This window comes from Papaver somniferum, chromosome 1 (assembly GCF_003573695.1).
Source record: "Papaver somniferum cultivar HN1 chromosome 1, ASM357369v1, whole genome shotgun sequence".
NCBI lineage: Eukaryota > Viridiplantae > Streptophyta > Magnoliopsida > Ranunculales > Papaveraceae > Papaver > Papaver somniferum.
Window position 1 is genome coordinate 14841569 of NC_039358.1, and position 72089 is coordinate 14913657.

The window sequence follows — 72089 nt, forward strand, 5'->3', positions numbered from 1 at the left end:
CCTTTTCACTAGAGTTAGAATTATTGGATATTCTTTTTATAATTGGGAACATTACGGGTCAAATGGTGAATCTTCAAAGATCGTGAATTTATTTTAGTCCTAGGATTCATCTGAAATACGGAAAAATAATAGCAAGAATTCTTAAAGTCCCGTTAATGACAAAGAAAGATAAATATCTTGGAACTCCCTTATTTTTTGATAAAAATAGAAAAGAAAATTTTGAACCTCTTCTCCAAAAATATTATTTTGCTCTACAAGGTTGGCAATCGAAACTCTTGTCTCAAGATGGACGTACTGTTTTTATTCAGTCAATTCTCCAATCTTTCCCAATCTATCAAATGCAGTGTATAGCTCTCCCATAAACCACTCTAGACCAGTTAGATCATATTTAATGGGATTTTTGGTGGAATAAAAATGGTTTAAAAGGCAAAGGGGGATACATAAAAGCCTGGAGGAAAATATGCAAGCCCAAATCTAAAGCAGGACTAAGGATAAAAAAAATCCTCACAATTTCAATATATCTCTTCTAACAAAATTAACAAGCAGATTGGTCTGAGAAAAGGATCAACTTTGGGCTAAATTGTTAGAAGCTAAATATTTCCCAAACTCTAACCCCTTTGATTCAACTAGATCCTCAAACTTATCCTGGGTATGGACCAGCATTCAAAAAGGACTAAACATTATAAAGGATAATTTTGTCTGGCAAGTTAAAGACGGGTCTACAAAAATTTAGGTAGACAAATGGATCCCCAACTCAGATGTAATTCAAAGGCCTACAGATCTGGAAGAACCAATTCCACAATTGGTCCAAGATTTGATAAATGTTTAGGGTAATTGGGATTTTCCCAAAATTGACAATCTTTTTAGCCAAGAAACCAAAGAAAGTAATTTAGCGATTTCGACTCAAATGAAGGAAAAGACAGAATTAGATGGAGACACCATTTTTCCGGTCTATTCACATTGAAAAACATTTACAATTTTCTAGAAGACCAAAAGGAGGATAATCTTGAATTTTTTGATTTCTCTTGGAAAAAGATTTGCAACCTACAAGTTATTCCATGTATCAGGCTGTTTACATGGAAGTTGGTCCAAAAGGCTTTCCTAACTTTAAATAGGATATACGCTCATAATTCTGACATCTCTACATAATTTCAAATGTGTAATATACAATCTCAAGAGCCAGAACACCATCTGTTTCGACAATATGCCATTTTACGAGAGCAATATAGTTCACGGCTTCCTTGGATTCGGTAAATGTCTCCAGTCAAATAAACTCTATAAGTGATTGGGTCAAAGATTGGATTTTTTTCGAAGGACCTTGTAAATATATTCAACAAAATTGCAACTATTCTTTGGTTTATTTGGAAATATATATGTTCAGTAATTTAACCCATACCCAAAAATATTAATTGAGCAAATACGAAATTTTTTGCAATCAGTTCCCCCAAAAGACCAGATTCAGAACCATAATCCTCAAGAGAATATGATTTTTTTCAAATCTCCTTCCTGGTCTTCAATTAACTCAGATTGGATAATTTTCATAGATGCTTCTTTCAAATAAGATACTTTTCTTAGTGGACCAAGAATCTTTCATGCATATAACAGCTGGAGCAGACAAACCTACCTCGGCCCTACATGCAGAAGCAAAAGTTTTACTTAAAGAAGGTAAATGGTTAACAAATAATATTTTATCCAATGTGACTATTTTTGCAGATTTTAAGCAGCTTGAAGATATAATAAACAAATGAGTCATGGAGATCTCTTGGAAAGCTGAGAATACAATTGAAGAAACAGTGAAGGTCCTGCAAATGGTTCCCCAAGCCCAGATACAATATATCAACAGGAGACGTAACACAACAGCAGACTCTCTGGCTAAAGAGGCGCGCATTAAAAAACTACAACATATGACGACTCATATAAATCAGAGAATTCAAAAGGCTAGTATTTAGTGTAATATTTTCAATAAGCAAGAAATTGCACAACTGTCGTACTACATTTCTTGATTATTGATATATTAACCTTTCCATTAAAAAAAAGGATAGTCAAGACTATAGTGAATCATTTCTCTGGTTTATTCAAAAAAGACCATGATGAAGAGATATACTTGATTCCTTTTGAGGCTCCTTCAAAGATGGATAGAGACAGTAATGGCAACATCTCTATGACCCCAAATTATGAAGAAATTTGGTCGACAATAAAAGGAAATGAACAGTCTTAAGTATCCATGTCCCGATGGTATGCCATCCTTGTTCTTCAAGAAGTATTGGGAGCTCAATGGGTAGGATGTCTCACGAAATATCAAAGACTGTTTTGACACTGGAACCATTCCTCCTGGGTTAAACCACATCAACATTGTGCTGACACCTAAGGTAAAATATCCCTCTACCCCATATGAGTATCGCCATATTACCTTAACAAATGTAATGTATAAAGTACTCTTGTAAGTTTAGACATTATGAACCGATGTCTCTTCCTATTTTTATATTTTTTGAAATTGTCGTCTTTCTGTAATCAGGTCCTGCAAGTATGATGATCCTAGATCATAACGTTCTTATGATCAAAGAATTTATCCTTTTCTGGATCATTAAATCCCTCGGAATATAGTTTTCAGGGAGATGATTGGAACTGCTGAGTACAGAGGTGGTCAACATCGTCATTATATTGATCAACTCCTTGAATTTTTTGCAATTCCACTCAGCTCTATTTCTCCAGAGCACATGGGGATCGGTGCGCCAGATACTGAGGTTGTTGATAATGCTGATCAAGCAAGTACCTCTGATGATAATGGGGATTTCGGTTGTCATTTAGAAAATTTCACCAGCTTATTCTGAGAGTAATCAGCTTGTTGGGCCTTCTGAAGTTCAGTTCATGGGCCTAACTATCCATGTTGGTTCTTATCATCCACCTTTTCCTAACGCGAATCAGTCTTGTACAAGGGATCGAGCTGAAATGGAGGCTCAAAACCAAGACTTTCCAACTGATAAGGATCCCAGATCGCCCTTTTATCTTGGTTTGGACCCCAGGAATGATCCACAGATTTTGCCAAATTCATTTTGAATAGAAATACTCTGCATATGGTTGAACTTCCAGATCTTCAGGGAAATTTTTTATAGCTCTTTCAACCTTGAGAATACCATCTTTAAGGGGAGTTTCCCATTTGAAACTTTAGTAAGCGTCCCTCGTGAAAATACTGGGGGTACCAAAATACACCACCAACTTTTTCGTAGGCAATCTGTATGGACTAACTCAACACAACTCCGAGAGTCAAAACTCAATCAAGAAAAGTGCATGTGTATAGTTATACCTCTGTCTCTCTTGTTGTTAGAACGTTTACAAAACTGAATTTGTGAACCTAACTACAAAGAGAGTTCTTGGACAGTACCAAAGACCAATGTCCAAGGATCAATCAATTCTTATCCAACAAACAAGGTTGGACCTATCTACTGTGATTGATCAATGCACAACTTGTGATATTTCAATTATAAAGATAAACAATATAATGTGAAAAACGAAATAACACAGACACCAGAAATTTTGTTAACGAGGAAACCACAAATGCAAAAAAAAAAACAAAAAACGGGACCTAGTCCAGATTGAACACCAAACTATATTAAGCCGCTACAGACACTTTCCTACTACCAATTAACTTCACTTTGGAATGTAGTTGAGCCCGAACTTAGTACCCACTGATTCAGGTATAGTCGTTCTGCTTATGCATCTTGAATCCCAGCAGGACTCTGCGCAATTGATTTCCTTAGACGGTCTCACGCCAACTAAGAGTTGCTTCAACTCAATTGAAGATTTTAAACCAAATCTTCCTCCCACATATTAAGCCTATGATTGATTTCCTGATTTACGATCTAAATGGATGATGAGATCAAACGATAGATCCATGTGGTGGAAATCGATAACAACTTGAAAAAAGTCTGGCTATCCTCAAACCCGTACTTATGAAACCCGAAGTGGAACCTAGATTATTATTCACCTCAGAAGTATAAAACTTGCGGAATTAACAAAGCTGAGACGAATAAAACTTTGATGATCATTATCTATCTTAATCATTGGAGAAAGGCTCAACAAACAATCAAGATTAGGATACTTGATTTATCAAGATAAAAGATAACTAATCTTGGCTTCATGAATTCCAGTGAAGTCTTTGTAGTCGTTAAACCCTAAAAAGTTTCTGGAGAGGATGACTCTACATACAACTAGGACACACCAAGAAGTAGTGTCGGGATTCAAAGATCCTAGTTGCCCAGAGTTCCCCTTATATAGACTTCAAAGTTTGGGTTGCTTTAGGTTTAAGCTAATATAGCTTTAAAACCAAGCAAACAATACCCAATGTTAGATGAAAGCTTTTAATCTTATTCACGTATACAAGATATACACACTGGTTAGGTAAACCGTAATCGAACCATGTATAAAGACTAGACAAAGCCAAACTTGACATTATTAAGACTTTATATGTCCCTAAAATCGTAAGAGATATTAGGTCATTTTTAGGACATGTAGGTTTTTATCGTCCATTCATTAAGGACTTTGGATTGATTTCTAGACCTCTTTGCAATTTGCTTGCAAAAGATATTAAGTTTGTTTATGATGATGCCTGTTTAGAGGCTTTCGACAAGCTTAAGACTTTGGTCACTACCGCTCCCAAAGTCCAGACACCTAACTGGAACCCAACTTTTAAGATCATGTATGATGCTTCAGATTATGATATTTGTGTTGTGTTCAGTCAGCGAGAAAACAAATTATTCCATGTGATTATTGTGCTAACAAAACTCTGAATGATGCCCAACTGAACTTTACCACCACGGCGAAGGAACTTTTAGCCATTATTTTTGACCTAGAGAAATTTATACCATATCTCTTAGGTTCTAAGGTCATAAGCTTCACTGATCATGCTGTTTTCAAGTATCTTCCGTCCAAGAAGGGTTCTAAACCTATATTGATTAGATTGATCCTTTTGTTACAAAAATTTTCCTTATATATTAGGGACAAAAAGAGTGCAGAAAATATAGTAGGAGACCACTTGTTTAGGCTTGTTGTGGATTCCCCTGATGATTCCCCTCCTGTGAGGGATATTTTTCCTGATGAACAACTTTTTTGTTTTTCGATTACCTTGGTATGCGAACATAGTGATTTATATTGTTACTGGTCGAATGCCTAAAAATTCGGGTAAATAAGATTGTTTTAGGTTTTTAGCCGAGGTTAAGCACTTCTTTTGGGACAATCCTTATCTGTTTAAGTATTGTCCAGATCGGATTATTAGGAGATGTGTACCTGAGAGTGACCACTCAAGTGTTATTTATTAATTTTATAATGATCATGCTTGTGGGGCTCACTTTAGTGCTAAAAATATTGTTGTTAAGATATTACAGTGGATTCTATTGGCCTTCCCTTGTTTAAAGACTCCCACAATTACAATGTTTTCTTTGAGCGCTGCCAGAAGTTAGGAACCGTTTTCCATAGAATATGGTGCCTTTAAACCCTATTTTAGTAATTGGGGTCTTTGATATGTGGGACATTGATTTTATGGGTCCTTTTCCTAATTATTTTAGTTATCTTTATATAATTGTCGTTGTAGACTATGTGTCTAAGTGGATTGAGGCAGTTCTGTGTGAAAAAGCGGGGGTCTAACAACCACACCCAATATTTTGCATAGCAATCTGTATGGACTAACTCCGATATACTTTCAAGAGAATCAACTAGACAGTCAGACTCAATCTTAAGAAAAGTACATCCAAGAGTTATATCTCTATTTCTCAATTCAATCTGCAATCAAACAAATAGGAATTTGCGAGACCGATTGAATATAAGAAATAACTTGGACAGTATCAAAAACCAATATCCAAGTGTCAATCAATATAATTAACAACCAAAGGTTGGATTCACAATTGATTGAACTTAGGCACAACCTGTGATATTTCAATTCTATAAACAAATATAATGCGTAAAAGAAATAACACAGACACCAGAAATTTTGTTAACGAGGAAACCGAAAATGCAGAAAAACCCCGGGACCTAGTCCATATTTGAACACCATACTTTATTAAGCCGCTACAGACACTAGCCTAATCAAAGTTAACTTCGGACTGGAATGTAGTTGAGCCCTAACCAATCTCACACTGATCAAGGTACAGTGGCGTTCCTTACACCTCTTGAACCACACCGGATTCTGCGCACTTGATTCCCTTAGCCGATCTCACCCACAACTAAGAGTTGCTACGACCCAAAGTCAAAGACTTGATGAACCAATCTGTCTCACATAGAAAGGTCTATTGAATAGATAAATCTGTCTCACATAGATATACCTATGAGTTTTGTTTCGTCTTTTGATAAATCAAAGTGAACATGAACCAATTGATAAACCAGACTTGTATTCTCGAAGAACAGCCTAGTAATATCAATCATCTCACAATAATATTAATCGTACGGTAGAGAAAAAAGATATTGTGGAATCACAAAAAATGAGACGAATATGTTTGTGACTACTTTTTATCATGCCTATCGAAGATTAAATCTCGAGCAAATCTGAGAAAAGATAGTACTCAATACAAAAAACAGCAAGATCAGAACACGCAACTACAGAGAAAATAGTTGGGTCTGGCTTCACAATCCCAATGAAGTCTTCAAGTCGTTAACCTACTAGGTTTTGGAAAAACCTAAGGTTAAAGGAGAATCGACTCTAGTCGCAACTAGTATCACATAGAAGGTGTGGGGATTAGGTTTCCCAGTTGCTAGAGTTCTACCATATATAGTCTTCACATTAGGGTTTGCAATGTTACCTTGGTAACAAAGCATTTAATATTCACCGTTAGATGGAAACCTGATTAGACTCAAGCTAATATCTTTCAACCGTCATATCGAACTTAGCTTGTTACACTCAAATGAAAAATGACTTCATTAAGATATGAGTAACCGTACCTAAACGTGTACAACTTGTTGGCTCAACAATAGTTAACCGAAGTTATCCATATGAACACTTTCATATCAACCGTATTCATCTTAAATATAACTAGTTCAAATGACTCAAATGAAACTAGTTCTTGAGTTGTTCAATTGTTTATATTCTCGTAGAAGTATACAATACACAATTGAAGAAAAATCGATCTTGATTCACTTGAATCAATTTATGAACATTACAGTCACGGTTTGCAAAAGATTGCATTCCTTATTATATAAATGTATTAGTTCATGAACAAACCGATTTTAGAACATAACCTACTCAAGTATGCAAATGGATACGCATACCTAAGTGGACGGACTAAGTTTGGGTTCGCCGGTATGAGAACGGGTACGCATATACCTTCCAAACTTAGTTGAATTTCCGGAACTTGAAACTCACGCCAGTACGCATACCGGTGTGCATATGCATACGGATATGCATACTATAGTTCCCGGATTTGGAATAACTTGCAACAATTAGCACACAAGTACGCATACTGTGTTATATCCAATCATGATTAATTGTTCTAAACTCCCATTTCAATCATTAAAACATTCTTAGAAGACGACAATAGATGTCTCACATAAACTATTAGCTTCAAAGCAATTTTCAAGTGATCGAATGATCAATACGAAACATTCCGAGTCTACATCAAATAACTGTCTCACTCAAATCATGTAAGATGTTACAAGGCAATTTTCACATGATCGATCTTTTGAATTTCGTCAAGGATATAAGATGAACTTGGTTAAAGCAAAAGCATACCAACACATATTTTGAGATATATGTAAGCGAGTTAAACTCAGCTCGAAATATCCAATGTATATAATCGAAGTCTATATAGCTATACGACTTTTGTCTCAAATAGGAGATAGATTAGATAGACTTTTGAGCGATAGATGAGTTCAAGTCTCCACATACCTTTTGTTGATGAAGTTCCACAAGATCACCTTAGTAGTTCTTCGTCTTCAATCGATGAACGCCATGAAGTCTAATGCTCAACTACACTTTCTATCCTAATCCGATACTTAGTTATAATTAGAATAGAAATCAAGACTTATAGTTTTGGCAAATAAACTTGACAAACAAGCTTGAGATAGCAACGCTTGCGAGTTCGATCGAGCAGCGCTCTAACATTCTCCCCTTTTGTCAATTTTAATGACAAAACTATCAATACATATGGATTAAAAATAAATAAACTTTGTAGCTTCTCATCCAAATGCTTGATTTACTTGGTTCCACAACATTAATCGTAATTTTCGTCACTTCCAAGTAATCCAGTGATTCTGAACGTGTTCAACTCAACATCATAGTTGTTGAAGATCCGTAGCTATAAAAATGATAAAACAGTAGCTCTTAATCATTGTTATACAGTGCCATAGTATTATTACACAGTATCAAAGTCTAATTGTATCACAACTTTGAAAACAATACTATGGTGATATGTACCACTCCCCCTTAGTCAATACTTCATCTCACAATGAAAACCACTCCCCCTTACATAATGATCCGTAAACCATATGTATTTGTAGTGTGAATTACAAATTAATTCCCCCCCCCCCTTTTGTCAATATAAATTGGCAAAGGTACGAAAACTAATGGGATCATAATGATTTCTCATAGAGATACTTCATGAGTAAAAGAGAATACATCCACTTTGTTTCGATGATTTGACATAGTCGAAACTTGATGTATTCATCAAGGAGTTTATAAAGATACAAGAAAACTCCTACAGTATTCCACAGCCGCACTCCCCACAAAGATTTGACAAATAAGCACAAGTTCAATTAAGAACTCTCCCCCATAAAATTTCATTCCCGAAAGAACAACGAGAGCGACCTTACTTTTGCAAGAAAACAAGGATTTCTCTGGAAATTAATATAAGACTCAATTAAATTAACCATAAGAGAACCTTTGATTAATTTAATCGGAAATGCTCAACATAAGAGAACTTACGGATCCGCACAGTACTTTCACATAGAAGGGGATCAGGGAAAGACCAATACTGCGGAATATTCAAAGTTCATTCTATTTTTCATCAATATTTGCATAAAGACATATAATATACTTAATCTTTGCAATCAAAAGTTCATCCTATCTTTCATCAATATTTGCGTAATGACATAATAGGCTTAACTTTTGACAGATATGGGACAATCATAGTTCACGGACGCAAACACACATATCCTAGAACAATTTTTGCAATATATAAAACCAATAAAGATTAATACTGCAAAATCATCTTCCAAATAAATTTTAGAATTTAAATAAATAAATCTAAAAACAATGCAAGATGAAAAACGTCGGCAATAGTTATGTGTATTCACAAAAATTATTATTCCAAACCCTAGTTATCCTTCTTAAAACACATGAATAAATTCTCATAAGAAGTTTCCTAAACATTCAGACCTTTCAAAAATTCTTTATCGTCCCCGAACTCCTTGTCGTCAACAGCCATTGGAACATAAGGTTCATGAAGATATGAGTCAATTCCAACAAACCTTCTTGACTGATGACGAACCAGGGCCTTATGAATTTCAAGAGTCCTAAAAAAAATAGCCTTTATTTGCACTATATCCTTTCTTGTTTCCTTCAACTCTTCAAGAACACCAGAAAACTTCTGAAGATTTGAAGGGACAGCCCTTGGTTTCCTCACATTCTTTTTTTTTTCTTTTCAAGGAAAAGGGTACCGGAGATATATCTTTTTCCTTCATGATTGACGGCTTAACAATAATATTAACCTCTTTTCCATCAGAAGACATGATGCTTGGAATCTCCATATAAGTATGAGATTGTGAGAGAAATTCATAAATCAAGCTCAACAAGCACCCTTGTGATAAAAATAGTTTTTTAAAGAAGTAAAAAGGAATGTAGGGTTACAGAACCTTTATACAGCTAAAAGGATTCACGTACACACAACTCACAACCCTAAAGAAGGCAAAATTATCGATTTTAACCCTTTTTTTAATAATCAAACAGGGAAACCTTTTTCAATATCAATTAGATATAAAAAGTATTCCAACAGACGGAAAGACAAAACTAAAAGAAGAAGAAACAAAAAAATATTCTAAAGACTGAAGTGTGCAAACTCTTGTCTCTTTTGAACCAGGCACATGAGACAAGATACACCAACCAGCACAATTAAGTTGTGCCGGGGTGAACAATGATCTGTCCACCATAACCTTCTTGAACGGAATTCTTAAAACCCTGTTTAACAGACTGTTTAGACCGTAATATTTTCTTTAGAGGTCTAATCTTATCTTTGGAAGAGATAAGTTTACATACCTCAGACGTTTTCTGAACAAGTTTGAGCTTGTTTGCTAATCGATTTGCTCTTCGTTGAAGTTTATTGACATATCTTATCTTATGTTTGTACTTGAAACAATTGGAGAGTTCGTGACACTTGATAGTACAATAAGAACATGTCAATATAGGGGATGGTTCAGACGCCATAGTTGTGCAAGCTGCTAGACAAACGATAGAACCTGAAAAGTTAGAAATAGAATTTCCAGTAAACAAAGAGAAATCCATTTTATCCTCCAAAGTGGTTGAATTTTCTCCCAGAAGAATATCGAGGTTGATGTACGTATTTCTACAATTATCAAAATCAATATTTTCACAGAGGAGTGCAACACTTGATTTTTTGTCTTCATTAGAATCATAGTAATCAGATATTTCATCAAGAGTTATAGCAAGACCTTTGTTTCCAATGTATTTTCTACGATTCGGAGACTCATTTGAAAAATGACCAAACCCTTTACACTTGAGGCACTGTGGAATATCCTCATCATTAGTATCGTCAGTATCCCTGTTTTTAGGAGGACCGGTTTTGAGGTTTAGCTGATGACCTAGGTTTATCTCTAGTAAACCGCTTACTTCTCTTCAAAAGAAGATATCTAAAATGTCTTGTGATCAAAGAGACTGACTTGTCAAGATCTTTATCAGATGAATCAGTCTCATTAGGATCATCTTTAGAGATGCCAACACTTTTACTTTTATCAAGTAATTTGGTGTTCTTTTGTGCTTTGAAAGCAATATCCTTTCCGGATTTGGATACATGTTCATGATCAAAGATCTTTAACTTCCCAACAAGAGTATTTCTGGAAAGAGTTTCAAGGTTATTTCCTTCAACAATGACATGTTTCATAGACTCGTATCTAGATGGCAATGATCTGAGAATTTTCATCACAATGTCCTTTTCAGGAATAATCTTACCCAATGCAAAAGATGCATTAACAATTTCAGACACTTTGTGATTAAACTCATCAAATAAATCTTCATCTTCCATACGAAGGTTTTCCCAATCATAATTTAGGTTTTGAAGCCTAGCTTCTTTTTCACAGGTATTCCCTTCAAATACGGTTTCCAAGATATTCCACACATCTTTAGACTGAGTGCACGTAGACACATGGTGCTGAAGATCTGGGGTAGTGGCATGGATGATTGCATTCAATTTGTCATAATTTTGCTTTGTGGCAAGAATCTCGACAACATCATAATCACCGATATCCTTTGGAACAGTTACATCGCCTTCTGTAACAATCAGAGGATTATAGCCATTAACAACATACACCCATGATTGAAAATCTCGAGCTTGAAGTAGGGATGGCCATTTGGCCCACCCAAACCCATCCCCGTGGGTACCCGCCCCTATTGGGTAGGGTTTTACCCGTACAAACGGGTTTGGGGTTGGGTATGGGTAATACCTAAAATTAATGAAGCGGGGATGGGGCGGGGATGGGATTCTAGGTCCCCGCCCCATACCCGCCCCGTACGTTCCCATTTTAGGATTTTAAATTTTTATTAATTATTTATATTATATTTAAACTAAGATATTATATTATATTATAAAAGAAAAGGTAAAAGTATAAGATATCATTAATTATTTATATTATATTTAAACTAAGAAATTATATTATATTATATTATAAAAGAAAAGGTAAAAGTATAAGATATCATTAATTATTTATATTATATTTAAACTAAAAAATTATATTATATTATATTATAAAAAAAACGTAAAAGTATAAGATATCATTAATTATTTATATTATATTTAAACTAAGAAATTATATTATATTATATTATTTAATTATTGTATTGATTATATTATATTATTTAAGCTTTCTTTATTATATATATTATATTACTTTATGTGTATATTACACAGTGATCCCAAAATGACAACTATATCCATACGAGGTGAATCCGAACAGTCTGAACACCATGTCGAGACAATTCCAAGTTCTCCAATGGATGATGACCATGGTGAAACTGCCGAGGCAAACATTACAGGTGATTGTGATAATGCCGAAGGTGAAATTGCTATAGTTTCAGGGAAGAAAAGATCCATAGTGTGGAACCACTTTGAAAAGAAGAAGATAAAAGGGGAAGACAAAGCAGTTTGCAAATATTGTCATAAACCATTAGGAGGAAAAAGCACAAATAGGACTAAGCATCTACACGCACACATGAAAAGATGTCCTCGACGTAAACAGCAAGACATAAGACAATCAATAATCACTCCGAGTAAAATAGTGACGGAAGAAGTCAGCTTAACACGTACAGTTTTGATCAATCGTTCGCTAGGAAGGAACTTGCTTATATGATAATCATACACGAGTATCCGTTTTCCATCGTTGAACATGTCGGATTTAGACGATATTCAAATGCGCTTCAACCGTTGTTTAAGGTGGTATCTCGGAGCACAATTAAAAGGGAACTCAACATACCTGATGCTTAATACTGCTATTAAGTATCAGAAGGTTTTTGCTCGACTAAAGCAACGTGAGCCACAGTATGATTGTTTGCCAGATGATGAAGATTGGTTGTTGGCAAAGGAAATGTGCGACAAACTTAAGATATTTTATACCTTCACAGAGAAGTTTTCCGGAGTAAAATATCCTACCACCAACCTTTTCTTTCCAAGTTTTTGTGATATTAGATTGTCATTAAATGAGTGGAAAAAATCTAAAGTTGGTGTGATTAAGGAAATGGCATATGAAATGATAGAGAAGTTTGAAGAGTATTGGTTTGTGATCAATGGAGTAATGGCCGTAGAAATTATGTTAGATCCAAGGTTTAAGATGAAATTGATTGAGTTTTATTTTCCACAAATTTATGGTCAAGCTTTTTCAAAAATCGAAATTGATCGAGTACGTGATTTATGCGTTGATTTGGCGACGGAGTATGAACTGAAAGTAAAATTTGCTGAAACATCTGTTAGCCAAAATGATTTGTCTTTCACTTCAGAGATGCATGGTTTTAACGATGACGTAGATCCTTTGGAAAAGTTTGATATGTTTGTCTCTAGTAATGCTCCTACTAGTACTGTTAAGTCAGAATTAACCAATTACTTAGAAGAAGATCTTTTACCTAGGATTGGTAATTTTGACATACTAGCATGGTGGAAGACAAATGGGATTAAATATCCAGTCTTGCAGTGTATGGCTAGAGATATTTTAGCGATTCCAGTTTCAACGGTAGCTTCCGAATCATCTTTTAGTACCGAAGGTAGATTTGTGAGTGTCCAACGTGATAGACTTCATCCAAAAACGTTGGAAGCTTTGATGTGCGCTCAAGACTGGCTATGGGATATGCTGAATGGTAATGAAATTCTCTTTTTATTGAAATGTTTTTTTTTTTACATTTAATACATCATTATGGTTATATGATACACTTTCTTATTTTGGCTAGGTGGATCAAAATTCGATGGTGAAACATTTTGGGAAGAAACTGAAGCAGACGATGAGGTGATCAACATGGAGGAAGATACTTGATAAGAAATAATTAAGAACTAAAATGAGTGATTCTAGTTTATAGACCAATTTGTTTTTCTTTGCTTATTTTACGATGAATTTATGAGTTTGAAATTTTAAATTATTATTATTATTATTGGTTGAACTTAGGTATTGATTATTAAATTAACTCATCATATTTGAGCTTAATGTTATGGGTAACCCGTAAAAAGCCCGTCCCGTACGGGTATTTCCCATACCCGCCCCGTCCCAGATCAAGCGGGTAATGGGGAGGGTGTGGGTTTTTTTTTTGAACGGGGCAGTGACTGGGATACAAGATCCCCGCCCATACCCGCCCCATGACCATCCTTATCTTGAAGAAAGGCACGCACATCAATTTTCCATCATAAGCAATTCAAGCCATCGAAGACTGGTGATACGTTTATAGAGATAACACTTCTGTCCATAGAGTCGGATCTCTACAAACACAGACTTATGAGGTCTTAACCGTATTTTCCTTCTCTGATACCAATTGAAAAAGCGGGGGTCTAACAACCACACCCAATATTTCGCTTAGCAATCTGTATGGACTAACTCCAATATACTTTCAAGAGAATCAACTAGAGAGTCAGACTCAATCTTAAGAAAAGTACATCTAAGAGTTATATCTATATTTCTCAATTCAATCTGCAATCAAACAAATAGGAATTTGCAAGCCCGATTTAATATAAGAAATAACTTGGACGGTATCAAAAACCAATATCCAAGTGTCAATCAATATAATCAACAACCAAAGGTTGGATTCACAATTGATTGAACTTACGCACAACCTATGATATTTCAATTATATAAACAAATATAATGCAGAAAAGAAATAACAAAGACACCAAATATTTTGTTAACGAGGAAACCGCAAATGCAGAAAAATCACGGGACCTAGTCCAGATTTGAACACCACGCTGTATTATTAGCCTACTCCAAATTAACTTCGGACTGGAATGTAGTTGAGCCCTAACCAATCTCACACTGATCAAGGTACAATCGCGTTCCTTACTCCTCTAAAACCACGTCTGATTCTGCGCACTTGATTCCCTTAGCTGATCTCACCCACAACTAAGAGTTGCTACGACCCAAAGTTGAAGACTTGATAAACTAATCTGTCTCACACAGAAAAGTATGTTGTATAGATAAATCTGTCTCCCACAGATATACCTATGAGTTTTGTTCCGTCTTTTGATAAATCAAGGTGAACATGAACCAATTGATAAACCAGACTTATATTCCCGAAGAACAACCTAGTAATATCAATCACCTCACAATAATCTTAATCGTACGGAAGCGAAACAAGATATTGTGGAATCACAAACGATGAGACGAAGATGTTTGTGACTACTTTTTATCATGCCTATCGAAGATTAAATCTCAAGCAAATCTTAGAGAATATAGTAATCAATACGATAAAAAACAACAAGATCAGAACACGCAACTACAGAGAAAATAGTTGGATCTGGCTTCACAATACCAATGAAGTCTTCAAGTCATTAACCTATTGGGTTTTGGAAAAACCTAAGGTTAAAGGAGAATCGACTCTAGTCGCAACTAGTATCACACAAGAGGTGTGGGGATTAGGTTTCCCAGCTGCTAGAGTTCTACCTTATATAGTCTTCAAATCAGGGTTTGCAATCAATGTTACCTTGGTAACAAAGCATTCAATATTCACCATTAGATGAAAACCTGATTAGACTCAAGCTAATATCTTTCAACCGTTAGATCGAACTTAGCTTGTTACACACAAAAGAAAAGTGACTTCATTTAGATATGAGTAACCGTACCTAAACATGTACACCTTGTTGTCCCAACAATAGTTAACCGAAGTTAGCCATATGAACACTTTCATATCAACCATATTCATCTTAACCATAACTAGTTCAAATGACTCAAATGAAACTAGTTATAGAGTTGTTCAATTGTTTATATTCTCATAGAAGTATACAAGACACAATTGAAGCAAAATCGATTTTGATTCACTCGAGTCAATTCATAAACATTATAGCCACGGTTTACATTAGATTGCACTCCTTATTATATAAATGTATTAGTTCATGAACAAACCGATTTTAGAACATAACCTACTCAAGTATGCAAAGGGTACGCATACCTAAGTGGCCGGACTAAGTTTGGGTTCGCCAGTATGCGAACGAGTACGCACACCTTCCAAACTCAGTTGAATTTCCGGAACACGCCAGTATGCATACCGGTATGCATACTAAGTTCCCGGACTTTCATTAACCAACCATTACGCATATGGGTATGCATACTATGGTTCCCGGACTTAGAATAACTTGCAACAGTTAGCATACAAGTACGCATACTATATATGCTACATTCAATCATGGTTAATTGTTCTAAACTCTCATTTCAATTGTTGAAACATTCTTAGAAGACGACAATAGTTGTCTCACACAAACTATTAGCTTCAAAGCAATTTTCAAGTGATCGAATGATCAGTACGAAACATTCCAAGTACACATCAAATGACTGTCTCAAACAAATCATGTAAGATGTTACAAAGAGATTTTCACATGATCATGTTTTGACTTTCGTCAAGGATATAAGATGAACTTGGTTAAAACAAAAGCTTAGCAACACATATTTCGAGAAATATGTAAGCGAGTTAAACTCAGCTCGAAATATCAAATGTGTATAATCGAAGTTTCTAGAGCTATACAATTTTTGCCTTAAATAGGAGACATAGTAGATATACTTTTGAGTGATAGATGAGTACAAGTCTCCACATACCTTTTGTTGATGAAGTTCCACAACCTTCCCTTAGTAGTTCTTCGTCTTCAATCGATGAACGCCGTGAAGTCTAATGCTCAACTACACTTTCTATCATAATCCGAGACTTAGCTATAAGTAGACTAGAAATCAGGACTTATAGTTTTGGAAACTAAACTTGACAAACAAGCTTGAGATAGCAACGCTTGTGATAGACACATTTTTGTGTCTACGTTGTCCTTAATTTCATGTATTGTTGGTACTCGATTTTTTATACTTATTATGGTATTTTATGTGTTTTTAGGTATTTTTGGAAATAAACATTCTTGGAAAAATCGGCTCGAAAAGTCGTCTAAAGCACCGGAAGGAACGTGTTATTCAGACTCTCACTTGTGGATAAGGGGCGCCCAAATGATAAGGGGTACCCAAAGGATATTTGCACCCAAGCAGCTGATCAGAGACACCCCTCATGGCATCTGATATTCTCACCCCAGGACCGGATAGGGGGCACCCATCTTCTTCTTCACGGGAAAGATATTTGGCGGGAAAAGAAATATCAACTCTGTGAGATTCTGGTCATGATATTATGGGGATATTTGTGTCTTTAAGACATGATTATCTTCTTACCATGATAGTAAGATTTTGTACGTGTCTTGAATGGAAGAAAATCGTATACTTTTGAATATTTTCGAAAACAGGGAAGGAATTATTCACAGAATTAATTGAAGATATTCTCTTCATTATTTGGTTCAATTAAATGAGAAGATTTGGATATACCATACAACTCAGAAGACGTGTGAAAATGGAAAGGAAATATTCCCGTGAAATACTTTCAGTAACTGCAAAGATATTTTGGAGTAATTGAGATGATTGTCGACCTAAGATTGGCTTCACAGTATAAATAAGAGTGTCTTGGGTATCAGTGTGGGGATGGAGAGTTTGGGGATCGTTTAGAGCAAACCCGGTTTAATCATTATTTTCTCCCATTTCATCACTTGTAAACACTTTTGAGAAATAAAAAATTATTCTGAGTGTGTTTCCAATATGCGGAGCTAAACCCAATCCTTGGGGCTATGGAGGAAGCCATTGTTTCGGTAAAAGTGATATATTTCTATTAATTAATTACAACAACTCTATTATGATTTTTGCATTGAACTAAAAATTGTTTATATGATTCTGATTAGTTAGGTGTATTTTCTCTTGATAGAATATGCTTGCTTTTGGGTTTTGATATTCTATGCTTGGATTAACATCTATTCTTTTGGAAATCTACATGTCTAGGCAATACTATTAGAATCAATTTGAATGTTGAGTTGCATAATTATTGTTTTATTAAGTCACTAATATCAACCAATGGTGGAATCCTAGCCCTATTTTCTCCATAATTTTCACAACATCTTTTTAAATTAGTTCGCTATTTTTATTTATTAAAAAAAAATCTAAAATCCGCTTTCACAAGTCTTGAACGAATCATACTACTACAACAACTTTGAAAAAACATTAAATTTTTGGCGCCGCCGACGCGGACTTGCTTTTAGGCTAGAGTTTTTAGATTTTTATTTTTTTAGGTTTTTATTTTTATTTTTTCTTCTTTACGTTTTTGGGTTTTTGTCTTTTTCTTTTAGATTTTGGAATTTGGAGCGAAAGAAAATTTTGCCAAAGCTTTTGGTGAATACTTAAAGACTGGAGTAAAAGGCAAAGCGAAAGGAGCGAAAGAAGAAGATTTTTTTTTAATAAAAAAAGAGAGAAAAAAAAAGAGAGACATTTTTATTTTTGTAGATTTTTTTTTTAGACTTTCTTTTCTTTTGCACTTTATATTTTTGGACTTTGGACTTTAAATTTTGGGACATTATTTATTTTAAACCCTACGGAAGGGTAGTTTAAATATAAACTGTTTGCAGAGAAGGACGGTGATTACGATATCACATCGGCCCCTCGGGTTCGTACATGACATAGGAGTCGTGGCCCGAGTCGACTACAAAGGTTCATCCCCCATATGGTACGGGAGGTAAGTTTGTCGAAACACTCGCGAATCCCTGTCAGCGAGTTACTGTCTTCCTTCGTATGCATATATGTTGAGGACTTGAAAACGGCTGCTTTAATTTCCTAGTAAAGGGCAAGGACTGGCCATACAAGATAAGGGTTCGGATTTCATCACCGTTCTCTTCTTTCCCGCCTTAGGAAAACGACACCAAACACGAACCTAAGCCTAAATTTTTGACTAGAACTAGACCGATAGGGTAACGAGCTTAACTGGAAAGTCATTCGAAAAATATTGGTTACTCTTTTAAGCATACTTCGAAGTTCTTGACGGTTTTTGTAAGTTGAATGCGTGACTGCGCCGCCTTGTAATACCGGTGAGGCCTTGGGTATCAAAGCTCCACCGAGCTTCCCTCGCCTCTATTCAACTTAATTTAACTCGGACTGATTTCAGAGGGGTTTGCTTAAATTGTAACGAATTTCCGTTCGAAGGATAAGAAGTCGGTCTAGAAACAATCTAAGTAGAGCCATCATGCTTTTTGTTTGCTAGAAATCAGTAGGTTTGCTGTGGTGGAGTCAGCCTTGTTTGTGTTTGCATAGAACATCCCTTCCTTTTTAGGGCTTTTCTTTTTGATTTTGTTTTTCTAGTGTATGCCCGAAGTTTTTAAACGGGCTTGGAAAAGAAACACTCTAGGTCGTTTGATTAGTGAAAAACCTAGTAGTTCTTCTTGTGAAGGCGGGAGCTCGAAGACTCTTCTTTTGAGAGCCCCGTTTTTGGAAACTTCAGTTTTGAGAATTTGTCTCTTTGTGAGGAAAGTACCCCTAGTACTCCTAGTATTTTGGTAGTGCCAGAAATGGCAACTTTGAAAGATTTGCTAAACCCAACTAGGACCTCTCGTCCGTCTTGTATCAAGTTAGCTGAAACCGAGGCAAATTATGAACTGAAACCTGGGACTTTACAGATGCTCCCGATGTTTTTAGGGAAGGAGAATGTTAGGGAATTTTAGGAAGTTTGTAGTACTCTGAAAATTAAAAACCTAAGTGATGATGCATTGAAACTTAGGTTATTCCCCTTTTCCTTAAAAGATAAAGCCAAATCTTGGCTGTATAGTTTGGACTCTGAGTCAATTGAAACCTATGACCAACTTACTTCTGCCTTTATACATAAGTTTTTCCCAAGGCATAAAACATCGTCTATTAGGACACAAATATGTACTTTTGCCTAACAAGAGGGAGAATCTTTATATAGGTACTTAGAAAGGTTCAATGACTTGATATCTCAATGTCCTCATCATGGTTTGGAGAAGGTTAGGTTAGTTCAGATCCTCTACGAGGGTTTAGATTATTCAACAACAACCATGGTTGAGTCCTTATGCACAGGTGGGTTTGAGAATAAAACTGTTGATGAAGCGATGACATTTTTGAATGAAATCGCCGATAAGACCCAACAATGGGAAAATAGTAGGGAACCCCAGAAAACAATTCTTCTAAGTAGAGGAAATGTTAATAGGGTAGAAGGATCTTATGAGTCAGATGCCAAAATAGCAGCTATAGCCAAAAGGTTAGAAGCCTTAGAATTAGGTCATTCTAGTGGTAGTAGTGGAAGAAATGAGCCTTTTTGGGAAGGCCATGTTGAAGAGCAAGCCAATGCTCTTTATAACAACACTAGGTTTGATAACCAACAGAAGTTTGACCCATATTCAGAAACCTATAACCCTGGCTGGAGAAACCATCCAAACCTTTCTTGGTCCAAGGGCCAGAATCAAGGTCAGTCTAGTAATGCTCAGGTTCCCCCAGGTTTTGGCTATACTAAGAATCCTTCAGCTCCGGCACAGTTTCAACCCTTCGGATAAGAAATATGAGTTTAGAAGAGTCTCTTGCTTTGTTAACTCGTAACACTGTGCAGTTTCAGCAATCTTTGCTCAAGGTTTAGAGAAAATAAAAAGAATGGTCAGGCTAACTCTCAGGCTATTTCCGAGTTGAAAACCCAGGTTAGTCAGATAAATGAGACATTGAGAGAAAAAGGAAAGTTTCCTAGTCAACCACAACCCAACCCTAGGGGAGTCCATCAAATATCTTTAGCTGGTGAGAAATCATCAAACCATGTGAACTCGATAACAACCCTTAGGAGTGGTAAAACGGTAGACAATAAGGTAGCCATGCCTAGTGGACATACTGTAGTTCCACCTTCTACTTCCCAAGAGGAGCCCGTAGAGGAAACTGAAACAGTCTCTAAGGATTCCCAAGAAATTCCTGATAGGTCTACCTTTGTGCCTAGAGCCCCATATCCACATTTGTTAGCCCCAACAAAGAAGGAGTCGACTTTCAACGAGATAATGGAAACATTTAAGCAGGTGAACATCAACATTCCGCTATTAGAAGCAATTAGGCAGATGCCTGCTTATGCCAAGTTCCTTAAAGATCTTTGTACACGAAAGCGTAAGCTTAATGTCCATAAGAAAGCTTTTTTAGCTGGTCAGGTAAGTTCCATTCTTCTGAACCAAACACCCCCTAAGTATAAGGATCCTGGATGCCCCACCATATGTTGTGCGATTGGTAATCACATGGTCGATAAAGCTTTACTTGACTTAGGAGCTAGTGTTAACTTACTCCCGTATCATGTATACACCCAGCTAGGTCTTGGTAAGTTGAAACCGACTAAAATGACACTACAATTAGCTGATAGGTCTGTCAAAGTCCCTCGTGGTGTCATAGAGGATGTTCTGATTGAGGTTGATAAGTTTATTTATCCTGTGGATTTCGTTGTTCTAGACACCCAGCCTGTTCAGGACCCAAGTCGTCAAATCCCAGTGATTTTAGGTCGCCCATTTTTAGCCACAGCTAACGCTGTCATCAACTGTAGGACTGGGCTTATGAACATATCCTTTGGTAATATGACCACTGAACTAAATGTCTTTAATGTTACTAGACAACCTTCTGAGAACGATGATTTAGAAGAAGTGAATATGATTAGCACTTTAGTTCAGGATTTGGTTCAGGATAATTGGCTTGACACTTTACTGGTAGATTCTTTAGATGATTTTGAGGAAACCATTCTCTTAGATCAGATATGTGATCAATCTTTAGAAGAAGCTCTTGAGTATTTTAAAGATTCTATGGACCCAGAAATTCAGGCAATAGTTTTAGGTTTTTCTGAGAATAATGATGACCCTAAGTTTGGGGGTAGAGAACTAGAAGAATCTCTTGAGTATTTTAAGGACTCTGAAGATCCGGAAATTCAAGAAATAGTTAGAGGTTTGTCTGTGAACCCTAAGTTCGGGGGTAGTGATGGTTCTTGTGATTGTATCGTATCCCTAATTAGAGTCCCTAACTTGGGACTCGAGCCTTGTACATCTGAGATATTACTTGAGTCTTTTCAGACTCCGCAACCCGATCCTCCTGATACTGTCCAGGAGGTAACCCAGGTATTAGAGACCCGTTTTTCGGATGAATCTATTTATCGACACACATATGAAGTTCAATTACGCGCGCAGATAAACCCAGTTGTCTTGACAGAAACCTTAGATGAGGACGTGCTCCTTCTTTTCATTTTTCTGAATCAGTGCAGTTGTCTCATACTGGTGTCAGCTCTATTTGGTCTTATGGACCCACAATTGTTTCGACTATTGATATATGACTTTGGAAGGTGACAATCCTTTTTGAGGTATTTGATGTCTAGCTAAAGACTTTAAATTTAGCATTTCCTGGGAGGTACTCATGCTTACGGTAATATCCTTCCTTATTTCTTTTTCCATCCATCAAGTGGTAACAGTTTCTTATTGTTCATGCATTTCATCTTTAGAACATTGAGGACAATGTTAGATTTAAGTTTGGGGGTGGGGAAGAAACTTTTTGTTAGCTCTTAGCTGCAACAAATAAACTCCAGAGCCTAGAAATTTATGCTTATTAAGGTTGGCACTAACCAATCTAAGTGGATGGGAACATCTTGGTTGTAGGAGTTGAGGAACCAATCTGATTAGATGGAAACATCTAAAGAGTCTATTCATAAAAGCACAGAGCTCAGGTGTTAGAATTAAAAAAAAACATGGTAGTTTCGCCATATCTCGTTGAATCCTAATCCTTCTGTTTTTATTTTTTAAGTGATTTGGTGGGGCACACGATTCAAGTTGTTACCTTTGCTAGGGTGGAATAGAGTGATTGAGATACCAACAAAAAAAAAAAAAAAAAAAAAGAAAAAAAAAAAAAAAGACCAGACCATTAGACCAACCGGAATAAATTCAATAAAGTCGACCACTGGTGCCCTTGTATATGCCAGTTGTGTTGACCTAGAGTTAGGTTTATCGACCACTGGTCCCCTTGTATATGCCAGATGTGTTGATATTAGTCAGACCGGTATCTCAGTCCATTAGGATAGGTTCACCTTGGCAGAGGCCTTCAGACAGATATGGGAAACACCGTTCACTTTTAACCATCTCTTTATCCATCTTCTTAATCTTTCCATGTGATTGGTTGACTCCGGTTATGATGTACAGAAACTATCTGAGTAGAGCTCTGTCACTTATATATGAATTTTAGTATGCTGAGTGCAAACTCGTGTACAACAATTGGAATTTCGCATCAGGGTACTTCCTCCTATAGTCAATGATTGTATGCCAACCAAGGAGATTCTTTAGTGCCTTCCAAGGTTCTGCGTAGATAGCTAGGGTCTGGAGTAAAGGTTTTGTGGGTACACCTCTGGTAAACCCCGGAGACACAACACTCCGCCACTAGGGCCACCTAGCGGTTTAACGGCTTGCTGCACGTGCTAAGTGTAGTCATTTTATTTTTAGATTTGCTCGAGGACTAGCAAATAATAAGTTTGGGGGTATTTGATAGACACATTTTTGTGTCTACGTTGTCCTTAATTTCATGTATTGTTGGTACTCGATTTTTTGTACTTATTATGGTATTTTATGTGTTTTTAGGTATTTTTGGAAATAAACATTCTTGGAAAATCGGCTCGAAAAGTCGTCTAAAGCACCGGAAGGAACGTGTTATTCAGACTCTCACTTGTGGATAAGGGGCGCCCAAATGATAAGGGGTACCCAAAGGATATTTGCACCCAAGCAGCTGATCAGAGACATCCCTCATGGCATCTGCTATTCGCATCCCAGGACCGGATAGGGGGCACCCATCTTCTTCTTCACGGGAAAAATATTTGGCGGCAAAAGAAATCTCAATTGTGTGAGATTCTGGTCATGATATTATGGGGATATTTGTGTCTTCAAGACATGATTATCTTCTTACCATGATAGTAAGATTTTGTACGTGTCTTGAATGGAAGGAAATCGTATACTTTTGAATATTTTCGAAAACAGGGAAGGAATTATTCACGGAATTAATTGAAGATATTCTCTTCATTATGTGGCTCAATTAAATGAGAAGATTTGGATATACCATACAACTCAGAAGACGTGTGAAAATGGAAAGGAAATATTCCCGTGAAATACTTTCATTAACTGCAAAGATCTTTTGGAGTAATTGAGATGATTGTCGACCTAAGATTGGCTTCACAGTAAAATAAGAGTGTCTTGGGTATCAGTGTGGGGATGGAGAGTTTGGGGATTGTTTAGAGCAAACCCGGTTTAATCATTATTTTCTCCCATTTCATCACTTGTAAACACTTTTGAGAAATAAAAAATTATTCTGAGTGTGTTTCCAATATGCGGAGCTAAACCCAATCCTTGGGGCTATGGAGGAAGCCATTGTTTCGGTAAAAGTGATATATTTCTATTAATTAATTACAACAACTCTATTATGATTTTTGCATTGAACTAAAATTGTTTATATGATTTTGATTAGTTAGGTGTATTTTCTCTTAATAGAATATGCTTGCTTTAGGGTTTTGGTATTATATGCTTGGATTAACATCTATTCTTTTGGAAATCTACATGTCTAGGCAATACTATTAGAATCAATTTGAATGTTGAGTTGCATAATTATTGTTTTATTAAGTCACTAATATCAACCAATGGTGGAATCCTAGCCCTATTTTAAAAAAAATCTAAAAATCCGCCTTCACAAGTCTTGAACGAATCATACTACTACAACAACTTTGAAAAAACATCAACTTACGAGTTCGACCGAGCAGTGCTCTAACACTGTGTGAAACCAATGACTACAAAGTTGCGGTCCAGTTTTTGAAAGTATTGATGGTAGTTTTTAGTTCAGGGTTAAAAATGTAAAACCCTATGTTTAATGCGCCGTATGCAAAAAGATTGAGCCATTTAAAAGTAATGAGTGTCCGGGCCTCTCTACTCATACATGTATTGAGCAACTCAGTATATTTATTCAGAATGGTGCATGTAGCAACAATCCCAAACATTATGTAAACTCTCGCCTACATTACTCATTAGTGTATGGTTTATTAAGTATTTTCCCATGCTATGTTCCCCAGCTGAACCCTTAGTATTGGTATGAGATGACAATTAATGTTCACTCGCAGCTGAGTAGCACGAATTTCCCTAAATATCAAAATTAAGGTCTGTATGAAAATGCTCAATCAAAAGACGCGCTAACTGTTCTCTGAAAATAAAAGAATTTTGTGTCAACACACATAATTTATTAAATTTATTCAATTTTGTGATAAATCACAAGATTCAAGTTAATGTGCAAACATTAGGTCTTTTGCGCCTTGTGCAAATATCTCGAACCCTATTGGTCGAGGTCAAACTTAGATAAACTGGGAACTAATCTGCCATGGAGCTAGTAGGAGCAAATTCCTACCAAAAAACGAGAAATAAAGAAAAAATGTGGCAAATGGGAGCGACAACAAAAGAGGTGCGGCCATGCCACATAACTGTCCGGTCCACTCCAACATGTGCCGATTGTGGCCGTTGGCCACGCTCCATGTTTCCCTTTCCTATCTCTTTTTATATCGACCAATCAGGTCGCTCTAAATGTGTCACACACATTTAGAATGAAGCCGGCCCCACATTGCTTGTCGGCCGTCTTTCCCATCGACCAATCAAGTCGCTTTAAATTCGCCAAACGCATTTAGAATGAGGCCGACCACACATTGATTTCCGTCCCTCTTTCCCATCGACCAATCAGATAGCTCTAAATGCGCCGTATGCATTTGGAATAAGGTCGGCCCCCTCTTTTTGCCATCGACCAATCAGATAGCTCAAAACCCGCCACACACACTTTTAATAAAGTTGGAAGTTGGTTGGTAGATGCACCTAATTCCATTAGGAACCCAATCTAGACGGCCCAAGTCAATCTCCAAAAAATCACGGCCGCACGGTTTGTCCACTTGATTTATTAATCTTAGTCGCTCCTAACGCGCCATAATAGGCATCACCATGCCACCTCAAGCAACGTGCCAACACCGCTGCTCCAAACCGCGCCTAGTGATTGTCGCAGACTCCGTGACGATTGGCTAGCCAACCTGCCAAATCGCTCCAGCGTGCCAATTGGCAGGCCATGCCATTTCGCGGCAGCAACATGCCAACGTGCCATAACAGCGCAGCTGCGTGCTAACCCAATTTTCGTTCATGGACAACGCCATAACAAATTCCAATTAGGGTATTCTGATTATAATACGACTCTTGTTCTAGTGGCATTAGTCGAAACCCTAATTCCTAGTCGTGGCCTAAATTATGCCGCTTCTGCCTTATAACATGCCAAAAGCCATGTGGGACCCAAAAAACCCTAAAAATGGCGCCATGCTATGGCCACCCATGGCTATACTTGTGCCTATGTTCGTTCCCACATTATGGCACTGCCATAATTCCTTTGACGCGGCCATGGCACTATCCGCACAAAAAATGTCACCGTGCCGCGACCACATGCCACACGTGCTAATTAGGTTTTTGGCATGCCAAACCATAATTTGGATAGGGCCGCTACGATAACCATGCCAAATAATGCCACCCATGGTATTAAGTTTGATACGACAACTAGAGCCAATATTGTTGAGCCATATTTGGACCTAACACCAATATGCCAAGATATAGTGGTCACGGCTATGCCAGACGCTATTTGCGCCACTATGCCACTGGCATGTGCCAATCGCGCTACTATACCACTGGCATGTGCCAATCGCGCCACCATGCCATTACCAGGTGCCAACGGGATGTGGCCATAATCAACGACCACCTTCTTTCATAAATTGCAATCTCGACCGTCCAGCTTCGCCACGGAATTAACCGGCCTATGATAAGTCTTAGGTGACCAACCAAGACTAACCTAATAGCGTTATACGCCATTTTCCTACATCAAGTCTCATGACTTGACTTGCCACACATGATTATCCGTCACCTAGCTGGCGTATGATTAATCATAATAACCAGGTCTTGCACACAAGACCCACTCAGCAATATGCTGCACATTTTCCATGAAAATACTCGAGACATCAAATATGTCACAAACTGGGGGATACTCATCAAGGTATTGGCCTGGCGGTTTACAGCGTGCGGCGTGTAACACACCCATTATAAGAAAGTGTCAGGAAAGTGGACAGTTAGTGGGGGCAAGAAGTAGTGGGTGTAAACTAACATGTTTCCCCTTATAGTAGGGACGTGGTTTCTAGCATTTACACATTACCCCACTTCTCCATCACTCAACCACTCCCACTTCCTACGAGATCATGGTGCGTTCAATTATGACTTGTATAAATAGGTTTCTTCCTATTTCGACCAACCAAGAGAGTTTTGGTTAACAACACAAGTATCCAGAAAAATACCAAGAAATGATAGCTTACATTCTGCAAGCCAGTTCCATATTCTGATACAAGTCATAAAATAGCCACACCTTGAGAGTTAACCATTCTGATCTCAACACCTTCTTCGTTTTCCTCTCTAAGATCAACCCTTCTCCTTCACTTTGTGACCGAAGCAAGACTGGAACGGAAATTTCTTGGTTTAGGACAGGATTGTACAAATTGATCTCTCGAATCTAAAGTACTCCCATGCAGTGCATTTGTTTAGGGTTTAGATTCGTTTCTCGGCGGCACACACAAATTTATCAAAACTAGCAGAATCAGTTTTTACCCATAAACAGAAACATAACATACTTACATGTTTTGGTACACCGCGAGCTATAATTAGTGATGGAGGCCCACACTTTTGTGATAGACCCTTTGCGCGTTCAATGGAAGAATACAATATTGCTCACAAAGTAGATATCCCATACCATCCACAAAGTAGTGGTCAGGTAGAGGTATTCAATAGGAAAATTAAAATATTCTAGAGAAAACAGTGAATCTTAATAGGAAAGACTGGTCTTCGAGGCTTATTGATGCCTTATGGGCTTACCTACCGCGTTTAAAACCCCCATTGGAAATCACTTTATCACCTAGTATGTGGCAAGTCATGTCACCTGCATATTGAATTAGACCATAGAGCCTATTAGACTGTAAAACTGGTTAATTTTCGCTTGATAAGGAAACAGAAATCTCCAGCTCAATGAGCTGGAAGAGATTCGTAGAGATGCATACAATAGTGCTAAGGAGTATAAGAACAAAATGAAACTTGTGCATGATAGAAATATTTTACAAAAGTCATTTTCTCCAGGTCAAAAAGTTCTTATGTATGATACTCATTTGTATCTATTTTCAGGGAAGTTACGCTCTCGGTGGAACGGTCCTTTTGTGGTCCTCACTGTTTTTCCATGATGTTGTTGATATCGAGACATTGAATGGTACGTTTTTGTTCCTCAAAAGTTCACGGTCAGATACTGAAGCCCTTTTTAGAGTCTTTTCCTGCATGTGATGTTGAGGAGGTCCTCCGGAGGATCCTGTTTACCTTGATTGACCATCAAGGAGGTTTGTTGTACATTAGTAGTTTTTTTATAGGTTTTTGTTATTCATATTTTTAGGTTATTATTTTCTTTCTTGTTCGGATTGATACGCTTCATCGGGGTTATCTTTCTAACTTATCTCTTTATTTATTCCCCTTGTTACCTATTTTTTTTTTACAAAAATGATACATCCACCGAGATTCTACACCGCAAGAAGAACCATGATGAACTGTGTGAGAGGTGGGGAGGGGACCACTCCTTATCCCAATGTTTAGAGCCGCTCACGGGCCGTTGGATTCCCCCGAAGTGCACTTTGCAGTGCAAGTCTTCGGTAGGTGTATCATTGCTGTCTTTTTTATTGTTTTTTATTAGAAACATTGAGGACAAAGTTAGATTTATGTTTGGGTTAAGGGAGAAACTTTTAGTATTTATTTGCAATAATGAAACTCCAAAATTTAGAAACTTGTACCAATTCAGGATAACACTAACTAATCTAAGTGGACTGGAAAACTCTTGGTTGTAGGAGTTGAAATACCCAGCTAAATGGTCTATTAATAAAATGACAAGGATCAGGTGTTAGAAATAACATGATAGTTGTCATAATATATTGAAGTTGTCACCATATCACCTTATGTTTTTACTTTTGCCAATTTATGTGTTTTTGAAAGTAATTTGGTGGGGCACTAGTATCACCTTGTTGTCGCCGCTGGGATAAAGTATATTGTATGAGATCAAGCCCCATTTTCGTATTTTAGTTATTTAGACGACTAAAAAGAAAATAGGGTCTCGAGATTTGGGTAACAATATGTGTGTTCTCCCTGTCTTCGTCTCATAAGCAAGAGTGTAGTGAAGAACCCATAGGAACTATCATGCAATCTGCTGAAAGAGAGCATGCGCTTGGATTCAAAGGGTCTAATCATGTTGTCAATTCTTTCATAAAAAAATAATCTATTATTCGATAAATAAATCAACCACTGGGGACCTTGTATATACCAGCTGAGTTGATACTATAATTAGGATTCAAACAGTGGCTGCGTATTTAAATCCATTAGGATTCATCTTGGAATTAATGTTCATACATATATTCAGGGAAACACCGTTTACCTTAGTCAATATTTACACACCTTTATCTCCATATCCATCTTCTTATACATGATTATGGTTTGTTAGATTCCGAGTATTCTGACCTATTGTACGACTATCTAAGTAGAGCTTTGTTTTCTTATATATGAATTTTAATACGCTTGAGTACAAACTCGTGTACATTAATTGGATTCAAAACTGGGTAATTCCTCCTATCGCTAATGAGTAAGCAAGCCAACTAAGGAAATTGTTTAGTGTCGTTCCTAGATTCTTTATAGGTATCAAGGGTTTGAAGTAAAGGTTTTGTGGGTATACATCTTGTAGATCCTCTCGAAACAATACTCGGCCACTAGGGCCACCTAGGGGTTCAAAGGGATTCTTTGTAGGTATCGCGATGCCTGCGACAGTGAGTTAGTGTTTTTATTTTCTGAGATTATATTTGCTTGAGGACTAGCATATAATAAGTTTGGGGGTACTTGATAGACACATTATTGTATCTGATTTGTCTCAATTTTATATTTTATTAGTGCTCATTTTGTACTTATTATGGTATTTTATGTATGCTTAGGTGTTTTTCAGGAGGAAACATTTTTGGAAAGACCGTCTCAAAAATACCTAAAAGCACCAGAAAATTTACTGAAGGCACCACAACTTTGGACAAGCTCCCCGCCCCCACACACACACAGAGAGAGCTAAAGGCACCCCACACAATGGGTTAAGGCACTCACCTTATTCATGGGTTAAATAAGTTTTTGCGGGAAATGATTATTCTCACCTACGAATTCTTCAGAGACAATTTTGGACGAGATTTTCATGGTGATTCTCTTAACTTAGGTTATAGATTCGTGTTTCAATAAAACAGGGTGGGTAATTGGATTACTCACGTAAAAAGAAGAAGATTTACATATATTCCACGATAAACAGGTAAGGAGTGTTTCTCGGGTATTTAGTTTATTTCTGGAAATTACGTGAGGATCGAGAGAAGATATACTCTCTAGGATATATTCTATTGATTAAGAGAGATTTTACCGCTCATTCACGCGTAGAGAAGAGAAGAAAAATAAAATATCCTTGTGATATGGCAGAAGGAGTAAAGAGGAGATCTTTGCATTTACTCGAGATATTTTGAGGTCCTGTGGTGTATAAATAGGTTGTTGGAGTCACAAAGGATTAGAGTTGAGAGCTAGTTACGAAGAAATAAAGAGTTGCATAGAAAGTTTTCTGCCACTACTGAAGAACATCAAGAAAACACTGCTAAGAACAGTGATTATAACAGTTTTATTTGCAACATTTATTTTCAGACTACGACATTTAAGTTGTAACGGTGAGTCTGTAACACCTGTAAAACGTTGCAAACTCGTTGTTTTCATTATTTTCTCTCATTTAAATCTTTGCTAACAATTTTTAACCATGAATAAATATTTTGCGAGGTTGTTTACCATAATGAGCTAATTTTCACGTAACCAAAGCGATGGAAGAGAACCCATTAAATATACAGAGTCTGTCTGATTATTAGTGAATTGAGATTTAACCAGAGAGTAAAATATATCCCAGAGAGTAAGCATATATATTTACATCTCATTGACCTTGACGGGTAATTAATTTATTTCCTCTGGCTTTATTACTTATTCACTTAATCATTGTTTCTGCAGATTTTTAATCCGATTGCATGATTTAATTTCCTAATTATTTGTCATTCAATTTAATAGGTTATACTTTATTCAATCAATTGAAAATTTATGCTTAATGGGTACAAATAATATTTGAGAGTCTGTCTGATTATTAGTGAAATGAGATTTAAAAGGACTTAAAAGGTGGCTAGATTTTTGGAATCTTTATAGTATCATTCATGAGTAGTATTAGAATCTAGAGTCTTTGTTGTTGTTAAAATCTTGATATCACTTTCAATTGAGTTTTTTTTTAATTTTAGTATTAAAAAATAAGTCTAAAATCAATCTTCACATGTCTTGAGCGAATCCTTTTTACCACTTCTAAAAAACCCGTCATTAAACTACAACAATTTCTACCGAAACCAAAAGCCATCAAAATATGATTTAAAATCCCAATTTACCTTGTTAAAAGCTTTCGACATGCCAATTTTAACTCCAAGTCCCCCATTCTTATTTTTCATCTTTTTAAGGAATTGCTCCATGTAATATCACTATATCGTGTGTATTTGTTTTGAGGGAATAAATGCATACTGGTATGATGATATCATTCTTTATATATGTGTTTTAAGTCTGTTAGCCAACATGTTAGAGGGAATTTTATATGGAGTATTACTTAAGCTTATGATCTAAAGTCATTATTTGACCATGGCGCCATGGGAACTAGACACGTAATTTTATAAGATGTTATTTTTGTTTAATTATATCATATTTATTTGTAAAATAAGCTAGGGTTACGAGGATAATTTGCATATTCATTTTTATGAACCTGGAACCAAGAGTACGACCCATAATTTTAGGGTCATATGAATGATTAATTCTCACGGTAAAGTCAGTAAGTTTGTCCAAGATTCCCTCTTCTAAAAACTCTCAATGACAGATCTCTCCGTCTAAAAAAAATTCTTGCTCAGGTCTGCTCCCAACTTCAACCCATTTTTAATCACTTCTTCTTCTTCTTCTTCTTCTTCTTCTTCTTTGTGATCTGATTACAACTTATTTCTTCTTCTTCTTTGTGATCTGATTACAACTTATTTCTTAAATTTCGGTTCTGACTCTGAGTTATTCAAATTAAACCCAATTTTATTTTATTATTTCTTCTTTGATCTAAGATATTAGATGTTATTAGTTTCTTTCTTAGTGCATTGACTCGGGGATCTTTATATCAACTGTTTTTACAATCAGTTTGATGAAGAAGATTAAGTTTACAGCAACAAGCTTTTTACCAAAGACGCCAGCAACAACATTTACTTCAAGGACACCAACAAATCATTACAGAAGACCAATGATGAGATCTCTGACTGTTTCTGATTCAAGATAACCGATTCAGCTTATCTTTGTTTCCGTGTTTACGTAAAAAAAAACCTCGAAAAATAGTTGGATCTTTGGATCCTAATATAATATCTCTCATGATTGTGGAGTTGTTAATTAGTTTGGATAAGTGACTATTCATCCGAACATGGCCATTTAAACTTGTTCTATTAGTGTTACTTATGGAGCTATGATGGATGGAACTCTCCGTCAAAATAGGGTCTGTAACCGGTTTGTTCAGTGCTTGGTTTGTTTCTGTTGTTTGTTGTCTGTTTGAACTACTGAAAACTGCAGGAAATCATGTAACAAGTCCTTAACCCATGATTTATAAAGGGGGATACCAATTCTACTAAGTGCTGACACCGTCTCATATAGGACAAAAAAATCCCACCGATCCTGACTGTTGGATCAATGAAATGGTATCAGCACTTAGTACGACTGGTATCCCGCTTTATAAATCGTGTTGTAACCCGTTTCCGATTTCAACTCGGGTTATTATTATCAATATAATTAAAGTTTTTCGGAGTAAAAAAAACAAAAAAACAACACGTAAGCTTGTCCAAGAAACTGACTAAAAGAACACGCAGATCCAGGGTATTTCAAACAAGAACACAGTACATAGCTGTTAGCTAAAGATGAAACTACAACTGAACATGGAATATATCTAATTACATACTCTAATAAGCTCCATATCTCCTAAGTATGGAGACTAAACTCAGCAACGCTCCATATTTCCCAAGTTTGGAGACTAAACTTAGCAACAAATTGTATGAAACCAAATACATTCAACTTATCTTGGCTGCAACCGTGACCCAAACCATATCACCCATCCACCTTCAACAAAACCTGCTAAAGTATAATGATGATCTCCTTGAGGAGGATCTGGTACTGGAGCAGATACATCGACAACAGTCTCAATCATTACCTTTTTCTCACCAGGTTGTACCCTTCTCCCGTTGCACATTTCACCTTCCTTTCCAATCACTGTGTACCCGGTTGCAACTGTCTTGCCTTCCCTATTCAACAGATTGACATTTTGTTTTCCGACACCTCTATAACTACGATTAACATTGTCACGCACCTCTGCAGCAATGGTTGGAGTAGTTTCTTGTGCAGTCGCCTCTGCGTCAAAGGTTGAAGTGGTTTCTTGGGCAGTCGGGGGACGGCTTAAAATTTCAGCTACAATCTGTCACACAATAAGTGGAACATTTAATCTAAGCTCATGAGAGGTTATGTCTGAAGGTAATTACAAAAAATGCAGGCACACCTTAACCAATCCTTCTACACGACTTGAAAGATTGGCAACCATGGCAGCAATAGGAGCATCGCATTTGCTAACTTCACTTTCCATGATAGAGGTTGCTAGGCATGCTTGTACAGCACGCTTCTTAGACACACAGGAGGAATAAGCACGTAAATGTGCTCTACTGCCATCTGGCCCAAAGACCTCGGCTACTGCATCTGAATCAAAACTCAGCTGCTTGCCAGATCCTCCTCCATTCAAGCGTTTCCTCTTTTCATTAGCAGCCTTAAGTTGTTCCTACAATAAAGCATATGTAACATTAGCTGAAAGAATAAACTACGAGTTCAACGGTCATTTAATTAACACTCACATATTTTTCAACTGCGGAAGGATGGACAGTCCCATCACTCTTTTCATGGCCCTTCATCCAAACATCTGGGCGCCCATCAAGAACTATTCCCTCCTCTTTTTCCTGTGCATGCATTTTTTATTTGGTTGTAAGATAACATCAAACATATAGGTTCTTAGCTTCAAATCAAAATAATGTGATCTTAAGCACGTACAAGAATATAACATTTGTTCACATAGGAACGCCTCCCAAGAGTATGGCGAATCGTGCTTTTCTTAATGTTCTCTACATTCTTTGCACGTTTCTCCTTAGCAACTTCTTCAAATTCATTTGCGACAAAAGCTTTCCAAACATCAAGCTTAAAACCACTTGGACACTTTGCTACAACCTCTTCCTGGTTAGTTGCATCTTTTATATACTGTTTACGTAAGTCATATTTGTATCTTCTGTACTTTGCCGGGAAGCTTTTCTCGAGGTAGGGGCGGACATACTGGGAAGGAGCATTGAACTCATATTCCATCTAACACAAAGGGGATTAGTTGTTAAAAGACAATAATTTTTGTAAAGTACTTTCAGAAACTCCTTTTTTACTTTCGTATATTCAAAAACAAAAACAAAACAAAAAAAAAATTATTAAAAAGATAAAGGTACAAACCAGCAAGGCATTCCAAACATCATCCTTGAATGTTTCCGGGACGAGCCTCCAATCTGTATAATTTATTGGACAATGATGTCGAACAAGTTCTCCTATACGAGTGGAAAGTTTCTCTGCATGTTCCCCTACAGGTCTTCCAGCAACATCAACAGTGATGAAAACTTTTGGGTTCCTACTAATACTTGCATTAGTCTGCAATATCGGAGAGGCTGGAATTTCTGACAAACCAGTACTATTTTGATCTGTTTCCATTCTGTACAATAAAATCGGAATTATTAAACAAGCCAAATAACAATTTTGTCGAAACTAAAAGTATCAAATATAAGATATCCAAGACGATTATTTTGTAGGGTAAAGGTTCCTCACTAGCTAATTGCTTATACCTATCAGGATTGAATGGTTCTTCATAAGTCGTTCGCGTCTGATTGGTGTCATCTATATGAACATCACCATCTGCTCCCCCTTCACACACTTCAAATGGTTCTTCATAAGTCGCTCGCGTCAGATTGGTATCATCTATATGAACAGCACCATCTGCCCCCCCTTCATGCACTACAATTGCAGCATCAATGAAGCTCTCCATGCCAGGCCCTGCATCCTCTGTGTTTTGTTCATGGTGGTTTTCTTCTTGTGATGGATCTTCCCCTGAATAATCACTACTATCACTCGTGGACTTCTCACCATGAAGAGCCCATATACGATAAGACTTGTCGATACCCTTCTCAAGCAAATGTTGTCTAACTACGGCAATCCTGAGATTTTTCTTATTTCGGCAACGAGCACATGGGCAAGCACACGTTTTGTTTGAAGAACCGTATGTTGTTGCAAACTGTATAAAATATTTAACCCCATCCCGATACACTTTACTGAATATATCAGTTTCGTCCATCCAGTCTTTCTCAATTATCGGTGTCATTCTACAATAAAACAACATATCGATGAATATGCACTAGAAAAAAACCAAACACCAAATTTCAAGGTAATCTACATGATAAGATCGTATTTATCCCAGACTCAGCCGTAAACTCTATATCTTTAGTTTATTCCTCTTCATCCTTACAAGTGCACTCTAAGAGGCCGAGTATAAGAGCAGTCAGGTATGGATCTAGAGTTAAAAGACAATACCCCAAGGGCTGCTGCCTGATAAAAAGACTTAGCGGTGATGCACATACCACATTAGCAAACTAGCAAGGAATCAAGTATTTGACGAGGTTAAAAATCCTGCCACATGAGTATATACGGATGAACCCTAACCATCCAAGCAAACCTCAATTAATAAATTTAATCATGTAACCATAAAATCCTAGAATAGTTACACCCAGGTGTCTGTACATGTGATATCATCATATATCTAGTCTATAAGGTTCATCCATTCATATAGATTCATGTCTTTGTAGATTTGTAGGGACTTTAGAAATGACTTGCGTCAGTTTTCCAGTGATTGTGGCATACACATCAACTTGACTAATCCAATTTGCTTGTGATTTGAAAAACCCTTTTTATTTACTCAATAGAAACGAGATTGGGGTACAAGTTTGAACTTATAAATTTTCAATGAGGGTAATCCACATGTTAAGAGAATACGTCACCAGAAAAGAATGCACTCAGTCAATTCCAAGTAGCCTTATAGCGCAGCAACTAGATCAGCAGGGTCGTTTTCTGGTTGAGTTTGTATGCACACTGTTGTGTTTCTAAGTTACAAATCCTAACAAGCAAACGAATACATATAAACTTAACCGCATCAGAGTTCGAAGGTAAACCTTAGAATATTTGGCAACCTAAAACAGTTGATCTTCCTTATAGAATCACCTAAAAGGCCTGCAACAACATAAAATGTTTCGCATTACTAACTAAGCTACTGCAAATAACTTCAATCATAACTATCTAATATGCAAAGTATATTTCAGTAACATGATTTTAAATTGTATGAGTACTTAATTAATTTAGGGCTTCTTCTTCCAAAAAAAATATGAACTTCAAAACCCTAACTTTTCCTATTTCTTTGATTCAAAGAGAATAATGGGATAACGAGTTGAAAAATATACATCGAGAGAAAAAATATGAATGAAATTACCTTTTGAAGAAGTGATTACAGAAGGAACACTTGACAGCAACCAGGAAAAGGCGCCGGACTGAAACGCATAAAGGAACGGATGAGAGCGATTTTTGTAGAAGATAGATCTAGAACGGTATTGGTTATGGGCTGACTTCTTCTCACTCTTATCGAACTAGCCATAGATGCGTGCTAACCATGCACCGTACCGTAAGAAAACAATTTTGGGACATTTATCTACCCTTTCTAACTTTAGTTAATACACAAACACCCCAAAAAAACACAACTCTAAAACGGTTCCTCCTCTTACATCGGGTGGGAACGACCTTCCCGAGATTTTTTTTTTTTTTTTGGAAATCACATCTCAGTTCATTCAAACCAAAATGGTGATTATAAGATTGTTTATAAGATTATCAAAAATACAAGACGATCAAAACCCAAATAACACCAATTACAAATATATCGCAAAGAGAAAGAGCCAAGAACCGCAAAGATATCAATTTTTGTACCAGCAGTATAATGATGGTGTGAACCGGAATCAACTCCGACCATTTAAGATAATTATCTTCTTCAATGAGAGATGCTCCAAATAAAAAGGAGTAACGTGCCCAAAATCTTGTAGATTCAATCGAATCCGGACGCCTTAAATCCCTCTTGCTGAAGATGAATCCAAAGCGAATCCGAGTAGAATCATTGGTGTTCTTGATGAGTCGAGAATAGCAAGACAAGAATCATTGATGTTCTTGATATCCTTGCTGGAGATTTGATAGAATCGCTATTTGAGCGAAGAAAAAATCGTCCTAACGACGAAGAAAATATCTCCAAATAACGAAGAAATGTGTCCACATACACAAAAAACAACAAAAACAAAACCTAAACTATAAATTAGACTACCTTTATTCATGAAAACTACAAGAATCCTTGCTCAGATCTAGCCCAAGAAGAAGAAAGAAGTTGTAGAGTTGTTTTTCTTTTTTTTAGAGAGAAAAAAAGAGAGAAGAATTTTTTTTTTTTTGGAAGCAGTATTCTGCTTAGGCCTTCCAATATTATTAGAGCATCTCCAATACAAGGCGTTAAGATCTTAAAGTAGCATGACACATAGGATTTAAGATGTTTTCCACTTAATCTTAATCTTCAACGTAAGGGTCAATGTCCTAAAAAAGGAGGACATGGCTTAGTGGGGGTAAAGGAGAAAGTATAAATAAGGCTTTCTTCGTTACTTTGAGTCATAAGTTCACATCATGTTTTGTCTCTAAATATAAAAAAAAAGTGTTAAATAAGACCATGTGGAATGGAGATGAAATTTAGGTAGAATATCGTATATTTATTTATTTTTGTCATGTGATAAATCACCCACAACAAAAAAGTATAAATAAAACCTCCATATAGGATGACCTCGACCCCGAGCAGTGGAGATGCTCTTATGGACTCATTTTTGGGTGGGTTGGGTCCCATCCTTGCTAAATGGAAGAGCCATGATTCTGCATGTATCTTTTCAGGATTATAGTTACCTAACATATTTTAATTCTTGTTGTTAAGACATCTGAAGGAGTTAGTTTACAGAAATTTTTACAGCGGTGAAACAACTTTCAACAGTGAATTATATTAAGGGAGTCACGTGTGTAGGTAAAATTTGTTCTAAGCACGGGATATTGGGGAAACTGATTAACTATGGTAGTTTATTCGGTAGAACTGATTAACTATGGTAGTTTATTTGGTAGTGGGTAGTTATATGTGCAGTGATTTAAGTATGAGAGTATTCAAAACTGGACTACATCCTGAGGTTTATAATTGTGTTTTTGTGTTAAAATTTATAATTATGAAAATTAGAAACGTGTGTTTTTCCTTTATTTTTGTATTATAATTTATTTAAAATTATAAAAATTACACTTATTATTAATCATACCATGATTGATTTACAATCCATTGTGAATCGAATTTGGATTCAAAGTAACTGTTTGTACCGTATAGTTTGTATATGGGCTCAAGTGACCTAGCCCAATAATTCTACCCAGTATGCCCTTGGGTAAAAAAAATGTGGAAGAATGATTGAGGCTCAATCAACAATTATCCTTCTACAACAAACACCAAGTACATGTTCAAACCTGGTTAAAGTTCCCTAAAAAGAGGGAGAATCAGTTACTGAGAAGACTAAGTACATATTCAAACCTGGAAGTTGCAAATCCCTAAAAAAATGAGGAATCAATTATTAAGGAGATCGGGTACATATTCAAACGCCGAAGGTTAGAAATCCCTAGAAAAAGAGGGAGTCAAAGAAGACCAGGTATAACCTGAAAGTTAAAGATCCTAAAAAAAAGGTAAATTGGTTTGGAACAGGATGAAGCTGGAAAGCATTTGGTCCAGATACGTAGTTAAAATGTATCCAAGAAAATATTGAACTGGATATAATTCCTTTGCAACCTATAAATAGAGGTGGAATTTCAGCTAGAAAGGTACACATTTTAATCTTTCTCTCTCCATAAAAACCTTCTTAGAGCTCTTACTCATTAAGGCATCGAAGAATAAGGAGCTCTTGCAGGTATCCTCACTCTCAACTACGAAGAATTATTGAAGAGCCAAAGTTGATAAGCTAGGAGTTGATTCACCAGATAGTTGGAATTCCTCATCTACCAAGAACGTATCACGAGGAATACCACTGAGTCATCTAACAGCTACAATTCCATCTACATATCCAAATCTCGAGGATTGTTGTAGAAACATTTTTGCTACAACATCATTTGGCGCCCACCATGGGGCAGAGAATGGGTCATAAAAAAAAATCAAGATCCATGGTTGCATCACAAGCAAGTTGAAGTGATGGGAATGTCAAAATGGATTCTAGAGTACGAGGAGTTCAGAGTGATGTTGATAACCCAGTTTGAAAAGGAGTTGAAACATCACTTGCAACAACGACATCAAGATGTCCGTCAGAAGTACTCATTTCTCAGGGATAAGTAAGGAAATTGTTGGGTACGCAATACAACTCCTACTTTAGGTCAAGGGTACCAATCTAAACGTACATATCATCAAGAAATATGGATCAACATCAAACAAACATGTTCTCGCGTGCAAACTCTCTTTACCAAAATAGGCTTTTGTTTAGCCTCGCGTGTTGAACAAGTGGATAGGACCGAAGCGACACCTGTAAATCTAACTCTGCACGAAAGATTGCAAGAGTTGGAGAAGGAAAACAGACTACGTACTGAAGGCCTTATCGGTTAAGATACCGCAGAGGGTTAATACCCAGCATTCTGAAAGTATCACTCCACACTAGTATCATTCCCAGCATTCTGAAAGTAGGCACAACACATGCAGAATAGCCACTATAGGAGAGACGGATTGTATAAAATGCAAGATACCAAAGAAGATAATATTTCAAGGGAAGATCGATGACCGAATGACCGCCAATAAATCCATCACATTGTCGAGAAATCGAACGACAACCAGGTCCTAACCACAGGAAAAGCAAGAGGCGCGATCGGGACGAATACCTCGACGAATGACATCGGAATGAACATCATATGAAAAAGAAACATAAAAATAAAGATCGTTGTTTCCTCGGTTTCGCATGCAAATAAGAGTTAATAACCTCAGATGGCTTACATGGGAGTAATCTCCAATGTGTTCCACTATGGATCCAGTCTTCAAGTGACAGATAAAAGAAAGACATGTATGCACCACACAAGTATAAGTATGGCATTTGTCAATATGACACACCTAGTGACATGAACATCAGTTGCATTACAATCAGCATATTCATGCTCTCTTCACCTATTATCGCAAATATTCATCGCTCAAGTTGTATACTCGTAGGAAATCAGCGAAAAACATCTCTAACGTATTACTAGGCCAATTTTAGCGTTACTTTATCTCCCCACAACTGAGCTTTCGTAGAAGCACCCTTGGTCCATCAATCAAACTCAAGACTTCCCAAACGATGTAACTCATAGACCCATCATTCCTCGTTGATCCAACTAGTGATTCAGCTCGCAGATACAATCAACGACATGCTCTTTTTGATCGATCCAAGTTCAAACTTGCATGAGTTTAAAAAAATTAGACTTACAGCAATTGCGAATTTTACTTACAATAGTCGAACAACTGGGGAATTTGGGGAAGCACTGTACCTGATAGATAAGCTAGCAGGAGGGAGGTTATATTGAGCGAGGAGCAGCAAAATACTGACCAAAACTTGTAACTCCAAAAACTTGTATTATTTTTTGAAATTTTACTACGGGATACATATTTCCAATATTGGATCCATTCGCGACTCATTAGGTAAGTCTAAACGATTGCTTGACACTGGCAGTACCCATAGTTTTCTGGATTGTGAATTAGCTGAGTATTTAAATATTTTTATACAACCTACTGCTATCTTACTTGTTACTGTTTCCAATGGTGACAAGACAGTCAGTTCATGTTCATGTGTTGTTTTACAGTGGAGCATGCAAGGATATGTTTTTTCTGGTGATCTTATAGACTATTACCTTTAGGTGGCTGTCACATGGGTTTGGGTGCTGATTGGTTGAGACATCTTGGAGATGTCTTATTCAACGTTTTCCAAATTAAGTATTACCTTCAAGCACAATGGAAGGAAGAGCTATAGTTCGATATATAAGAAAGACTTATTTTATGATGATGAATGGCGATGCTGCAGTGGACTATTTCAAGAAACACTATTATGGGGTTGCGGGTCATCTATATTATACTTCTGCTGACATTCATGAGGTTACCTCTTACCTTCTTCATTCTTATACTGATGTGTTCAATACTCCATCGACCTTACTACCTCACATATCATTGAATCATATTATATTATATCTCTTAAACCTAATGCATATAAATGCCCTTATATCCAAAAATCTGTTGTTGAAAACTTAGTGCAGGAAATGTAAGAAAAAAGCGGAAAAAAAATCTAAACCAAAACTAATAAAATACTTGTAATTTTGCTAAAAGATGAATAAAAGTTAAAATAACTAGGTACCCAAATGGTTTTACCCGTTTGGACCGTTAAGATTCGGGTCCAGTGGGTATTACCCGTCGGTTCCTAAGTTGTTAATGGGTCCAACTTTAGGACACGGAACCGGAACCTGTAGAACATGGATACCCATCGACAGTCCTACCTTTCAGCATAGCCAACCCAAAGAAAAATCGTTTATGGCTCTGGAATGAACTGTGGAATGAAATAAAACTCATACAAGACGAAGTTGTGTGGAGGATAGGAAATGGAGAGGAAATACAATTATGGACTCACAACTGGATCCTCAAAATACCTTTAACCACATTCATGGAAATGACATAAATCCAACAATTGCCAATACTTTGAGCAAAGTCAGAAATATGTTGCAGGAAGACACTAGTAGGGCGTTTGGATGTATACTCAGAAGTTACTTTTCGACTTTTGGATATCAAAAAGTCAAAATTCAGTTTGGCAATAATTTTTTTAAAACAACTTCTAAAAACAGAAAAGTCAACTTTTTGTGAAGAAATATAGTTTTGCTTCTGACTTCTACTTCTGGAGAAGCAGAATGGTGCTTTCTTACAACAAGTTCTACTCCCCCAAAATAGTCCAAAACATCCTTGGTATTGATCTTCAACAAAAGTCCAGCAACCAGACACCTTAATATGGTCGATAACTTAAAAAGGAAATCTCAAGGTTAAGTCGGTGTACATGTATTTGATTAAAGGTCCGTCGAACAATAATGCCTAATCACCTCCATTGTTGTATGGATGAAAGTTTGGTCTTTGGGTATCTTTTCACGTATACGAGTCTTTGGGTGGAAATGGTATAATGGTATTCCACCAGTGAGCAGTACTTTAGGTTTATGGGTAGTGAAACTCGGTAGTGACAATAAACAACAGCTGCACCATATATTCTCTTTTAAAATGCCCATCTAACAAAACGACACGATTTGGTATGAATGCATAATAGACATCATCGACTGTTACTGTTAAAAGCTGGATAAAAACATGGATTAACAACAACCAATAGAATGTACGTGAAGATAAATGTCTAAGTCCACATATGATACACATTGATTTTCCATAAAACTCGTCTCCAACCCCAATTTCTTAAATCAATATGAAGATGACATGTCTTAACTTTTGTTAGACATTGTCAAGGTGAATGTCAAGTTTTAGACATTCACCTTGACAATGTTAAGCTATCCTAGTAAGCTTTTACTTAACTAAAATTAATTCCAATATATTAAATAACCATTTTTAGTTCTAATAAAATTTTAAAATTACTAAAAATAAAATTTACATTTAATTAAAAAAAGATCATGACTAACACCATTGGAGATGAATTATTTTTTCCTCCGAAATTTAAGTTAACATTGGAATAAGGATGTCTTGTTTGTGATTCCACCTAGGAAACACACACAACACCATTGGAGAAGCTCTAAATGGAACCAGGTGTATGCTCTTAAAGCTTGATATATATGGAAAGTTAGGTTCCTTAAGTGTTTCGAAAACAACTGACAGTCCCCTGCAAGCTACTGTCACTATTATCAATAGTCACCTCAAAACCTGCGATTACTTCCCAACAGAACAAATCTTCACCCCAACAGGAACCCCAACACAAATCAACTTGCTCAAACACAAATCAGGACCGCTCAACATAATTAAACTAACAATGATATGCTATAGCACGTGGCATGCCAGGTTAACTATTGGCGTGGTCATTCTTATAACAAATTTGAGGAGAAGACTGCAAGGGACAAGGGGCTTTCCATTGCGAAATGAGCTATCTTGAAGAAAGCTACACTCTGGGAGTGATTGCGGACAAGAGGTGGCATCAACAAAAAAAAGAAGAGGATTTGCAACATTAAGATCCAAGACAAGAAGCTAATGAAGAAGCTGGAATTGAAATGGAAGTTTCCACAAATTGTGTGCTCATAGAAGAAAATGTTATGCCCCGGATTATAATATCACATAATATCTCTATTGTAATCCCATGAATGATGAAGAGCTAAAAATAACCACAACAGAACCATCTGCTGAAAAATCTTATATGGCAATTAGGATTAACATAGCTATTTCTATGTCAAATCCCATAACAACCTCTGGAATTGGTCTAACTTTAACTAAATTTGCTGAAGAAAATGAAGGAAAATAAAGCTATGTTGATTGCACTACAAGAGAAGATTTAGAAGAAAAAGGATCCGAGGCTGTGTTCAGATGGGCAACCCAATGGAGTGGATTCAACATTATTTTCCAAAGCGATTCAGAAGCTATTCTTAGCCAACTTATAAGACTGTACTCGAGAGCTAGACAAAAAAGATACTATATTAGCGAAGATTTTGGGGTCCATCCTAGGACCTGCATAAATTTTAAGAAGGAATTTTTGGGGACCATGGGTTTTTTAGGGGACCATGATTTTATTAGGCCAACTTCCTTATAATTATAAGGGGTGTCCTAAAGATAAAAAAAAATACCCATTTATCTTTTACTCTAATTTAAATTAAAACTAACCTAATAACTATATAAACCTAACCATGTATATATATATGTCTAATCTAAATGAATCATTAATCAAAATCAAAAACAAAAACAAAAATAGCAGAAATTTTTAGTTTTTGAAAAAAAAACTCTTCTGTTCTTCTTCTCTCTTTCCTTGAAGTCCCTTGTTCAATTGAAAAAGCCATCACTTTTAACTCGTTTTTGATTGAGAAAATTGAGTAGAAATCATCAAAATATGGTTTAAATGGAAGTTACGGTGGCATGTTCGGTTAGGAATTGTTAAAAAAAAAAAAACTAGTTCGCTAGCCGAACATTCTGAAACCAAGAACATGAAGAACACTTCGGTTATCACGAATTAATTTTTTCGTAACCGAACTCCGAGTTCGTTTGGTTCGCAAAAAAATAATTTTAACCGAACTCTTCTTTGAATACCAATATATTGTGTTCGGTTGGTTAGGTTAATTGGAAAATTTTGTCCTTTAACCGAACACTTGTATTAGAACAACAAATGCTGAGTTCGGTTGGTTCGCAAATTTTTTTTTTGCTAACCGAACCATTCTCTGAAAATCAATATGTTGAGTTCGGTTGGTTCGCAAAAAAAAATTGCTAACCGAACTCTACTATGCAAACACATATGTTGAGTTCGGTTTATTTGAGAATTTTTTCTCCTAACCGAACTTCACTCTGATATTGAGCTCGGTTTAGTCGAAAATTAATGTTGGAAACCGAACATTACTTTGTATGCTCTAGAATAAAAGTTCGGTTACATGTTCCGTAACCTGTTAGCCGAACTCATCAAAACCTCCATTAAAATGGAGTTCGGCTACCTGCGTCTTAGGAAAAAGTAGCCGAAACTACACTTCCAAATAAGTTCGGCTACCTGTTCTTCAGATCTGATAGCCGAACTTGTTTGACTTAACCCAATTCAAGCTATAAAATTTCTTATTTTCAGAAAATTTTGGCCAATTCAAGCAACAAAAAACTAAATTTGAAGTATGCTTGGGTGGTTTGAAGGTTCGAATTAATTTATTTTTATTTTTTTGAGTTTTTCCAACTCTTATAATCTCCTTCTTCTTCCCATTCAATAACTTAATTTTAAGAGAAATAATATTGATTTTATCTTACACTAATCACCAACTAACCGAGTTTAATTACACTAACTAATGATTACACAAACTTAATTAGGAAGGGTAATTTTGGTATTAACATAAATATTTGGATAAGGGGTATCTTCACTATACTTTTAAATGTCTTACTAAAAATAGAACCATGGTCCCCAAAAAATCGTTCAATTTTAAAGCAAATGGTTTTATTCTAAGAAATAGATATGCCATTATAGAGGCAGCCCACATTTCATCTTTTTGAAACCAGAATGCTGTTAACAAGCACCGAAATGATAAAAATTTAAACTTTCAGTTTGCTAGGAGTACTGTAATAAACACTAATCTCTACCTCACCGTAGTTATGAGAACCCATAATATATGAGTGAGGTTTATACCTCTTTTTCGAGAAAAAAATATAAAAGAAAATGATAATTTATTTTGTTATTTAGACAGTTACACTTTAGCTTGGATGCCAAAACTGCTTCTTATTACTCTGCTTGCTTGATTGTAATTAATAATATGATTTCATGTGAATTTTCTTTGTTGTGGTTAAAAGCTGAATCAAGTTCTTTTCCTAGAGTTTCTGGCCCCACCGAAAATTATTTCGGCCAATAAAATTTCTTGAAAAAATTTAGACCAATATTAGATAAGAGTTTCTGGACCCACTAAAAAATCTTAAATAGTAAAAAACTAATATCTTAAGTAAAAAACATATTACCCGTCCCCACGAGAAAATAATTCCTTAAAGTAAAAAATAATAATAATTCAAGTAAAATAAAAAATTATACGGATAAAAAAAAATACACGAGTAAATTTTTTTTTAAGTTTAGGCTTGGGCAACCAATCTGAGCCCCTTCAGCGCACGGGCGCACATCTAGTACAAACAATGCTACTCAGATTTTTACACCGAGCAACTAGTATCTCTATTAATCCTTTATTTCGAGAGATAAAAAAGATATTTAAATTACATCAACATCATCAATAAAAATTAGAAAAATTTAAAGCAAAACAGGACAAAATAACCTGAATTACAGAATCACGTCGTTACCGAAATGTCTACATAAGCTTGTTGAAGAGACTGATTTAGAACAAGTAGATCCTGGGAATCTCAAACAAGAACGTAGTGTATAGCTGTTAGCTAAAGATGAAACTACAACTGAACATGGAATCTCAAACAAGCTCCATATTTCCAAAGTATGGAGACTAAACTTAGCAACAATAAATTGTATAAAACCAAATATATTCAACTTATCTAGGCCGCAACCGTGACTCAAACCATATCACACATCCACCGTCAACAAAACCTTGTAAAGTGTAGTGATAACCTCCTTGAGGAGGATCTGGTACTGGAGCAAACACATCTACAACAGTCTCAATTCTTACCATTTTCTCACCCGGTTGAACCTTTCTCCCATGGCACATTTCACCTTCCTTCCCAACCACTGTGTACCCAGTTGAGACTATCTTGCCTTCCCTATTCAATAGATTGACATTTTGTTTTCCAATACCTCTATAACAATAATTAACATTGTCACGCACCTCTGCATCAAAGGTTGGAGTAGTTTCTTCGGCAGCCACCTCTGCATCAAAGGTTGGAAGAGTTTCTTCAGCAGACACCTCTGCATCAAAGGTTGGAGTAGTTTCTTCGGCAGTTGGTGGACGGCTTAATATTTCAGCTACAATCTTCCGTACAATAAGAGGAATATTTAATCTAAGCTCATCAGAGGTTATGTAAGAAGTAAACAATGGAAATGCAGGTTCACCTTAAACAATCCTTCTACACGACTTGAAAGATTGGCAACCATGGCCGCGATTGGAGCATCAACTTTGCTAACTTCACTTTCCATGAGAGAGGTTGCTAGGCATGCTTGTAGAGCACGCTTTTTAGACACACAGGAGGAATAAGCACGCAAATGTGAATTGCTGCCGTCTGGCCCAAAGACCTCGGCTACTGCATCTGAATCAAAATTCAGCTGCTTGCCAGATCCTCCTTCATCCAAGCGTTTCCTCTTCTCATTAGCTGCCTTAAGTTGTTCCTACAATAGATGCATTTGTAACATTAGCTGAAAGAATAAACTAAGAGTCCAATGGTCATTTAGTTCTTTAACACTCACATATTTTTCAACAGCGGAAGGATGGACAGTTCCATCACTCTTTTCATGGCCCTTCATCCAAACATCTGGGCGCCCATCAAGAACTATCCCTTCCTCTTTTTCCTGTGCATGCATTTATTTTTATTGGTTAGAAGATAACATCACACATATGGGTTCTTAATGTCAAATCAAAAATGTGGTATTAAGCACATACAAGGATATAACATTTGTTCACATAGGAACGCCGCCCAAGAGTATGGCAAATTGTGCTTTTCTTTTTGCTCTCCACATTCTTCGCACGTTTCTCCTTAGCAACTTCTTCAAATTCATTTGCAACAAAAGCTTTCCAAACATCAAGCTTACAACCAATTGGACACTTTGCTACTACCTCTTCCTGGTTAGTTGCGTCTTTTATGTACTGTTTACGTAAGTCATATTTGTATCTTCTGTAAAAAGCCGGGAAGCTTTTCTCGAGGTAGGGGCGGACAAACTGGGAAGGAGCATTGAACTCATATTCCCTCTAACACAAAAAAGGGGTTTAGTTGTTAAAACTTAAAAGACAATAATTTTCGTGAAGTACTTTTATAAAGAAAATGCTTTGTTACTTTTATTCAAAAACGAAAAAAGATTCATCCTAAGGAAAAGATACGTACCAGCAAGGCATTCCACACATCATCCTTGAATGTTTCTGGGACGAGCCTCCAATCAGTATAACTTATTGGACAATGATGTCGAACAAGCTCTCCTATACGAGTGGAAAGCTTCTCTGCATGTTCCCCCACGGGTCTTCCAGCAACATCAACAGTGATGAAACATTTTGGCCTACTAATACTTGTATTAGTCTGCAATTTTAGAGAGGCTGGGATCTCTGACAGAACATTACTATTTTTTACTGTTTCCAGTCTGTATGATAAAAATGACAAGGCAAATAGCAGCTTCATCATAAACTAAAAGAATCAAATAAAAGATCTCCAAAATGATTATTTTGCAGGGTAGAAGTTCCTCGCTAGCTAATTGCTTATACCTATCCGGAACAAACGGTTCTTCGTAAGTCATTCGCGTCTGATTGGTATCATCTATATGAATATCACCATCTGCCCCCCCTTCACGCACTTCAAACGGTTCTTTGTAAGTTGTTTGTGTCAGATTGGCATCATGTATATGGACATCACCATCTGGCCCCCCTTCACGCACTTCATTTGCAGCATCGATGAAGCTCTCCATTCCAGGAACTGCATCCTCTGTGTTTTGTTCATGGTGATTTTCTTCTTGCAATGGATCTTTCCCTGAAAAATCACTACTATCACTGGTGGACTTCTCACCATGGTGAGCCCATATACGATAAGACTTGTCGATACCCTTCTCAAGCAAATGTTGTCTAACTACGGCAATCTTGAGATTTTTCTTATTTTGGCAACGAGCACATGGGCAAGCACAGTTTTTGTTTGAATAACCGTATGTTGCTGCAAACTGTATAAAGTATTTAACCCCATCTCGATACACTTTACTGAATATATCAGTTTCGTCCATCCAGTCTTTCTCGATGATCGGTGTCATTCTACAATAAAACAACATATAGATGAATATGCATTATGAAAAAGGAACCTAACTCCAAACTTCAAGGTATCAACATGATAAGATCGTACGTTATCCCAGTCTCAGCGGTAAATTTAGTATCTTTAGTTTATACCTCTCCATCCTTACAAATGCAGTCTAAGAGGTCAACAATTAAAGCACTCAGGTAAGGATCTAGAGTTAAAACTTAAAAGGCATTACCCCAAGGTCAGCTGACTGATACAGACTTAGCCTATTTAATAGTACTTTCCCTATCAAAGTTATGCACATACCACATCAGAGAACTAGGTAGGAATCAAGTATTGTCGAGGTTAAAAATCCGGCTACATGTGTCTATGGATGAACCCTAACCATCCAAGCAGCCCTTAATTAATAAATCATGTAACCATGAAACCCTAAAATAGTTACATCCAGGTGTCTGTAGGTGTGTGTGATATCACCATGCATCTAGCCTATAAGGTTCATCTAGGTTAATGTCTTTCAAGATTTGTGGGGAATTAGAATTGACTTGCATCAGTTTTTCAGAGGTTATGTTATACACATCAACTTGGCCAATCCAATTTGCTTGTGACTTAAACAACCCTTTTAATTTGTTCAGAATAGAAATGAGCTTAGGGTGCAAGTTTGAACTTATCAATTTTTCAGTGAGAATAATCCACTAGAAAAAACCCACTCAGTCAATTCCAAGTAGTCATATAGCGTAGCAAATAGATCAGCAGGGTCCTTTTCTGGTTGAGTTTTTATGCACACAGTTGTGTCTAGGTTACAAATCCTAACAAGCATGGACCAATAACTGTTTTTTACTATAACTCTTATCTAATACATGCATCGTGCGCCCGACCCTATCAGAAAGCATGCATAACAGATTTGGAACTCTCATACAATATGATAGAGCCAATAGTTTATATTGAATTAACGTCACCAAAAATGTGATCCCACACTGACAAATTCAAAAAGTTAAGAAAAATAACTGATGTATCAAGGCTCGCGAGTTTAGGAAACAGTAAGGATTCACCAAGTTATATCAAGTTAACCATAAACAAAAAGAAAAATACGATCAACAGATTAAGCCAATAATAATATTTAATTTTAATAGCAAATAACCGGTTGCGAGTAAAGTCTTCCAAATCAAGTCATATACGTTCAGATTCCAGGAACTGGTGACTTAAACAACTTGTTTACTAGTGCAAAGCAGAGATGCAATTGTTTTTGTCACACCTTATACATAACCTCATAGAGTGACAATGACTACCATTCAATGAAATCTAACTGCAATTGTGAGCAAAGATCATTTGAGATATGAATTTGAGGTAAACCTTAGAACATTTGGCAACCTAAAACAGTGATTTTCCTTGTAGAATCACCTAAAAGGCCTGTAACAACATAAAAAAATTCGCATTACTAACTAAGCTACTGCGAATAACTTCAATCATATAAATCTAATGTACGAAGTATATTTCAGTAACATGAGTTTATAGTAGTTTGACCCATCAAGTACTAAACTAATTTAGGGCTTCTTCTTCCAAAAAAAATATGAACTTCAAAACCCTAGTTTTTCCTATTTCTTTGATTTTAACAGAATAATGGGATAATGAATTGAAAAATATACATAGAGAGAAAAAGTACTGATGAAATTACCTCTGTGAAGAAGAGATTACAGAAGCAACAGTTGACAGCAACCAGGAAAAGGCGCCGGACTGAGACGCATAAAGAGAGACGGATGAGAGAGATTTTTGTAGAAGATAGATCTGGAACGGTATTGGTTATGGGCATACTTCTTCTCACTCTTATCAAACTAGTTATAGACACGTGCTAACTATGCACCGGACCGTACGAAACCAATTTTGCAACATTTTATAGTATTATCAGATTTTTATTAGAGGGAGAGCAAAAATGGGAAGAGCAAAAATCGTATTCAGCTCATTAACCAGAACCTATCCAATATAATTTTCTAACTCGGACCAAAGCATCCTGTTAGATACACCCACTAGTCAAACAAATCTCATACCCGTTTCCTATAGGGCCCAAATCACTCCACCACCACCATGAACTCCATAAAAAATACAGAAACCCTAACTCCAACACATATTCGATACAAATCAAATCCCCAATTTCTCGTAATCAACTCCTATTTGACAGATGATTATTGATGAAAATAAAGAGCTTTCTATTTCTTTTCGTCTCTCATTTTTTATTGAGATAATGAAATGATTAAATAACAAAAACTTTGATTAATGATAGGTTCATTAAGAAGGGTAGTTTGGTCTGAGTTGGAAAAATGTATTGAATAGGTTTTGGTTAGGAAGTTGACAACGATTTTTGCTCTTCTCGGATCATTTTTTGCTCTCATTTTAACAAAGTCATCAATTAGACAACCTGGATGATAGAAATGGTGATAAGAAAAAAACTTCTCATACATATTTATACTCAATAATTAAACCCTAATGAGGATGACTGACACGTGACTGGAATCGAACGGACACGCTACTTTCGAAATAACAACCTAACTGGATAATGAGGCACTCTGCGACTTTAGCTACAGGCGGCCTAATTGGTAGCCCATATTAGAGAGAATGCAACATTACCTCCCTCTGAAAATTATCCTTGTCTTCAAGGACAGTGAGCTTTGATATTTGAGTCTGCCTCCCACGTGGCACTTGCTGCTGAAGAATTTGCCCATCGAATCAGCACCTGTTTGACCCGTTGGTTAGCTAAAAGGACATTTCTTGTGCTCAACACCTTATCGGGTATCATGATGATATCTCCAGTGAGATAAACAACAAGTAACATAGGATAAGGAGTATGTTTCACATCAATGTGCTTCTTCAGTTGAGAGACATAGAACACAGGATGAACACGAGAATGAGAGGGTAACTCTAACTTGTATGCCACTTTGCCACCTTTTGTAGAACTGGAAATGGACCATAAAACTTAGATGAGAGCTTGAAATTCTTTATTAATGAAACAAATGCCTTCTGTATGGTTGCATCTTGAGATAGACTAAGTCTCCCACTTCAAAGGACCTCTCAACTCTTGAATTATCAGCATATAGTTTCATTCTTTCTTGAGCTTAGTGACTCTTTGAGTATATCAAGCATAATGTCTCTCTCCTTCAAGTAAGTTTCCACGACATCTACAGATGTTGTGGCAGTCAAAGGAAAGGACATGTGAGGAGGTAAATACCCCTATAATGCTTGGAAAGGAGACATCTTCAATCCTATACGATATATGGTATTTTACCACCATTCAACAACGCTAGCCATTGACTCCGGCTGATTGGATTGTGGCTAATGATACACCTCGAGTAATTGTCTAAATATGCACTCACTCTTTCAGTTTGGTCATTTTTTTTAAGGATGGTAAGATGTACTCAAGTTCAATATAGTACCTAAAGCTTTGAAAAAATCTTGCCAAAAGTTACTTGTAAAGACCTTGTCTCTGTCAGACACAATAGAAGAATGTAGTCCATGAAGTTTGAGTACCTGATTGAGGAATGCTTGAGATACAAATGCAGCGGTATGTGGATATTATTGATCAAATAAGTGAGCATACTTGGTAAGCCTATCCACAATGACCAGAATAACACTCTTTATGTTGTTGACAGGAAAACCATCAATGAAGTCCATAGTAATGTGTTTCCAAGCATGATCAGGGATAGGTAACGGTTGTAGCAGACCAGCAACATTAGTTAGATCACTCTTCTTTATCTGACAAATTTCACAGTGAAATACAAACAACAAGATGTTTTTTTTCATTCCTTTCCAATAAAAGTAACTTTTAGCTCTCACATAAGTTGCGTGTATGCCAGAATGGCCTCCAACAACAGAAGCATGTAATGATTCTAAGAGTTTATTTCTGATATTACCACCAATACCGATGTAAAATCTTTTTTTATATCTCAATATGTCCTCCTTGCAAGTAAAATAAGGAACATATGGAGCACTAAGAAGTAGTTTGGAGATTAGTTGATCTGCTTTTGGATCTTATCAAAGTTGTTTAGAACATCATGTACCCATGTTGGTGTAGAGGGTGACATAGAATTGCAAACAGTTGAATCTGGAGGTATTCTAGAAAGATCATCAACCATCACATTTATAGTACCTTTTTTGTATTGGAAATCATAATCAATAAAAGTTTCACAAGCCATTTTTGTTGTAAGGCAATAGTTATTTTATGTTCAAGAAAATATTGAATACTTGATGATCGGCTTTCATGATGAACCTGTTGCCTTGTAAACAATGTCTCCACCTCTGCACATCCATAACAACAGCTAGAAATTATTTCTCATAAGTAGATAGTTCTTTGGATCTTGGGCCTAGTGGTTTGCTGAAGTAGCCAACTGGTTTTCCTTGTTAAAGTAAAACAACTCATACGCATCCATCATTGATATCACTTTCAACCACAAATGGTTTGGTGAAATTTGGTAAAGCTAATATGGGAGTGTTGTTCATTGCTCGCTTAAGTATGTTAAATGCAGTTGTTGCAGTTGGACTCCATAAGAAGGAATTATTCTTGCGTGGATCAGTTAAAGGCTTAATAATGGCCTCATAGCCTTGAATTTTTTTTCTATAATATCTAGTAAGACCAAGAAATCCTCTGAGTTATTTGATAGTTCTATGAATTGGCCATTGTTGCATGTAAGAAGTCTTGTTAGGATCAGCAGACACTCCTTCAGCTGTGATAATATGACCAAAATACTCCAAACAAAATTGACAAAAGCATCATTTAAATAATTTAGCAAGAGGTTGATGTTGTCTAAGTAAGGATAAGACAAACTTGAGATGTCCAATATGTTCAGTCATGTTGGAGCTGTAAATTAACATGTCATCAAAGAATACCAAAACAAGTTCTTCAAAACTGGCTGAAAAACTGCATTCATCAATGCATGGAATGTAGATGGAGAATTTGTAAGTCCAAGTGGCATTACTTTGAACTCATAATGACATTGATGAGTTTTAAAAGATGTCTTGTGAATTTCTGAGTCAAGCACCCTGATTTGACGGTAACCAGCTCTCAGATCAATCTTGGAGAAGATTTTTTTGTCCTTGAGCTCATCCAATAACTCCTCAACAATGGGTATAAATTTTTTTTCTTTGATAGTAATACTATTCAATTTTTTATAATCTACACAAAATCTACAAGAATCATCCTTCTTCTTGACCACAAGAATGGGAGATGCAAAAGGACTATGACTAGGCTGAATTATCCGAGATTGAAGTATTTATCTGACAATATTCTCAACTACTCCTTTTTGGACGTAAGGACATTTGTGTTAGAGCACTGCTCGGTCAAACTCGCAAGTGTTGCTATCTCAAGCTTGTTTGTCAATATAGTGATCAAAACTATAAGTCTTGATTCCTAGTCTATTTATAGCTATGTCTCGGACTAGGATAAATTGTGTAGTTGAGCTTTAGACTTCACGATGTTCATCAATTGAAGACGAAGAACTACTAAGGAGAGCTTGTGGAACTTCATCAATAAAAGGTATGTGGAGACTGAAACTCATCAATCACTCGGAAAGTCTAATTCTACTCTATCTCCAATATTGAGACAAAAGTCGTATTGCTATATAGTATTCGATTATACACATTTGATATTTCGAGCTGAGTTTAACTCACTTACATATTTCTCGAAATATGTGTTGGTAAGCTTTCACTTCGACCAAGTTCATCTTATATCAAACTGGGGACTAACGGAGAATCGTGCGCCACATACCTGCATGGACAACAAGAGGTGGCCCGGACATTCAGTTTTCATATAAAAGATTTAGAAACGATCAGTGCAGGAGTCTCAAAAGATCGGGACACATCAATACCATTCAACTCCTCAAACCCACAACACAACATGTTATTACTTGGGATTAGGTGACTAGAGAGTGGCCTTTAAAATCGTGAAGGGGACTTATCTCGAGACTCACTGTGCGGTTTAGGCGAAGACTATTCGTGCTCAACCTCCTGAAGCTCACTTTCAGAACCCTAGAATCCTATCTCTAGCCTCTCACCAATTTTAGGTAACTACAACTTGGAAATTTAAAAATAATTTTTCATCCTTACCCTAAAGATAAATTACTGCAATGTCCCACTTTATTATGTTCTTCAATGTTTTTGAGCTGAAAGTATATTTCACGTTTTTTTAATCCAGCCTCTAGGATTATCACCATCAAACATTGGAAAATCTAGTTTTGGTATACGATGATATTGATATTGAAAACCACCTTGAGAGTTACGAACAAAACTTTGATCATTCATATCAACTGTATGAGATCCACTAGCAGCTTCAGGACTCTGTTGTTGATTATTGATGGGCTTGCTAAAACTTATTTATCACTCAGAAGTTTATTGTATTCTATCTCCTAATGAGACTAAGTCACATAGCTATATGAACTTTTATATTATACACATTTGATATTTCGATCTGAGTTTAACTCGGTTATCTATTTCTCGAAATATGTGTTGGAAGCTTTTTGCTTTATCTACGTTCATCATATTCTTGACGAGTTTAGTTGGAAAGAATTTATTTGTTGGAAACTAAATAATAAGTCAAAAGATGATTATGTGAAAATCTCCTTGAAACATCTTACATGATTTTTGTGAGACAATCATTTGATGTCGGCTAGGAAAATTTCGTATTGATCATTCAATCACTTGAAAATTACTTATAAGCTAATAGTTTGTGTGAGACAGTTATTATCGTCTTCTAAGGATGTTTCAATGATAATGGAAGTATAGAACAAATTAACCTTTGTCTGGATACAACACAGTATGCATACCAATATGCAAACTGTTGTGGTATGATTCAAGTCCGGAAACCTTGTTTGCATACCAGTATGCGACCGGTTTTAATTGTTAAAGTCCGGGAACCAAGTTTGCATACCAGTATGCGAACGGTTCTACCTGAGTTAAGGTCCGGGATAGAAGTATGCATACCAGTTTGCAAACTGCTGGACAAGACCAAAGTAGAGAAGCTATAGTCTGCGTACCCGTTTGCAAACTTAGTGGTTAAAGTTCTAAAATCGGTTAAGTATGTTTTCATACTCATGAACAAATACATTTATGAATTAAGGGCTTAATGTTCATGAATTGATTCTCAAGAATCAATCCGATTTTGATTCAATTGGTTCATATATATTTCTGTGAAATAGTGAACAATTAAACAACTCTATTTGAAATACAATTAGATCCATTTGATTATCTTTCATGTTTGATTGATCATAATAATTGATCTGGAAGTGTTAGATGAATGTGGTTAAGACAAAATTGTTCATATGGCTAACTTCGATTAACTATTATTGAGCCAACTCAATATACACGTTTAGGTACGGTTACCCGTATCTAAATGAAAGTATATTTCATCTGTGTGTAACAAGATAAGACCATCTGACGGTGGAGAGATATTGTTTTGGTTTTAAGAAGACTTAGCTTGAATCTTAAATCAGGTTTTCATCTAATGGTGAATATTGAATGCTTTTTTACTAAGCTGTCTTAGCTTTGATTGAAAAAAAACCCTGATTTAAAAGACTATATAAGGGAGAACTCTAGCAACTGGAAAATATAATCCCGACACTTTCCTGTGTACTAGTTGCGACTAGAGTCGATTCTCCTTTAACCTAGGTTTTTCTAAAACCATTATAGGTTAATGACTTGAAGACTTCATATGGGATTCGTGAAGCCAGACCCAACTATTTTCACTGTAGTTGCGTGATCTGATCTTACTTGTTCTATCGTATTGAGTAGTATCTTCTATAATATTAACTCGAGATTTATCTCCGATAGGTAAGAGATAAAAAGTAATCACAAAGGTCTTCGTCTCATTCTTTGTGATTCCACAATAACTTCTTGTACTACCATATAGTTAAGTTATTGTGAGTTGATTGATATTTCTAGGCTGATTTTCGGGAATATAAGACCGGATTATTAATTGTTCCTGTTCACCTTGATTTATCAAAAGACGGAACAAAAACTTCATAGGTACTTCTGTGGGAGACAAACTTATCTATTAGAATAGACTTATCTGTGGGAGACAGACTTGTTTATAAGTCTTTAACTTCGGGTCGTAGCAACTCTTAATTGTGGGTGAGATCAGCTAAGGGAATCAAGTGTGTAAAGTCCTTTTGGGATTCAGAGGCGTAAGGAAGGCGATTGTACCTTACACTACAAAAAAACTGACCAAAGGCTACTAAAATTTTTCCACAGCAGCAAAATATAGTTGCCTTAACAGTTTAAGCAACTAGGAAAGGCAACGGGGGGTGTGTATTGGTTTAAGCCACTAAACGGTAAGCAACTATAGTTTCTAAAATCCATTAGCAATAAATGTGCGCCAACCAAACAAATGCATTAGTAGCTTGAGACATTCAACCACATGGAGAAAACCAACAACAAGATACTAGTTGCCTAATTCTTTATTCAGCCACTAAAGTAACGCAACTACAGGTAAACCTAGTTGATTAAACCTTTGGGAACTAACCATGGAAACTACAGTAGGCATATACATTAAGCTACTTTTGGGAACCAACTTGAGCATCGTAGTAGCTTAACTTAAGAAGAGTAAATAATTTAATGAGAGAATCCTTGTAAGTGAGCCCTCATACTTAATAGTCTGGACATGTTATTGTGTATCAACTAACATGAGGTTGTTGTAGAGTTATTTAGTAATTAATATGTGTTAAAATGTGTATCGACTACATATAGAAACACTCCGCGTCAATGCAAAATCAGATTCTTAACATTACCATGCCAATTGCAAGAAAACTCTGTTTGTTTTAATAAAAATGAAGGCTAAGGCCAGAACTTCCATCACCTGAAGTTAACAAAAGTAACTATAGTGGTAAAACTTTGATTGAAAAGAAAAAAAAGTTCCTTCCTCACAGAATCTGGGCATCACTTTCAGTTTCCATGTATAGTTCAAAAGTTCCATACAACCAAAACAAGAAGTTTCCATACATAGTTCAAAAATTCCATACAACCAAAAGAAAAAGTTTCCATACATAGTTCAAAAGGGTTGAATTCCTCGTAAACAAAAATAAAAACTTGACCACTGTATACACTTGAACAACGTGCATAAACTGCACCTTCGCCAAATGCGGGCTATTAGAATCCCATATCGCCAAGTACAAAGTCATCGTCTTCTTCGTCAGTGGTGTAAGTCGGTCCTACCCCAAACCCTTACTTCTTCATGGCCGATGGCTTTGGACTGAATGTCAGTCCTACCCCAAACCAAAGTATACTGCAGGCACCAAAATAAAGTATACTTTAGGCACGAAACACAATTGTAGCCTTACTTTTTGGTTCCTTGGTCATAGTAACAACAAACCTTATCCACAAAATAAAAATAAATGAGTCAGAAACCATTGGAATACGGATGTTGTAATTAGAAAAAATTGAAACATAAGCATACAAGATTTCAGCAACAACAACAAAACAAAACAAAAATTAGAATGCGAACAAACCTGAAGTGCAAGCTGTGGTACTTTCTTATTTGTTTTTAATGTTCTCCAAGAAAACCTTCTACTTCGTCTTCTGGCTCCAAGAAAATTGCCTGATTTTCAATATTTCCACCATTGCACATCTGAATCACATTGAGGATAGAAATAACAATAAAGTCCTTGTCCATTTCCTATAAAATAAGTGCAACCAAAAGAACGAACCGAACTTTGTTGATCACTTATGAAGAATTTGAACTTACGAAGAATTTGAACTTACAAAGAATTGTATGTAAATTTGAACAAACCAAATTTGTTGTATGCAGATTAGAACGAGTAGCAGTAACTAGATAGGTAGTCAACTCCTCGTTTAAATGAGACCCATCCTAATTAGGTGCCTGCAAAAATACCATATATAAGCAAATATATAAGTTCTAATAAGCTAGAAACAAGGGATAGCAGCTCTGCGGCAAGTTAAATCCTTGAGACAAATTGCTTGCAACTACAAAAAGTTAATTTTGGGCGGTTTCAGGAGTCACAAGAGTTCATGGACCTTGGAAGTTTGATCAAATTGACATGAATCAAGTATTACTTTCTGGGTATAGCTGAGAACATTCACAGCTAGGTGTTGATCCCTTAATAAGAGAGTAACTCACAAAATTAAGCAATTAACTGTCAGACCAGAGATTTTTTTAATAAGAAAATATACAAAGGATCAATTAACCAAACTTAGTTTCACCAACTTAAAGCATGAGTTCAGTTGTATGAATTTGATGATAGAATTTCAGTCCGCTGCATATTTAAAAGCCATCAGTGAAAAATTCAAGAGGAGAATCAACCAAACCCCAGTGATGACAAATAACAATCCAAGTAAGACTCATTCATACCGTCTCTTACTTTACTAAAACAGATTTATATTAAACAAAATATAGCAAACAAAAGGATTGGAATTCACTCACAACGAGGAATAACTTCGAATCATGTCAAACATTGAGGAGTTTTTAGCTTGACAAATGAACAGATTGCCACGAAAGATATCCACATCGGAAATGCCAAGTATGCACTTACATTTGTAAGTTCCTTTCACTTGCAATACACAAAAACACTCTGAGAATAACAAGAAATTACCAATTATATGAAATGATATTGTATGAGAATCAAAATAAACAACATCAGCTGGCAGTTTCGAGAACGTTCAATCACCTATTTTAAAGTTGTCTTCGGTCAGCCATGCTGTGCCAAAACTAGGCCTACAATCAATAGGTAAGGCCTCCTTTGGTGCTTCTACTAAGGCACTACGAATTTCACCTGAATGTTCCATGTATTCATACATTTGCATGAGTTCTGAATCTTTTTAAAAATAGGAGGAGTTAATCCACAGACAAAAAAGAACATTAAACAAAACAAATAAAGTGGGTTAGGTCACCTTGTAGCCCAACAATAACCGTAACGACATTGAAACCTTGGTTTGTCAAGAGGGTCAAACACAAACTTGGCTTTATAATTCAACATTCCTAGTTAGGAAACTTTGGACGACCTAAGATCCACAACTGCAGACAAAAATTATAGCGTGCAATATGTTACAACACCAACCTTCAAAATCCTTTTAAACACCCTACAAATCTAAACCATGAGGATCAAGCAACATGCCAGATACCAAGTCGTCCCTCCACACACAATAAGATTCACTCAGCTTTGGCAGTACAATTAACAACATCAACTATCAAAATCCAGAGCTAAAACATTCATAGTAAACAATGTCAGCAAATTTAGTCCAAATTTAATTAAGCTTTAGATTCTCCATGCTCGTGTTGGTTCTAGCAAGTTGCTAGTACTCCAAAGTGGATACCAACATTGATAGGCCGTGGGATCCATTCCACTTTGAAGTGCTAGCATCAGGCAAGCATCAACGCCTAATTTTGTACCAACACAACCCAGAATCCCCAACAACCAAAACATATAATCTTCCTACTACCAACACAAACAAACGCCGCAAAAGACAGTCAAATCTCCACATTGATTAGCTAAATCATGACTTAAGAAAGCGATTATTACCTCATAATATTCTCTAGTTCATCTTCGATTCTTCATACCCTATTTCAGCAACCTCATCAAGAATCCAAACTCCATCTAAAGCACAAACACAAATCGAGTTCATCAACATCGAATTAACCATATCTGAGAGATAACAGTCAGAGTAATTTTGTCAAACAGGTTATAAGCGTTTGTAAATAGATATTTGGAGTGTCAATAAACTAACTTGAAGTGGACTGTCAGTAGAGAAAATCATAGAGTCAAAACCCCTAATTTCCAGTATACAGTATCAATTAACAATCTCTCTAAGACTACGAAGTCCAGCATCACAACCTGGATTTTGGAGATTTTAATGGTATTTGATCAAATCGATCGAAAAAGGTTAGGAATCAACTAATAACTGCGCATTCCAGCTAATAGCGTGTGAGTTAGTAATTGGGAGATAGCGGTATGAGAAAGATTGGTGGAAAAACGATCAAAAAAAAGAAGAAAGATTGGTGGAAACTAATTGTTCGGCAGTCCTAAAGAAAGAAAGCAAAGGTCAGAGAACTGGAATAGGAGAACTGGAGAAGCATGGTGGTGAGAGATATTGTTAACCTATAGTAAGTGGTTAACAAAAATGTACATCTGTTAAATATGGATCTTAAAACAGCTCAGTTGCAGACTTCCCATAGAGAAAGCAGAATTCCTAAATTAAGCTTCAAAGGAAACAAACAAATCAAACACAACTTTTTACTTCAACCAAATTACAAGTTATATATAACTAGAACCTCAATCTTTGGATAACCTAACTCAATTTTTCAGAATACACACAAAAATTGTGCTAAAAAAAAGTTGTGAAGCTTTACACAAAATTTTCAAAACCATAATTACTACATAACATATTCTCAACTAGAAAAAATCAGAAACAACAGAAGCAAACACTTAATCCTCATTACATCACATCAATCTTAGCAATAAAATAAAATTGAGCACACTCAGATAATAGATCCATGAGACAACATTTGAAGAAGAATTATTACCTAGAAATTACAAACTTGACAACAAGAGCTGTGATTATGAACAGTCTACCCTTTGTTTTGTAACTTGATAATATCCAGTCGAGGTGTTGAACCTACCAATACTTCCTAGAGTGAGTCTACTCTTTGTTTTGTAAGTTCATCTCATCTTCAAACCCTCATTCAAACAGTTTCATAAAAAATCCAACCTGCATCTGAAAATACAGTCAAAAATTGAGTTTGTCAAAATCATATCGACCAAATCTATTAGAAAACTCTCAGAGTAATTTTTTCAAACAGTTAACGTCATATATTTATGAGAATTAAAGTGAAAAAACAGAAACAAAAATTAACATGTGCATCTTCAAGAAACAACAAAACATGAGTGAGATTCTTACCTTTAGCTCCACCAGAGACATGAGGAACGAGTTTTTTTCTAAGAAAAAAAAACGATTTCTAGCAGATTGAACATACTTTGGTGAGGATGATGGATAATTTAATTCCTTTTCATTATAAGAATCAAAGACGACCGGGAAAAATAATGAGAATAACCTTCTCTGATAACTACTCCATAAAACTGATCTCTTGATGTTTGGTTTCTTCGCCTCTATTAACAAAACCCACCAAGAGTTTTTCACAAATCATTGAAATCAATCAGAATCGAAAGAGAAAGGGAAATCTGGAGAAAATAGTAATTTTGAGAATTAGGTTTCAGAAAGTTGTACTGCTTTATCCTTTAGGGATTCGATAGGCGATTTCTAGCCCAAAATATTTAGGCAACACATATAAATCGGAAAATCACCATAAAATTATAATTTTGCACAAATTTTTGTAGCGCGCCACAACAAATCTTGCGCGCGCAATTTTCCCTCAATTTGACAAGGTGACAAGGTGGCAATCCGTATGACTTCTATGGGTTGCATCTATTCGTGGATAAGAAATTTTGGCTTTCTATTAGCCAGATTTATACCACACGGATCGAAACGTGATGTCAAAAGACTCTGGCTTTCCATCGAAATATTGGCATATGGTTATACATTTTGTGTAAGTGAAAATGGTGATTCATTCTTTTTTCCCTAATTCCTTAAGATTTTGTAATTTATCGGACTCTGATAAGTATAATTGAAAATTTATATAAGTAAATTCCAAAATCAACTCGTCCAATTATGAAATTCGAAGCATCTAATTGGATGCTTAAAATTTTAAATAAACTGATTCCAAAAAAAAAATATTCTCAAATTTTAGTTTGGTTGATCACGTTAGATGTACTTAGCAGCTTGGTTAAGTCAACTCAAAGACAAGTTCATTCGTGTATGTAATTTGTTCAATCTCATGTAATATATGTACAAGTTCATTCATCTTCGTAATTTGTTCAACCTCATGTAATATATTTAAATATCAAGACAAAGTAATTTATTTTCATAATTTAACGACGTCCAATGTTAATGTGAAGTCCAATATACATTGAAAGGTTATTAGGATTGATTAATCTCTCCAATCAATTAATAAGAGATTATAAGATTAGTGTTTATAGAGTTTTGATAGTATAAATGTTAGTGTGCTTTCTATGTAATTAAGTTTTGCGATTTCTATTTTGTTAAATTTTATTGTCGTTTCCTCTATTAGTGAGTTCTAGTTCAATAAACTTTAACATGGTACCAGACTAAAAAACCAATAAATATCTCAGGTTCTTCGATCTCTCCAGATTAGGTTGAAACTTGTTGTTTCTAAATTGGAACTAAAAGCTATTAAACAAAACTGAAATATATATTAATTGATAATCCACAGGGTCTGTATAATGATATTCAAGAAATGAATACTTGTAAATTAAGTCGTACTATATATACCAAACATTAAATATTTTTGTAATACTGAAACTTTCCATATAATGTACCGATACCATGACCAATCATATAATCTAACAGTTCGAGATTCATAATCGAATGAATTATGTAGCTACACATTGAGATCAAACGAACTCCAAAATATTCATGTAAATCTTTTATTATCCGATGAGATGAAAAGGGATCAAGTGAAGTCCAAAATCCAGAGTGTTTTGAGTTTCTATAAATTTAAAATCTCACAGACGACTTTTGAAGTTTCACGATGACTTCAATTTTCGAACGTTTGCACCAAAATCGGATTAGCTATCCTCATATAATCAGGTTATTTAATTATTACTTATTTGTTGCACAAGGTGTATCTCATGGACCAAGATCACCTAAATGATCATCTATTGCAATGTACTCAACATTTGATTTCGATATTGGTATTGATCAGAAAACATGGTAGAAAATTAAAATATCACAGACGACTTTTGAAGTTCCTTGGTGACTTCAATTTTGGAACATTTGTACCAAAACCGGACTAATTATCGGATTCTGCAGAAGGTGTATCTCCTGGATCAAGATCACCTAAATGATCATCTATTGCAATGTAGTCCAACATTTATTATTGGTATCGATTGGAAAACATGGTCGAAACTTAAAATCGCACTGTCAACTTTTGAATTTCCTCGGTGACTTCAATTTTCGTACGTTTTGAACCAAAATCGATTAACTATCCTCATATAATCAGGTTATTTAATTATTACGTACTTATTTTTTGTATAAGGTGTATCTCCTGCAAGATCACCTAAATGACCATCTATTGCAATGTAGTCAACATTTGATTTCGATACTGGTATTGATCAGAAAACATGGTCGAAAATTAAAATCTCACAGACGACTTTTGAAGTTCCTTAGTCACTTCAATTTTTGGACGTTTGTACCAAAATCAGATTAATTATCCTCAATTTACAAACAGATCCAAGAAGCAGCATTTTATTTTATTGAGACTTATTGTTCTTGATCGAAAAATATGAATGGTCGATGTTCAAACTTTGTTATTTCCACATTATTACATTGAATTGGATGTACTTACCAAACTTCATGGCGGATGATAGATATCATGAACCCTATTAATGGTTGGACGAATAAAAGCAATTTCAAGAACCTCTTATCTCACAGTGTAATAACATTTTCGTTTATCTTGCCACCACAACCTAAAACATAACAAAGGTTTTTCTTTGTATATATTAGATCCTGGCGCATGCGCGATGCATTTATCATAAACAACCTCGAGTATGTTACGTTTATGACTCAACATATATACTCCCTCGGTTCCAGAAATATAGGCCGATTTCACGTACAAATTATACATGAAACAAGTCTATATTTTTGAAAGGAAAGGGTATGAGTTACTACTTTACATCACGTCTATGCATCATACGGATACTAAAAATAAAATTAATTCAGGATAAAAAACTCAAGCTTCAAATTTGTAAACATTTCACTATACCGTTGTACGGGAGCAATACGTGAAAGCGTAATTTGCAATTGCTCCGAACTTTTTATATGCCTAATTCTCTTTATGCTGATCAAAACCTAAAAAAAACAAAAAAATCTAAGCGGACTAATAAAAATAAAAATAAGGCATTGTTGTGTAATCACCGGCTCACGTAGCCAACATATCATAGTCTAAATGAACATACTAAATTAGTATAATACAAAAAGATAAAGAGATAAATGTGGAACTGTATTACAATGTTTTATATTTATTGCCCTCGACCTCAATTAAGTCGATACATATAAGGTTCAAGACCTTGACTCGTGTCACTCATGGGATTCTAAAGAATCCTTAAGGATTAAAAAGATCGGCTGTGCTAGACACCATGAAATCACCGCAAGAGAGAAACTCCTGGGATCCACCTGGAGACAATAGGAAGTGGCCTTTAGATTTTATGTGGTACCACATTTTTGTGTTTCACATGGTGATTTCACCATGAAAAAATCACGGTTTGTCTATATTTATAGAAAAAATAAACTCATATATCTTTATCTTGAGTAGGTGGTCCCTACTTTGACGAGTCAATGCCGGTGGTATTATGCACCAAACTTTCTCTATGCAACAGGCACAACAAAGATTTGGGCGTGTCCATCACTTTTTTTTTACTCGGTCAATTTGGGCGTGTCCATCACATGAACCGAGATAAGGAAGGAAAAAATTTCGTTACAGAGCAGAGCAGAGAGAACCGAGATAAGGAAGGAAAAAATTTCATGGAATATTTTGGCTGAAAATTAGGGAAAGTTCGAGAATTCGTTAGAGAAAAAGGGAAACTTTTCTAGATTTTTGGAAAGAAGATATCGAAGAAAAAAAATTCAATTTTTTCTCAGTTAACCCTAAATTGTTTTGAGCGGGATAAAACTCAATCTGAAAATTTTTTGGGCGGGATTTTCCCGCTTGATGTGAATCTGTTCGGCTATATAAAGATCCCTAAAATCATGAAGAGTGCAATCCAATCTCAGCTCCATCTTACGAAGGTGTATTTTCTTTTCAATTTTCTCTTCAAACCCTAAGCTTGATTTTTTGTATCAAAACCTAATTGATTTTTTCTGTATTTTTTTTCGACAGGGAACTTATCTAATTTGGGTTGTTGTGTTCTTACTGGTATGTTTCTTTTGAATATTAATCTTGGAAGGAATATCTTCGTGTCTTTTTTCTTCATGTTTTGGGTTAAATTTTTCTTGTTTTGATACTGTCATGAATTGGGTTTTACGCCTCAGTGTTATAACTTGTTCCTTTCATGAATTGAGTTTTGCGAATGGCTGGGTATTAAAAAAATTACTGGTATAATGGATTTCAATATGTATTCTAGTGGTTAAATTGATTTTGTCAACATTTTGAGGATTTATCATACGGATCAAATGGTTGTTGAATTGTGTGCTTAAATGTATATATCTGTGGATTTGTTATTCTCAATAATTTTTAGGTGTTTTTATTTCATCATATATGGCTCGAGACCTATTTTTTGGGGATTCCGCCTTGCGTCGAAAATACGGTAACTTAAGAATAAACCTTATGATTTAATGAAGGCATAAACTTTCTGTTTGTGTTGTGTGTTGATTAATATGCATGGTTGTTTTCTAGAATCCACTACTAAAAAAAAAAAAACAGAAGCGAAGAGCTAAAGCTTCCTCAACTGCAATTGCGAATCCCATGTACACACGACAGGGAGGAAATCCAAGAAATGTGCAGCAATCTCAATTTATTGGTAATCAATAACCTTTTTTTGTATCTAAATCTCCTCTCTTAATAACATTTTTCAGTTTTGAACAAGTAAACAGAGTTAGAATTTTACATGCCATTTTCTGCATAATTTTCAATGACAAGTAATAGTACACAGTGTAGTGTTTGCTAATTGATGCCCAATAGAGTGCTGGGAATTTTTCAAATGTTTCTTGAATTCTGCCTTATAGAACCAATAACCGATGTTGTGTATTGTTAGGTAATTTTAGCAATTAATATATATGCCTTACTTAAATGTCATACTGCAGGAGACAAAAACAAGGAGGGACAAGAACACCAATTGAATGACTTTAGCAGTCGCTTGCAAGCAGCTCAGTCAATGGTGCACGACGGAAATGGAGTTGGAAGAACAGGTCGGGCGCTGCCAAGCCATGCACCGATCGAGTCACCAGTGGATGGAGGAAGGGGAGGTGGAAGAACACGTCATGTGCTGCCAAGTCGTTCACCAATTGAGTCACCTGTGCTTCAGAGAAGTAGGGCTGGTGGAATATCATGCGCGGTGCATCCAATGGAATCACCTCTGAACAATGATTTTCTGTTAACTCCAAGGATATCCCCTAGAGAACACCGCACAGGAGTACACAGAAATCTGGAGAAGGAATATAATGGTCTACATAGCCCTATGAGAAGTCAAGGTCGTCGTTCTGTACCACCTCCCGCAGAGAATGAAATACAACAACGTTCAAATCAATTGCATAATAATCGAACACAAGCATCTCTTCAGCCATCTCATCGGTCAACACAAAAAGTTATTCAAAGTTCAACATCTCATCAATCACAGCATAATGCTCTTCGAAGTTCATCTTCGCAGCAATCTCGCCGATCACAACAGCGGAACAATCTACATGATTCTCCAGCTGAAAACCATAATTTTTCGCAACCCAACCGATCGCGATCAGCGTCTAATTCTCCTGTAGCAAATAATGAAGAAGTTGGCTATTCGCTGCAAGATGGTATATTTATGTGAGAGGCATTTTGTTTTTTAATGTTGTTTTTTTCTATCTAGCTAATAATTTCCATGTATGCTATCTTTGATTTCTTAAATAGGTCGAACACAACGTACCACAAGAAAGAAAACGACTAATCTTGCGGTTGCCAAGAGGGGGAAGGAGAAAATAAGCGTGTACGTTTTTAAAGAAAAATTTTGTGGTCCCTATAGACATGAGCTTATAAACTCTATTGGGTCGTGGGTAAGGCAAAGGGACAATTTCCCACTAACATATTATAAATTTGATGATATGCCTGAACAGAAGATTGCCCGAGTGATCCAGAATGTCCGGGTATAAATAATTTAATGTTACTTATTTTATTCTTAGTTTAGAATTTTTTTAGTTGTTATCTCTAATAAGTTGTTTTCGGCCATATAGGACCACTTTATTCTCGTTCCTGATGATGAAGTGGCTGTCAAAGTGATCAAAGACGTGATGAGGAATGCCTATAAGGCATACAGGCACAAACTTCGTCTAGCATACATAAAAGCTGGGGGTGATGGGTTCGCTGGATCAGATGGCCACCTGGAGGCTTTGGCACACCCTCCCGAAGATTTCCCCAACAAACGTGATTGGGCTCACATGTGTGAGCACTTCACCACCGATGCGTTCAAGGTATATCTATTTGCTTACTGTTTACATATGATGTTTTTTTTTTAAGTCATGGGAGTGGACAATTAGGTATGATATGTGGAACTGGAAAACACTATAAAGTTATCTTTTCTTTTTTGTCTTAAAATTGCACTTCATTATTGATTTGAAAACAAGAATGCACTGCCAAGGGCACTCTTATACAGCTGAACTCATTTTTTGCAAACCCTTGCTATCATTTCTTGTTGTATTTTTCGTTTAGAACATAAATTATATGTGGATGTAAAGTAGCTTACATCATATACAAGAGTTTGGTTTTGGTTATGGCAGATTTTCCATAAGGTTATATATATAGATTGAACTTGAAGAGTTGGGGTGGGTGATTTTTATTAACATTTTGTCTTATATTTGTCTGCATTCTTACACTTAACTTCATATTAACTTACATTTTACCTCATGCGATAGAAAAATTCTGAAAGAGGACGTCTTGCTGCGGCTGCGAAGCAACTCAACGGTATCAACCACAGTAATGGCAACAAAAGTTTCACTAGTATCGAATACGAGTTGGTATATATTATGCCTGCTTCAATTGTTTTATTTAATGATATTGTTTACGAGTCAGATGTGTTTATTACATGATATGTTGTTTTATATGATGATGTTTTCCATTTCAAAGCTGCAAGCCGGAGAGCCTTGTGATCCAGTGACTTTCTTCCGACGAACCCATGATCCTGAAAAGAAAATCAACGCCAAATGCAAAGAAATGAGTGTAAGAAATAATCCTTCATTGATGAAACATGTTTGATATGTATCTATTTATAGATTATTATTTACACAATCATGATTTGCACAGATAGAATTGCAAAATTATGCTATGCAATGTTGTGCTCATTCTGCCAAAAGATTAAGTGAAGAAAAATATGCAGCATTTTTATATCAGAGTTTTGAGTTTCTTATCATCGGTTAAGTGAAAACTTCTCCTGGTAGAATTTTTGTGAATAAGTATGGTTCTTTATTATGATAATTTTTGTGAATAGTGGCCACATTAGTACGGTTCTTTATTCTGGAATTCTACTTTGTAGTCAGTATTTTTTTTTCCTTCAACCTGCTATTGCCTGCCCAAACTCATTTGATTATGGTTGCCTACTTTGTGATTAATTTGTGTTTTGAATTAATGTGCAGGAAAAAATGAAGGCCATGAAGGAAGCCGCAGATCGGGGAGAAACTAATGACACTCCAGAAGAGATATTTAACAAAGTTCGTAATGCTGGATGTTCGGGTAAACGTCGTCGCAAGGCTCATCCAACTAATTACAGTTTATACCAGAAAAAAGAAGAAGAAATGGCCGAATTGAAAGTAAGAATGGAATCCTTGGAACAGGAAAACAAAAGGCTTAAGAAAGAAACAGGTCCGAACGCGACAAAGAAGTGGTTGAATGAATATCTTGTTAAAAATGGCATGCCGGCTATGGAATTATCATCTGAAGATGAAGCGGAATATGATGATGAAGATGCTGATGTGCACGGGAGTCAAATTCATGAACATCGAGATGCCTTTGAAGGTAGTGATATGGAAGCTGAAGAGGAGGATGTAGATGCCTTTGCAGATGGTCAAGAAGAAGATGACGAGGAGAATCCGGACAGGGAACTCGAAGAGGATGATGAAGAAGAATATGTTGAGGTTTAGATGCATTTATTATTTCTGTTATTTAGAGTCTCTTTTTAGAAAGATCTAGCTTAGATCTTAGAAGAACTTTCTCTTTTTTTTTTGGTCTTGTGGTCCTGATATTTCGGGTGGGATTACGATATTCTTGATTTTTTTGTTTGGAAACTTCTTTGTTTTAACGAATGCTATTAAATAAAAAATTATTTTTGGTATATCTCTTTTTTAGTATTTATTGTTAATTATAGAAATTCAATTAATATTTATTTATTAATATTTGGTAATGCATTAAATTTGGGAAGTTATTTACGGATGGACTTTTTTTCTAGGTCTGGGTCCGTAGCACCGGTCAAGCCCAGATCAGCCCTCTCACCGGTCCATCTGAGATGTTAGTAGCATTACCTATTTAAAATCTAGAGAACTAGTGGCTCTTTAAGTTTAGGAACTCCGAAGTTGGTTTCATGTATGAGTTGTCTACTGTTGTTGCTGCAATGGTAGTAGCTTTTAGCCATTTGGCTACTAGAGATTATTAGAGATACTTGTAGCCTAAAAGATTGGCTACTAAAACTTAGTTGCATATATATTTTTGCAAATGCATGAAATAATTTATCCGTGACCTATTGAACAACTAGACAAGAACTAGTGTCTTAAACCACAACTAGACAAGAATTAGTGTCTTAAACCATTAGGCATATGAAACGACTACTACAAAAGCCAGTGGTTTTATGTTGTTGGCCACTAGATGGATCTCTAAATGCAAAATCTATTAAATAATTAAAAGATAGTTGTTGCCTTAATATTTTCGCTAATAACCTGACGACTACACAAATTAGTGACTTTACCTATTAGGTGACATCTGTTGGCCAACTAGCCAAACTAGTAGCTTTAAACATGGGGACCAACTAACCAGTGCGAACTTGTTGCTTTAAACATAAAACAACACCCTCTTACGGCACTACGCCTGGGAAACTAACATTAATTGCATAAATTGTTAGGCAACTAAAGATTTGAATAGGCCACTACCATTGGTCAAGTAGCATTTGGTTGGTTTTTTTGTAGTGTTAATTGGTGTGAGACTTGGTTAGGTCTCAACTACATTCCAGTCTGAAGTTAACTTGTAGTAGGCTAGTGTCTGTAGCGACTTAATACAGTGTGGTGTTCAAATCTGGACTAGGTCCCTGGGTTTTTCTGCATTTGCGGTTTCCTCGTTAACAAAACTTCTGGTGTCTGTGTTATTTCTTTTCCGCATTATATTTGTTTATATAATTGAAATATCACAGGTTGTGCGTAGTTCACTCAATTGGTAAATCTGACATTTGGTTGTTGATATAAATTGATTGACACTTAGGCATTGGTCTTTGGTACCGTCCAAGTTATTTCTCATACCAATCAGGCTCACAAATTTTTATTTGTTAGATTGAAGATTGTATTGAGAAATTAAGATATATAACTCTTTGGTATATTTCTTGATTGAGCTCACTTTATAAGTTGCTGCTCTCGGGATTATATTGGAGTTAGTCCATAAAGATTGCCGAACAAATTATTAGGTGTGTTTGTTATACCCCGATTTTTCAATTGGTATCAGAGCAGGCAAACATGTTAAAGACCTCATAATTCTGTGTTTGTAGCAATCTGACTATATGGACATGAATGCTATCTCTATAAATGTACCACCAGTCCTCGATGGATCAAATTACTTTATGGTGGAAAATTGTTATGCGTGCCTTTATTCAAGCTCGTGATTTCAATCATGGGTTCGTGTTGTTAATGGCTATAATCCTTCGATGGTTACAGTAAACGATGTAACTGTGCCAAAGGATACTGGTGAGTATGAGCTTGTCGAGATTCTTGCTGTAAAGCAAAATTCTGATGGATTGAATGTTATCATCCATGTCATTACCCCAAATCTTCAGCACCATGTGACTACGTGCACTCGGTCTAAATATGCTTGGGATATCTTAGAAACCGTATTTGAAGGGAATAACTGTGAAAAGGAAGCTAGGCTTCAAAACCTAAATTCTGATTGAGAAAACCTTTGTATGGATGATGAAGATTCATTTGATGAGTTTAATCACAAAGTGTCTGAAATTTTTAATGCATCTTTCGCAATGGGTAAGACTATTCCTGAAAAGGACATTGTGATGAAAATTCTCAGATCTCTTGTATTCTATTCTATCCGCAATGATGGCATGTTTCTTTTCTATCACTCATAAGTCTACTCTATTCTATCTCCTAATGAGACTAAGTCGTATAGCTATATAGACTTTTATATTATACACATTTGATATTTCTGAGTTTAACTCGATTATCAATTTCTCGAAATATGTGTTGGAAGCTTTTTGCTTTAGCTGCATTCATCATATTCTTGACGAGTTTAGTTGGAAACAATTTATTTGTTGAAACTAAATAATAAGTCAAAAGATGATCATGTGAAAATCGCCTTGAAACATCTTACATGATTTGTATGAGACAATCATTTGATGACGACTCAG

General features: G+C 36.1%; 4 protein-coding genes across 5 annotated transcripts; 2 read left to right on the forward strand and 2 right to left on the reverse strand.

Moving 5' to 3' along the window:
• The first annotated feature begins 12129 nt into the window (after positions 1–12129).
• Positions 12130–12558, forward strand: LOC113352340. The gene has a single exon (XM_026596186.1). The coding sequence runs from the start codon at positions 12130–12132 to the stop codon at positions 12556–12558; it is 429 nt and encodes a 142-aa protein (XP_026451971.1).
• Positions 12559–12594: 36 nt separating this feature from the next.
• On the forward strand, positions 12595–13474 carry LOC113352400 (zinc finger BED domain-containing protein RICESLEEPER 1-like). Its single transcript, XM_026596237.1, has 2 exons — positions 12595–13333; positions 13455–13474. The coding sequence occupies exons 1-2, from the start codon at positions 12595–12597 to the stop codon at positions 13472–13474; spliced, it is 759 nt and encodes a 252-aa protein (XP_026452022.1).
• A 19324-nt stretch (positions 13475–32798) lies between these two features.
• On the reverse strand, positions 32799–36723 carry LOC113279702. Of its 2 annotated transcripts, XM_026528375.1 has the most exons (8): positions 36565–36723; positions 36251–36308; positions 34874–35407; positions 34491–34743; positions 34050–34355; positions 33857–33958; positions 33511–33783; positions 32799–33429 (listed from the first exon to the last, which is right to left on the reverse strand). In XM_026528375.1, exons 3-8 carry the CDS (start codon positions 35404–35406, stop codon positions 33034–33036), a joined length of 1863 nt encoding a protein of 620 aa, XP_026384160.1. In that variant the 5' UTR covers position 35407; positions 36251–36308; positions 36565–36723; the 3' UTR covers positions 32799–33033. The 2 variants fall into 2 exon arrangements, with proteins under 2 accessions (XP_026384160.1, XP_026384167.1); XM_026528382.1 differs by lacking the exon at positions 36251–36308 and having other exon boundaries at positions 36565–36711.
• Positions 36724–46085: 9362 nt separating this feature from the next.
• On the reverse strand, positions 46086–50535 carry LOC113279719. The gene is made up of 7 exons (XM_026528393.1): positions 50417–50535; positions 48228–48761; positions 47857–48106; positions 47418–47723; positions 47225–47326; positions 46874–47146; positions 46086–46793 (listed from the first exon to the last, which is right to left on the reverse strand). The coding sequence occupies exons 2-7, from the start codon at positions 48758–48760 to the stop codon at positions 46359–46361; spliced, it is 1899 nt and encodes a 632-aa protein (XP_026384178.1). The 5' UTR covers position 48761; positions 50417–50535; the 3' UTR covers positions 46086–46358.
• Between the last annotated feature and the right edge of the window lie 21554 nt (positions 50536–72089).

What these genes read in the sequence shown, in the direction of transcription:
- LOC113279702 (XM_026528375.1), bottom strand. Translation starts at nt 35,406, where the DNA reads ATGACACCGATAATTGAGAAAGACTGGATGGACGAAACTGATATATTC. An exon ending in GAACCATTCAATCCTGATAG is followed by an intron (nt 34,744 to 34,873) that starts GTATAAGCAATT and finishes TTTATTGTACAG; the next exon opens with AATGGAAACAGATCAAAATA. An exon ending in GTGTAGAAGGATTGGTTAAG is followed by an intron (nt 33,430 to 33,510) that starts GTGTGCCTGCAT and finishes ATTGTGTGACAG; the next exon opens with ATTGTAGCTGAAATTTTAAG.
- LOC113352400 (XM_026596237.1), top strand. Translation starts at nt 12,595, where the DNA reads ATGTCGGATTTAGACGATATTCAAATGCGCTTCAACCGTTGTTTAAGG. An exon ending in AGATCTTTTACCTAGGATTG is followed by an intron (nt 13,334 to 13,454) that starts GTAATTTTGACA and finishes ATCATCTTTTAG; the next exon opens with TACCGAAGGTAGATTTGTGA.
- LOC113352340 (XM_026596186.1), top strand. Translation starts at nt 12,130, where the DNA reads ATGACAACTATATCCATACGAGGTGAATCCGAACAGTCTGAACACCAT.
- LOC113279719 (XM_026528393.1), bottom strand. Translation starts at nt 48,760, where the DNA reads ATGACACCGATCATCGAGAAAGACTGGATGGACGAAACTGATATATTC. An exon ending in ATGTGTGGAATGCCTTGCTG is followed by an intron (nt 47,724 to 47,856) that starts GTACGTATCTTT and finishes TTTTTGTGTTAG; the next exon opens with AGGGAATATGAGTTCAATGC. An exon ending in GTGTAGAAGGATTGTTTAAG is followed by an intron (nt 46,794 to 46,873) that starts GTGAACCTGCAT and finishes ATTGTACGGAAG; the next exon opens with ATTGTAGCTGAAATATTAAG.